General features: G+C 47.5%; 2 protein-coding genes across 2 annotated transcripts; one reads left to right on the top strand and one right to left on the bottom strand.

Annotated features, from left to right (window-relative positions):
* Positions 1-26,376: 26,376 nt before the first annotated feature.
* LOC123149125 (uncharacterized) lies at positions 26,377-29,306 on the bottom strand. Its single transcript, XM_044568658.1, has 4 exons — positions 29,082-29,306; positions 28,398-28,598; positions 26,919-27,051; positions 26,377-26,838 (listed from the first exon to the last, which is right to left on the bottom strand). The coding sequence occupies exons 2-4, from the start codon at positions 28,562-28,564 to the stop codon at positions 26,782-26,784; spliced, it is 357 nt and encodes a 118-aa protein (XP_044424593.1). The 5' UTR covers positions 28,565-28,598; positions 29,082-29,306; the 3' UTR covers positions 26,377-26,781.
* A 97-nt stretch (positions 29,307-29,403) lies between these two features.
* Positions 29,404-32,637, top strand: LOC123149124 (rRNA-processing protein FCF1 homolog). The gene is made up of 9 exons (XM_044568657.1): positions 29,404-29,625; positions 29,711-29,776; positions 29,860-29,965; positions 30,474-30,516; positions 30,635-30,707; positions 30,854-30,941; positions 31,979-32,035; positions 32,121-32,199; positions 32,309-32,637. Exons 1-9 carry the CDS (start codon positions 29,552-29,554, stop codon positions 32,320-32,322), a joined length of 600 nt encoding a protein of 199 aa, XP_044424592.1. The 5' UTR covers positions 29,404-29,551; the 3' UTR covers positions 32,323-32,637.
* Positions 32,638-72,089: the final 39,452 nt, after the last annotated feature.

The following is a 72,089-nucleotide window of genomic DNA, read 5'->3' as shown; positions in this document are numbered from 1 at the left end:
GAACGCACTCACCCTCCCTTGGCTGCGGCTCGGTCTCGTTCCCCGGGAGCCGCGCCGATTTGTGGGGGATCAGTCCCCCTCCACCAGGTCGTCGAGGTCGTCCTGGCTGATCGTCGAGCGGATCCAGTCGCCCTGGATCTAGCCCGGCGGCAGGCTGGATCTCGATGAGGATCCGCCCCGACTGGTCTGCTTGCCCTTGGCCTTCGCGGTCGCCTTCTTTGCGCGCTCGCCACCGTCTTCTCTTTTCCCATGACGGCGGATCGAGTTCGAGTAAGGGTTCGGCGACGAGAGCAGGAGCGAGCGTGGCGGAGAGGTCGAAGGAAGAAGAAAAGAGAATGGGAGCGCACGGGGCAGCACTAGTAGAAAACAGGGCTATGGTCCAGGCCGGTACAACCCATTAGTCCCAGTTCAGTCTAGAACCGGGACCAATGTGGGCATTGGTCCCGATTCATGAGCCCAGGGGGCCGGCCGGGCCACATGGGCCATTGGTCCCGGTTCGTCTGGACCTTTTGGTCCCGGTTGGTGGGACGAACCGGGACCAATGGGCCTCGCTCCTGGCCCACCACCATTGGTCCTGGTTGGTGGCTTGAACCGGGACCAAAGGCTCCCCTTTAGTCCCGGCTCATGTCATCAACCGGGACCAATGAGGTGCCTATATATACCCCCTCGCGCAAGAGTAGAGCACAGTGCTCTATTTTTTCTAGCCGAGGGGGAGAGGGCTTTGTGGTGCTCTAGCTCACCTCCTATGCACACGAGGTGTTCGATGGAATGCCCGAGCCACACTACTTAAGCTTTCTCCTCTCGAAGCTCGACCTCCAAGCTCAATTTTCCTCGCATTGAAATGTTTTACATAGTTTCAATGTATAGTTTAATTAATTAGATGCTCTGGAGAGCTTATGTTGTTAGATGAGAACTATGTATGCACTTTGGTTTTAATGTGATGATGAACTTCTATTAATTTGGACACTTAATTATATATAATGCACGCAGATGAACCGGCAATGGATGTACGGTGACAGACACACCCGCGAGTACATTAAGGGCGTGCATGAATTTCTCGATGCGGCTGAGGCAAACAAGCAGAATGGTTTTATGTGTTGTCCATGCACTGAATGTGGGAATACGAGGTCTTACTCTAACCAGAAAATCCTTCACTCCCACCTGCTTTACAAGGGTTTCATGCCACACTATAATGTTTGGACAAGGCACGGAGAAATAGGGGTTATGATGGAAGACGCGGAAGAAGAAGAGTAGGATGACAACTATGTGCCCCCTGAATACGGTGATGCTGCAACGGGGGGAGCTGGTGAAGATCAAGAGGAACCAGACGATGTGCCCAATGATGCTGCCACGGGTGAAGCTGCTGAAGATCAAGAGGAACCAGCCGATGTGCCCGATGATGATGATCTCCGCCGGGTCATTGTCCATGCAAGGACGCAATGCATTAGTCAAAAGGAGAAGCTGAAGTTCGATCGCATGTTAGAGGATCACAAAAAAGGGTTATACCCCAATTGCGAAGATGGCAACACAAAGCTCGATATCGTACAAGAATTACTGCAGTGGAAGGCAGAGAATGCTGTGGCTGACAAAGGATTTGAGAAGCTACTGAAAATATTGTAGAAGAAGCTTCCAAAGGATAACGAATTTCCCGACAGTACATACGCAGCAAAGAAGGTCGTATGCCCTCTAGGATTGGAGGTGGAGAAGATACATGCATGCCCTAATGACTGCATCCTCTACCGCGGTGCATACAAGGATCTGAACGCATGCCCGGTATGCGGTGCGTTGCGGTATAAGATCAGACGAGATGACCCTGGTGATGTTGATGGCGAGCCCCTCAGGAAGAGGGTTCCTGCGAAGGTGATGTGGTATGCTCCTATAATACCACAGTTGAAACGTCTGTTCAGAAATGAAGAGCATGCCAAGTTGATGCGATGGCACAGTGAGAACCGAAAGAAAGATGGGAAGTTGAGAGCACCCGCTGACGGGTCGCAGTGGAGAAAAATCGAGAGAAAGTACTGGGATGAGTTTGCAAAGGACCCAAGGAATGTATGGTTTGCTTTAAGCGCGGATGGCATTAATCCTTTTGGGGAGCAGAGCAGCAATCACAGCACCTGGCCCGTGACTCTACGTATGTATAACCTTCCTCCTTGGATGTGCATGAAGCGGAAGTTCATTATGATGCCAGTTCTCATCCAAGGCCCTAAGCAACCCGGCAAAGAAATTGATGTGTACCTAAGGCCATTAGTTGAAGAACTTTTACAACTGTGGAATGGAAACGGTGTACGTACGTGGGATGAGCACAGACAGGAGGAATTTAACCTTAAGGCGTTGCTGTTCGTGACCATCAACGATTGGCCCGCTCTCAGTAACCTTTCAGGACAGACAAACAAAGGATACCACGCATGCACGCACTGTTTAGATGACACTGAAAGTATACCTGGACAAATGCAGGAAGAATGTGTACCTGGGCCATCGTCGATTTCTTCCGACCAACCATCAATGTCAAAAGAAAGGCAAGCATTTCAAAGGCGAGGCAGATCACCGGAAGAAGCCCGCCATGCGCACCGGTGATCACGTGCTTGCTATGGTCAATGATTTACACTACATAATCTTTGGAAAGGGTCCCGGTGGACTAGCTGTTCCGAATGACGCTGAGGGACACGCACCCATGTGGAAGAAGAAATCTATATTTTGGGACCTACCCTACTGGAAAGACCTAGAGGTCCGCTCCTCAATCGACGTGATGCACGTGACGAAGAACCTTTGCGTGAACCTGCTAGGCTTCTTGGGCGTGTATGGGAAGACAAAAGATACACGTGAGGCACGAGAGGACCTGCAACATTTGCACGAAAAAGACGGCATGCCTCCGAAGCAGTATAAAGGTCCTGCCAGCTACGCTCTTACGAAAGAAGAGAAAGAAATCTTCTTTGAATGCCTGCTCAGTATGAAGGTCACGTCTGGCTTCTCGTCGAATATAAAGGGAATAATAAATATGCCAGAGAAAAAGTTTCAGAACCTAAAGTCTCATGACTGCCACGTGATTATGACGCAACTGCTTCCGGTTGCATTGAGGGGGCTTCTACCGGAAAACGTCCGATTAGCCATTGTGAAGCTATGTACATTCCTCAATGCAATCTCTCAAAAGGTGATCGATCCAGAAATCATACCAAGGCTAAGGAGTGATGTGGCGCAATGTCTTGTCAGTTTCGAGCTGGTGTTCCCACTATCCTTCTTCAATATCATGACGCACGTCCTAGTTCATCTAGTCAACGAGATTGTCATCCTGGGGCCCGTATTTCTACACAATATGTTCCCCTTTGAGAGGTTCATGGGAGTCCTAAAGAAATATGTCCGTAACCGCGCTAGGCCAGAAGGAAGCATCTCCATGGGCCATCAAACAGAGGATGTTATCGGGTTTTGTGTTGACTTCATTCCTGGCCTTAACAAGATAGGTCTCCCTAAATCGCGGTATGAGGGGAGACTGACTGGAAAAGGCACTCTTGGAAGAGACTCAATAATATGCAGGGACGGATATTCTTGGTCTCAAGCACACTACACAGTTCTATAGAACTCTACCTTGGTGACCCCGTATGTCGATGAACACAAGAACAGTCTGCGCTCCAAACACCCGGAGCAGTGCGACGACTGGATTACATGTGAACACATCAGGACTTTCAGCAGTTGGTTGGAAACACGTCTCAGAGGTGACAACACTGTTTGTGATGAGAGTACTTGTTGTCAAGGGGACCATCTTTGACTGTATTGACTTACAAAGGATACGAGATAAATGGGAATACATTTTACACGATCGCCCAAGATCAAAAGAGCACCAACCAAAACAACGGTGTCCGCTTTGATGCAGCAACCGAGAGCGGAAAGGACACATATTATGGTTACATAGTGGACATATGGGAACTTGACTACGGACCTGATTTTAAGGTCCCTTTGTTTAAGTGCAAATGGGTCAATCTGTTAGGCGGCGGGGTACAGGTAGACCCAAAGTATGGAATGACAACAGTGGATCTGAAAAATCTTGGGTACACTGACGAACCGTTCGTCCTAGCCAATGATGTGGCACAGGTTATCTATGTGAAGGACATGTCTACCAAACCGAGAAAAAGAAAAGATAAGGAAGCGAATACATCATACGATGAGCCAAAGCGCCACATAGTTCTTTCAGGAAAAAGGGACATCCTGGGAGTGGACGGCAAGACAGACATGTCTGAAGATTATGAAAAGTTTCATGAAATTCCTCCCTTCAATGTCAAGGCTGACCCAAGCAACCTGATAAACAATGAAGATTATCCATGGTTACGGCGCAATAAGCAAATGACACAAGCGAAGAAAAAGTGAAGACTTTCTCCCGCAACTATTATGATGATACCATGCCAAATTTGTAACAGGCGAACATGCTACCATTGTCCGTTTTGTACATGCACATGCTATGTGGGTGAAATTATGATACCATCCCAACTTTCAACTTTTTCAGAGTTCATTTGAAATGCTTTCATGTCTTATGGTTCGAAACTTTGATACTTCGAAAGTGATTGTCCATTTTGTACACGAAGTGCATCAAGTTTTTGTCGTAACCCTCTCTACTTTTTGGAACATGTTATGTGGGTGAAATGATGATACCATGCCAACTTTCAACCTTTTCAGAGTTCATTTTGAAATGCTTTCCAATTTCAGAGTCATTTAGCTCAAAGAATGAATTAATAGCAAACAGAATGAACTACAAAACTTTTATGAAAATAAAAACAATCAATTAAAATATTATGTTATGATCAACTAAAATAAAACTATAATATTCTTCAATAGCAAAAAGAATATAATTTTTGTGACCTAAAATCAAACTATATGTATTTAATTGTAAGTATAAATAAAAAATAAATAGTAAAGAAGAAAAAAAATTCTATTTTTATAGTAAAGTTATTCATAAACTAGTGATTCACACAAATTTTTAAAAATTCAAATTTAAACTATTCAAAATTTAAAACTAATGGCACTAACAGAAAGTTTATAATTTTTGTGACCTAAAATCAAAAAGAAATCACTAAAAAACTATAAGTATTTAGTTGTAAGTATAAAAAAATAGAAAAAAAATTCTATTTTTATAGTAAAGTTATTCATAAACTAGTGATTCACACAAATTTTTAAAAATTCAAATTTAAACTATTCAAAATTTAAAACTAATGGCACTAACAGAAAGTTTATAATTTTTGTGACCTAAAAGCAAAAAGAAATCACTAAAAAACTGTAAGTATTTAGTTGTAAGTAGAAATAAAAAAAATAAAAAACCAAAAAATGTAGAAATAAAAAAGAAAAAACCAAAACAAATGCCTCCTACTGGGCCTCCACGACCTGAATACGACTAGAAACCCTACATGGGCCAGGATTCAGGCCCGCAGAAGGCCCAATAGGCCCACAGGCAGTAGCAAGTTTAGGCCCGAAAGCCTGCATTAGAGAGGAGCTCGAATGGGGAGGCACACCAGTGCTTATAAACCAGTGCCGGCGCCCTTCAGCTAGCGATGTGGGACTAAACTTTTGGGCGCGGGGCAGCACAAGGCCATTGGTCCCGGTTGGTGGCACCAACCGGGACTAAAGGGGGCATTGGTCACAGTTCGTGGCACCAACCGTGACCATTGCCCCCCTTTAGTCCCGGTTGGTGCCACCAACCGGGACCAATGGCCTTCGCTTCCCGCCATTTCGGCTGCTGAAAATTGGCCTTTGGTCCCGGTTCGTCGCACCAACCGGGACTAAAGGGAGCATTAGTCCCGGGTCGTAGCACGAACCGGGACCATTGCTCTCGCTATATAAGCCAACACTTGTGAAATTTTGGCCAACCGCCTCCCATTCGCCCCGACGCCCCCAGGCCGTTCGTCGTCGTCGTCGCCGCCCTGAGCCCGTCGTCGCCCCGCGCCGTCGCCCCGCGCCGTCGCCCCGCGCCCGCCGCCGTCGCTCCGCCCCGCCGTCACCCCGCCCCGCCCCGTCGCCGCCCCGAGCCCGTACGTCGTCGCCCCGCGCCGTCGCCCCACGCCCGCCGCCGTCGCCCCGCCCCGTCGCCGCCCCGAGCCTGCCGCCGTCGCCCCGCCCCGTCGTCGCCCCGATCCCGTCGCCGCCCCGAGCCCGTCGCCGCCCCGCCCCGTCGTCGCCCCGCGCCGGCGCCGGCCCTTTAGGTTGATGATGTTGATGATATGATGATATGATGTTTTTTTTCTGTTGATGATATGATGATGTTTTTTTTTCATATATGCATTTTTTCATATATGTATTAATCGTTTAAGTTGTTAGTAGATATCGATTTTAGGTTAGTGCATTTTATCACTGATTTTAGGTTAGTTGAGCCTGTTTAGTGCATTTTATGTTTGTTGCATTTTAGGTTAGTGCATTTTATGTTAGTGGAGAGGAAAAAGTAAAATAAGGAAAAGGAAAATAAGTAGAGAAAGAAGGAGAAGAAGAAGGAGAAGACGAGGAGAGGAAGAAAAGGAAGAGGAGAAGAAGAAAGGAATAGAGGAGAAGAAGAAAAAATAGAAAAAATTCTATTTTTTCTTCTTCTCCTCTATTCCTTTCTTCTTCTCCTCTTTTTTTTCTTCTTTTTTTTCTTCAGTCTTCTCCCCCTCCCGATAGGAAAGTTTTATATAGAAAGTTACAATTTTAGAAAAGTTTTATATATGCAAAAATTACAATTTTAGAAAAAGAAGGATAGGAAAGAAGAAAATAAGAAGAGGAAAGAAAGAAGAAGAGGAGAGGAAAAGAAGAGGAGAAATAAATAAGAAGAAGAAAAAAGAAGAAAAAGAAGAGGAGAAGGAAGAAAGGAATAGTGGAGAAGAAGAGAAAATAGAATAATCCGCCTTTTGGTACGAATTCAGCAAAGGCCTTCCAAATAGCGATATTCGGAAGGCTCTTGCTGAACTTTGTACCAAAAAGCGAATTATCCTATCTGGGACTCCGTTCCAGAACAACTTTGAAGAGCTTCGTACCATCATGCACATGTTACTTTCGCCTAATGATGAAGACATGGTTTTGTTGAATCCTTTGACACTAGGCAACCTCCCGACCCCTCGGCGATCCTCTCGAACATGAGAGGAAGAAGAGGGTCGTCTAGGGGTCGAGGGTTCCAGGGTCGTCGAGGGTTCGAGGGTTCTTCTCCTCTATTCTTTCTTCTCCTCTTTTTTTCTTCTTCTTCCTCTTTTTTTATCGGGAACGAGGGTCGTCGAGGGACATAGATGTAGTGTCATCGTTGTCGATATATACCCCCTCCCGATAGCTTACTATGATTAGGTAGCTAGTTCTACGTTTGGCACTAATATATCCATCTGTCATGTTTGAATAGTAATTGCCATGTTGTAAATATTTGTAGAAAGTATGGACACCGCCCTAGACGAAGCAACAAAAGAAGCGTTGTTGAGGGACATAATCGCAGAAGGAAGTGATGCCATCTCGTTGTTTCTCAACGAAACCGATGGTCTGGAAGGAGAGGGTGAACAAGCTGGCTACGGTGACCTAATGCCGGTGCAAGAAGAAGAACATGAGGACGGCTCCGGTGACCCAATGCCGGTGCAAGAAGGAGACCGTGATGACGGCTTCGGTGACCGAACCGAGTCCGGCCAGGTATATATATTAGTTAAGCCTATGCTGACTAGCTGATTGATGCATTCATTGTTTTGGTATGTACACATATTAATTAAGTCTTTGTTCTTTTTTCTAGCCCTCCGGATCGAGCACAACTTCGGTAAAGAGACGAGGCCCGAAGAAAAAGTTGAGCTCGGATGAAAAGTTTGAGATCATAGCAATCGCGCCCGATGGCCAACCTATTGAACCCCTCCGGACAAAGAGCACATTTGTTGCTCAGTGCGGGGTTCTGGTTAGGGACAAGATCCCGATAAGCATCCAGCAATGGTTTAAGCCGGCTACAGAAGACCCTGAGGTCTCTTATGTCAATGATATGCAGAAAAATGATCTTTGGACTGAGCTGAAGTCAAATTTCACCCTACCGCCTGAGGATAATCCAGAGAACCCAGTTAAAGAGAAATTAATCAAGTCTTTTGCTCTGAAGAGGATGGCAGAACTATTCAGGAGGTGGAAGAAAGAGCTGAATAAGTTTGTCGAAAATAATGAGACACCAGAATTCAAGGGCAGATATGAGAAGATCAGAGATCACTGGCCCGCATTTGTGGCCCATAAGACATCGGAAAAGAGTCAGAAGATGTCGGCGACAAACAAGCAAAATGCTGCGAAGAAGAAGCTTCACCATCGCACGGGGTCAGGTGGCTACCTCGTAGCCCGGCCTAAGTGATCCAAGACTGAGAATGATCTGGTTCATAAAGGGATCGAACCAGAGACAATTAACTGGCCAGACCGTTGCCGGACTTGGTTCTTCGGGGCTGGCGGAACCCTGGACCCTGTAACAGGGAAGTGCATTTGGACGAACGATCAAATGGACATACCAGTCAGTAAGCTTAAGCAGTATATTGAAGCAGCGCAGGAAGGGACGTTCTTTCCAGACAGAGAGAACGACGAGCTCACAATGGCCCTCGGGAATCCTGAGCACCCTAGACGGACACGAGGCACGCCAGGCTCCATTCCGTGGAAGGTTGGGTTTTCGGATGCAGGCGGTTACAAATCCCATGAGAGGAGGAAAAAGGTGCAGCAGACCCAAATGCAGGCGCTGCAAGCAAGGGTAGACGCGATAGAGGAACGAGAAGCAAATCGCAGCAAACGTACTCCCGAAGCCTCCCCCGAAGCTACCCCACCATCTCAGCGCAGAAGCAGCGTGGCTACCACCGAGCTGCTTCAGCCGGAGCATGCCTTGACGGCTCCTGCCAGCTATCCCGTGGATGCTATAACGGAGTCTCAAAATTGCCACCTTATGACGCAATGGATGAATTTGAAGGTCAAGGCGGCTGTTGGCTCTGTTTATCCTACTGAACCCGGCGCAACTTTTCACTGCCGGCCGATTCCAAAAGGATATGCTAGGGTGATGGTGGATGAGATAACGGAGGGATTTGAGGACCTCCAGCTTGACCACCCTACCGGTGAAGGGGAGACTCGGCTGGGGTCTGCTCTGAAGACTCCATGCCTCTGGCGGAAGGAGCTCATCAATCTTCTGAACTGGACGCCACCGCCTCCTCCTCCTCCTCCGGTGAGTCAGGGCACTCCGCCTCCACCGCCTCCTCCTCCAGCGAGTGACGATCAGGTCCCTCGGCCGGCTCCTTCTCCGGCGCGTGGCGGCACTCCGCCTCCTTCTCCGCCTGCGCCGACGCGCCCGAGCAGCCAGCCTCCTCCTTCTCCGCCTCGTCAGCAAGGGCGGAAGAGACCTGCCGCTGCTCCAGCTGCTCCGGCGCGTCGTAGTCCTTCTCCTCCGCCTCTTAAGCAAGTAAAGAAGACAACCGCTACGTCTGCTCGGTCGGCGTCTAGCAGTACAACCAGAGGCGGGAGGACATACAGATTCGGTCCTTCTCTGAAGACTCCAGAGAAGTTACCATATGAGAGGACCCTGGAGGAGAACGCCGAGATCGCGCGAGAAGAAGTGAGGAACTTCTTTGAAGGGGTGAAAGCAAAGAAACATCCACCTTCGGAGGAGAAGGTAGATCGGGTGAAAGTGAAGCGCACTCTGGCTGCCCTGACAAAACCACCGAAGTCTGATCCACCAAAAGGAAACTATGACCGCATTATTGGAAAGGAATTTGCCAAAGCGGAGCGGTCGGGAAGTACTGTCAGTGATCAAAGGCTGAAAGAACGACGAGCTGGGAAACAAATTGCCCAGCTCGGCGAACAAGCGAAGCAATCATGCCCCCCGCTCAAGGTGCCTAGCCACAACGTCGCTAATGATCCGAGGATGGTGCCCGGTTATAGCAATCTTGCAGATTACCTACCCGACGAAGTACATTATGAACCCATGGACGTGCAGATACAAAGATACAAGTACGGGAAGCCTCTCGTCAAAGATGAAAGATCTCTATCAACGATGATGCGAAGATTGCATGATTGGTACTTGAAAATCTGCAGAGACTCTGGGGGGAGGAGTACTTTGTATGTGAAAGTTAAAAAGGAGCATGACCTCGTTGGAATTGATCTGTTGCCTGTTCCATTTGAGGAGTTCTATCAGTTTTTCAATCAATTGGCCCTCGATAAAACAACGGTCGCCTGCTACTGTCCGTAAGTAGTACTACTTCTGTCATTAAGTTTCTCTATATAGCTTAGCTCTTTCATTGCATGTATTTATAATCATCCTCACTATATTATGTAGATTGAAGATCGCCGAATTGAAGAAAAGACAAGTCGGTGATATTGGGTTCATTAACACATATCTCATAGATGCAACTGAGGTTAAACTTCATGCCGCAGCTACCGAGGCCAACTTGCTACGATCGTTCGTAATAAATCAAAACAAAGATATAATACTCTTTCCTTACAACTTCAGGTGAGTGTTACTGTCTTGTGCGTATTCGGTTTCCCTTATATATTAGTCAAGGTTATAGTAATGTAATTGATGAGTTATGCATGTGTGTGCAGTTTCCACTATATTCTCCTAGAGATTAAGCTTGAGCAGGGAGTAGTAACCGTCTTAGACTCTAAACGAAAAGATCCCCAGGACTATGCAGACATGACTCAAATACTCCAAAAGTAAGTTAAATCGATCATTATCCACCATATCAGCAACTTTGTTCATTTCCTGATATCAAGTAATTGTTTTCTTTGTCCGGCAGGGTTTGGAGAAAATTCACCAAAATAGTTCCGGGACTGCCGAAGGAGCTGGAATTTAGACACCCGAAAGTAAGTACTATAGTAGCATGTTCCGCGCATCTTCTAGTGATTCAAGCGCTAGTTTCATCAATACCATTTAGCATTCTTGCTTATCAGTTTGATTGACCTCTATTTCTTGTAAAGTGGTTGTGGCAGGAACAAGGGAATGATTTCTGTGGATACTACATCTGCGAGTCCATCCGCCACACGACCTGTGAGCGGGGCGGGTACTCTAACGAACAATATGAAGTACGTAAATAACAACATTCACAATTTTATTTTATTACCATCATTTGTGTTGAGTTTCATTCATTCATATATATATGTATTGACCCCCTTCTTCAAATTAGATGTTTCGGAAGCGGGATGAACTCCTAGCACCAGCTCGCATGCGAGCAATTCAAGAGGAATTGGCGGCATTCTTTCTTGACCACGTGATCCCTGAAGACGAAGAATTCTATGTGGACCCTGAGTCCGTATGATTATATTTGTAAAAGATAATTATTGTATATATGTAGCCGGTAGTGTCAGATAGATATACGAGAACTTGTTGTTCGACCAATCTCTCGGAGAAGGAGAGGTGGTCGATATCACTTCTCTCTGTATGCATATATGTTCATGACGATCTTCTGTTTCCTTCGTTTGCTTACTAGCTAGCCAGCGTGTCTAGTCCTCTCTATACGTATGTATAGTACGCAGCGTCGACCAAGCACGGACATAAGAGAGGACACTTCTCTTTATTAATTATAGCTAGCTAACACAATATATGAAACACCTAAATTAACCCCCCAAAACCCCCAACCCCCCCTTTAAAAAAAACAAAAACCCCAGCCACAGAAATGCTGACGCGTGGATGCGTATTGGTCCCGGTTGGTGCCACCAACCGGGACCAAAGGGTCTCCTGACTGGGCTCTGCGCACTGCCCACGTGGAGGGCCTTTAGTCCCGGTTCTGGATTGAACCGGGACTAAAGGGGGGAGGTATTAGTACCGACACTTTAGTCCCGGTTCCGGAACCGGGACTAAAGGCCCTTACGAACCGGGACTATAGGCCCTTTTTCTACCAGGGCAGAGACCCGGTCCGGTGCCTTTTATAAGGTCGTTCCCCGAGTGACTGACTGGTAGGCCCAGACGATCTAAACAAATCCCGCAACAGTCGCGCGTGCAGTACGTGGCGAAAAAGGTGGCACGGAGATCGAGGAGACTTGCCTAATCCGTCCCGATTACCACGGCCCCGCCCATCTGGCGTGCTTCCCGAAATTTGAATCCCGCGAAATCCACGAAGAGCAGAGCAACTTATCAGACTGAAAACGTCCTCTACATTATCATTTGGAATTCTACCGTGAAAATTCACTTGACAAAAACTAAGAATGGACCAAGGCGACTGAAGAAGAAGTTGGCACTGTCTCCTCAGTTCATGGCTCCAGAACAAGTTATACTCACATCACGAAGAATGAGTCGGAAGTGTTCTCAACTCCTTCCCCACTCAAACCCTGACCCATTCGGGGGCTAATGACGAAGCTATGTGCCTAGGGTAGGGTCATGGATCTGTCCAAGATACCCTCCCCAAGGACATCTCTAAAAGAACCAGAAGCAGTCGAAGAGAGATCATCATCCACTCGACCATGAAGTTATGTTTCACTCGACAGCTTTGAAGACACTCGACCATGCGAACAACCACTCGACCACCAAAATATGTGAAGCCACTCACTCCGCAACGGTCAGGATTTAAGTCATAGCTTTAATAATCATTTATGGCACTTTACTCCGAACGTTACCAGTAACGCTCCTCCTTTATGAACATTGAACCCTGTGTAACGGAGGGGAGCTGGGGTCCTGGCGCACTCTATATAAGCCACCCCCTTCTCTGGGACAAGGGTTCACACCTTTTGTAATTCACACGCATATATCCAGTCGACCGCCTCCGGGCTCCGAGACGTAGGGCTGTTACTTCCTCCGAGAAGGGCCTGAACTCGTAAAACTTGCGTATACAACTCCTCCATAGATAGGATCTTGCCTCTACATTCCTACCCCCCTATTCTACTTTCAGGCTTAGAACCACGACAGCCGCCGCCCAATCCAAGACACATTTTAGACTTTCGTCTGGGAGTGGGTTAGAGGTGGATAGGAGGGGACCTCGGCTTCGCCTCCAAGGGGGATAACGACGCCAAAGCCGCTAGCCGACCAAAGTTTTCTCCGGTCCCCAACCTGTACCACCAACCTCTGTCTGCTCCGGATCTGGCCACAAACCGAGATACGAAACCATCCGGAGAAGAAAGCACCATGGGGCGACTCTAGTGCAGGTCTGTCTAGGCTCCAGATCCAGAGAATCCAACCTGGGTAACGACGAGTACCACCACCCCGCACTGACCGCCAGCGTCCAAGCGCCAGATCGTGAAAGATCTGACCCGAACGCGACGGCTCACACAACCACCAAATCCCGGCGCTCCTGCAGCCGCCAATCCGCGCTGCAAACGTGGACTCCAGCCATCGCGCGTCGTGCACGCCGCCGCCAGGATCCGCCCGCAGCGCCGCCGAACCCCACGGTAGTCCGGCGCCACTTCACGCACAGGCCGTCCGTGCCAGCAAGATCGCGCGTAGGGGAGAGATACCCCGGCGGCGCCCTTGCCGTCCAGGCTTCGCCCGGCGGCCCTGCTGGCGGCGGCGAGGGTGAGGGAGGCAAGGGAGAGACGCCCGACGGCGGCGGGGCGTAGGAGGGGGTTACGAAAGAGCACTTAATTGCTCCAAGTATCTTGGGGTCAGCTCGTGTGTTTCACATGTGATCTTAATTAGGTTGGTAACGGTACGTCTGCGTTTTCATGTGGTTAAATTCGGCTAGCCAGGTTAGCTAGTGTTTATGGTGTAGATACGCGAACTTGACGGGAAGAACTCGTCTCGACAGTGTACATTCGGATGCGAGAGCAAACATCATGCGGGAGGGAGACGACGGCGGTCACCCCGATCACCACATGTTAAAGTCTAATGGTAAATGTTTGTTGGGGAACGTTGCAGAAAACAAAAATTTTCCTACTCGTTTCACCAAGATCATCTAGGAGTTCATCTAGCAACGAGTGATTAGATGCATCTACATACCTTTGTAGATCGCGAGCGGAAGCGTTCAAAAGAACGGTGATGATGTAGTCGTACTCGACGTGATCCAAATCACCGATGACCAGCGCCGAACGGACGGCACCTCCGCGTTCAACACACGTACGGAACAGCCACGTCTCCTCCTTCTTGATCCAGCAAGGGAGGGAGGAGAGGTTGAGGGAGATGGCACCAACAGCAGCACGACGGCGTGGTGTTGATGGAGCTGCAGTACTCCGGCAGAGCTTCGCTAAGCACTATGGAGGTTGAGGAGGTGTTGGGGAGGGAGAAGGAGGCAACCAAAGGCCGAGGCGTTCAGGTATGAAGTCCCTCCTCTCCCCCACTATATATAGGGGTGCCAAGGGGGGGTGGTGCGCAGCCTAGGAGATCCAATCTCCTATGGCCGGCGGCCAAGGGGAGGTTTCCCTCCCCCCCAAGGCACCTAGGAGGTGCCTTACCCTCCTAGGACTCTTGCCCCCTTAAACCCTAGGCGCATGGGCCTATGTGGGGCTGGTGCCCTTGGCCCATTAGGCCAAGGCGCACCCCCTTACATCCCATGTGGCCCCCCGGGACAGGTGGACCCACCCGGTGGACCCCCGGGACCCTTCCGGTGGTCCCGGTACAATACCGATAACCCCGAAACTTGTCCCGATGCCCGAAACAGGACTTCCCATATATAAATCTTTACCTCCGGACCATTCCGGAACTCCTCGTGACGTCCGGGATCTCATCCGGGACTCCGAACAACATTCGGGTTACTGCATATACATATCCCTACAACCCTAGCGTAACTGAACCTTAAGTGTGTAGACCCTACGGGTTCGAGAGACAAGCAGACATGACCGAGACGACTCTCCGGTCAATAACCAACAGCGGGATCTGGATACCCATGTTGGCTCCCACATGCTCCACGATGATCTCATCGGATGAACCACGATGTCGAGGATTCAATCAACCCCGTACGCTATTCCCTTTGTCTATCGATATGTTACTTGCCCGAGATTCGATCGTCGGTATCCCAATACCTCGTTCAATCTCGTTACCGGCAAGTCACTTTACTCGTACCGTAATGCATGATCCCGTGACCAGACACTTGGTCACTCTGAGCTCATTATGATGATGCATTACCGAGTGGGCCCAGTGATACCTCTCCGTCATACGGAGTGACAAATCCCAGTCTTGATCCATGTCACCCAACAGACACTTTCGGAGATACCCGTAGTCTACCTTTATAGTCACCCAGTTACGTTGTGACGTTTGGCATACCCAAAGCACTCCTACGGTATCCGGGAGTTACACGATCTCATGGTCTAAGGAAAAGATACTTTGACATTGCAAAACTCTAGCAAATGAACTATACGATCTTGTGCTATGTTTAGGATTGGGTCTCGTCCATCACATCATTCTCCCAATGATGTGATCTCGTTATCAATGACATCCAGTGTCCATAGTCAGGAAACCATGACTATCTGTTGATCAACGAGCTAGTCAACTAGAGGCTCACTAGGGACATGTTGGTGTCTGTTATTCACACATGCATTACGATTTCCGGATAACACAATTATAGCATGAATAAAGACAATTATCATGAACAAGGAAATATAATAATAATGCTTTTATTATTGCCTCTAGGGCATATTTCCAACAGTCTCCCACTTGCACTAGAGTCAATAATCTAGTTACATTGTGATGAATCGAACACCCATGGAATTCTGGTGTTGATCATGTTTTGCTCTAGGGAGAGGTTTAGTCAACAGATCTACTACATTCAGGTCCGTATGTACTTTACAAATCTCTATGTCTCCATCTTGAACATTTTCACGAATGGAGTTGAAGCGACGCTTGATGTGCCTTGTCTTCTTGTGAAACCTGGGCTCCTTGGCAAGTGCAATAGCTCCAGAGTTGTCACAGAAGAGCTTGATCGGCCCCGACGCATTGGGTATGACTCCTAGGTCGGTGATGAACTCCTTCACCCATATTGCTTCATGTGCTGCCTCCGAGGCTGCCATGTACTCCGCTTCACATGTAGATCCCGCCACGACGCTTTCCTTGCAACTGCACCAGCTCACTGCCCCACCATTCAAAATATACACGTATCCGGTTTGTGACTTAGAGTCATCCAGATCTGTGTCGAAGCTAGCATCGACGTAACCCTTTACGACGAGCTCTTCGTCACCTCCATAAACGAGAAACATTTCCTTAGTCCTTTTCAGGTACTTCAGGATATTCTTGACCGCTGTCCAGTGTTCCTTGCCGGGATTACTTTGGTACCTTCCTACCAAACTTACGGCAAGGTTTACATCAGGTCTGGTACACAGCATGGCATACATAATAGAACCTATGGCTGAGGCATAGGGGATGACGCTCATCTCTTCTATATCTTCTGCCGTGGTCGGACATTGAGCTGAGCTCAATTTCATACCTTGCAACACAGGCAAGAACCCCTTCTTGGATTGATCCATATTGAACTTCTTCAATATCTTATCAAGGTATGTGCTTTGTGAAAGACCTATGAGGCGTCTTGATCTATCTCTATAGATTTTGATGCCTAATATATAAGCAGCTTCTCCAAGGTCCTTCATTGAAAAACTTTTATTCAAGTAGGCCTTGATGCTGTCCAAGAGTTCTATATCATTTCCCATCAAAAGTATGTCATCTACATATAATATGAGAAATGCTACAGAGCTCCCACTCACTTTCTTGTAAACGCAGGCTTCTCCATAAGTCTGTGTAAACCCAAACGCTTTGATCATCTCATCAAAGCGAATGTTCCAACTCCGAGATGCTTGCACCAGCCCATAAATCGAGCGTTGGAGCTTGCACACTTTGTCAGCATTCTTAGGATCGACAGAACCTTCCGGCTGCATCATATACAATTCTTCCTTAAGGAAACCATTAAGGAATGCCGTTTTGACGTCCATTTGCCATATTTCGTAATCATAGAATGCGGCAATTGCTAACATGATTCGGATGGACTTCAGCTTTGCTACCGGTGAGAAAGTCTCATCGTAGTCAACCCCTTGAACTTGTCGATAACCCTTAGCGACAAGCCGAGATTTATAGATGGTCACATTACCATCCGCGTCTGTCTTCCTCTTAAAGATCCATTTATTTTCTATGGCTCGCCGCTCAACGGGCAAGTCAGTCAAAGTCCATACTTTGTTTTCATACATGGATCCTATCTCGGATTTCATGGCTTCCAGCCATTTGTCGGAATCCGGTCCCGCCATCGCTTCTTCATAGTTCGAAGGTTCACCGTTGTCTAACAACATGATTTCCAAGACAGGGTTGCCGTACCACTCTGGTGCGGAACGTGTCCTTGTGGACCTTCGGATTTCAGTAGGGGCTTGATCAGAAGTATCTTGATCATTTTCATTAACTTCCTCTCTAGTCGGTGCAGGTACCTCAGGAACATTTTCTTGAGTTGCGCCATTTTCCGGTTCAAGAGGCAATACTTCATCAAGCTCTACTTTCCTCCCACTTACTTCTTTCGAGAGAAACTCTTTCTCCAGAAAGGACCCATTCTTGGCAACAAAGATCTTGCCTTCGGATCTGAGGTAGAAGGTGTACCCAATAGTTTCTTTTGGGTACCCTATGAAGACGCATTTTTCCGATTTGGGTTCGAGCTTTTCAGGTTGAAGTTTCTTGACATAAGCATCGCATCCCCAAACTTTTAGAAACGACAGCTTAGGTTTCTTCCCAAACCATAATTCATACGGTGTCGTCTCAACGGATTTCGACGGAGCCCTATTTAAAATGAATGCGGCAGTCTCTAAAGCATAGCCCCAAAAAGAAAGCGGTAAATCGGTAAGAGACATCATAGATCGCACCATATCTAACAGAGTGCGATTACGATGTTCGGACACACCATTACGCTGAGGTGTTCCAGGCGGCGTGAGTTGTGAAACTATTCCACATTTTCTTAAGTGTGCCCCAAACTCGTGACTCAAGTATTCTCCTCCACGATCTGATCGTAGAAACTTGATTTTCCTGTCACGTTGATTTTCAACCTCACTCTGAAATTCCTTGAACTTTTCAAAGGTTTCAGACTTGTGTTTCATTAAGTAGATATACCCATACCTACTTAAATCATTAGTGAGGGTGAGAACATAACGATAGCCACCGCGAGCCTCAACACTCATCGGACCGCACACATCAGTATGTATGATTTCCAATAAGTCGGTTGCTCGCTCCATTGTTCCTGAGAACGGAGTCTTGGTCATTTTACCCATAAGGCATGGTTCGCACGTGTCAAATGATTCATAATCAAGAGACTCTAAAAGTCCATCAGCATGGAGCTTCTTCATGCGTTTAACACCTATGTGACCAAGGCGGCAGTGCCACAAGTATGTGGGACTATCATTATCAACCTTACTTCTTTTGGTACTCACATTATGAATGTGTGTAGCATCACGTTCGAGATTCATAAGGAATAAACCATTCACCATAGGAGCATGACCATAAAACATATCTCTCATAAAAATGGAACAACCATTATTCTCAGATTTAAAAGAGTAGCCATCTCGAATTAAACGAGATCCCGATACAATGTTCATGCTCAAAGCTGGCACTAAATAACAATTATTAAGGTTTAAAACTAATCCCGAAGGGAGATGCAGAGGTAGCGTGCCGACGGCGATCACATTGACCTTGGAACCATTCCCGACGCGCATCGTCACCTCGTCCTTTGCCAGTTTCCGCTTATTCCGCAGCCCCTGCTTTGAGTTACAAATGTGAGCAACTGCACCGGTATCAAATACCCAGGAGCTACTACGGGCACTAGTAAGGTACACATCAATTACATGTATATCACATATACCTTTTGTTTTGCCGGCCTTCTTATCCGCTAAGTACTTAGGGCAGTTCCGCTTCCAGTGACCGCTTCCCTTGCAATAAAAGCACTCAGTCTCGGGCTTGGGTCCATTCTTTGGCTTCTTCCCAGCAGCTTGCTTGCCGGGCGCGGCAACCTCCTTGCCGTCCTTCTTGAAGTTCTTTTTACCCTTGCCTTTCTTGAACTTAGTGGTTTTATTGACCATCAACACTTGATGTTCCTTTCTGACTTCTACCTCTGCTGATTTCAGCATAGCAAATACTTCAGGAATGGTCTTTTCCATCCCCTGCATATTGAAGTTCATCACAAAGCTCTTGTAGCTTGGTGGAAGCGACTGGAGGATTCTGTCAATGACCGCATCATCCGGGAGATTAACTCCCAGCTGAGTCAAGCGGTTATGCAACCCAGACATAGTGAGTATGTGCTCACTGACAGAACTGTTTTCCTTCATCTTACAGCTAAAGAATTTGTCGGAGACTTCATATCTCTCGACCCGGGCATGAGCTTGGAAAACCATTTTCAGCTCTTCGAACATCTCATATGCTCCATGTCTCTCAAAACGCTTTTGGAGCCCCGGCTCTAGGCTGTAAAGCATGCCGCACTGAACGAGGGAGTAGTCATCGAAACGTGCCTGCCAAGCGTTCATAACATCTTGTTCTGCAGGGAGAACGGGTGTGTCACCAAGCGGTGCTTGTAGGACATAATCTTTCTTGGCAGCTATGAGGATGATCCTCAGGTTCCGGACCCAGTCCGTATAGTTGCTGCCATCGTCTTTCAGCTTAGTTTTCTCTAGGAACGCGTTGAAGTTGAGGACTACGTTGGCCATTTGATCTACAAGACATATTGCAAAGATTTTAGACTAAGTTCATGATAATTAAGTTCAACTAATCAAATTATTAGTGAACTCCCACTTAGATTAGACATCCCTCTAGTCATCTAAGTATTACATGATCCGAGTTAAACTAGACCGTGTCCGATCATCACGTGAGACGGACTAGTCAACATCGGTGAACATCTTCATGTTGATCGTATCTTCTATACGACTCATGCTCGACCTTTCGGTCTTCTGTGTTCCGAGGCCATGTCTGTACATGCTAGGCTCGTCAAGTCAACCTAAGTGTTTGCATGTGTAAATCTGTCTTACACCCGTTGTATGTGAACGTCTGAATAAAACACCCGATCATCACGTGGTGTTTTGAAACAGCGAACTGTCGCAACGGTGCACAGTTAGGGGGAACACTTCTTGAAATTATTGTGAGGGATCATCTTATTTACTACCGTCGTTCTAAGTAAACAAGATGCAAAACATGATAAACATCACATGCAATCAAATAATAAACGTGACATGATATGGCCAATATCACATAGCTCCTTTGATCTCCATCTTGGGGCTCCATGATCATCTTGTCACCGGCTTGACACCATGATCTCCATCATCATGATCTCCATCATCGTGTCTCCATGAAGTTGCTCGCCAACTATTACTTCTACTACTATGGCTAACGCGTTTAGCAATAAAGTAAAGTAATTTACATGGCGTTTCTTGATGACACGCAGGTCATATAAAAGAATAAAGACAACTCCTATGGCTCCTGCCGGTTGTCATACTCATCGACATGCAAGTCGTGAATCCTATTACAATAGCATGAACATCTCATACATCACATATAGATCATTCATCATTCATCACAACTTTGGCCATATCATATCACAAACCACTTGCTGCAAAAACAAGTTAGACGTCCTCTAATTGTTGTTGCAAGTTTTACGTGGCTGAATTAGGGTTCTAGCAAGAACGTTTTCTTACCTACGTTAAAGCCACAACGTGATTTGTCAACTTCTATTTACCCTTCATAAGGACCCTGTTCATCGATTCCGCTCCAACTAAAGTAGGAGAGACAGACACCCGCCAGCCACCTTATGCAACTAGTGCATGTTAGTCGGTGGAACCGGTCTCACGTAAGCGTACGTGTAAGGTTGGTCCGGGCCGCTTCATCCCACAATACCGCTGAAGCAAGAAAGGACTAGTAACGGCAAGAAAGTTGACAAATCTACGCCCACAACAAATTGTGTTCTACTCGCGCAAGAAGAACTACGCATAGACCTAGCTCATGATGCCACTGTTGGGGAACGTTGCAGAAAACAAAAATTTTCCTACTCGTTTCACCAAGATCATCTAGGAGTTCATCTAGCAACGAGTGATTAGATGCATCTACATACCTTTGTAGATCGCGAGCGGAAGCGTTCAAAAGAACGGTGATGATGTAGTCGTACTCGACGTGATCCAAATCACCGATGACCAGCGCCGAACGGACGACACCTCCGCGTTCAACACACGTACGGAACAGCCACGTCTCCTCCTTCTTGATCCAGCAAGGGAGGGAGGAGAGGTTGAGGGAGATGGCACCAGCAGCAGCACGACGGCGTGGTGTTGATGGAGCTGCAGTACTCCGGCAGAGCTTCGCTAAGCACTATGGAGGTTGAGGAGGTGTTGGGGAGGGAGAAGGAGGCAACCAAAGGCCGAGGCGTTCAGGTATGAAGTCCCTCCTCTCCCCCACTATATATAGGGGTGCCAAGGGGGGGTGGTGCGCAGCCTAGGAGATCCAATCTCCTATGGCCGGCGGCCAAGGGGAGGTTTCCCTCCCCCCCAAGGCACCTAGGAGGTGCCTTACCCTCCTAGGACTCTTGCCCCCTTAAACCCTAGGCGCATGGGCCTATGTGGGGCTGGTGCCCTTGGCCCATTAGGCCAAGGCGCACCCCTTTACATCCCATGTGCCCCCCCGGGACAGGTGGACCCACCCGGTGGACCCCCGGGACCCTTCCGGTGGTCCCGGTACAATACCGATAACCCCGAAACTTGTCCCGATGCCCGAAACAGGACTTCCCATATATAAATCTTTACCTCCGGACCATTCCGAAACTCCTCGTGACGTCCGGGATCTCATCCGGGACTCCGAACAACATTCGGGTTACTGCATATACATATCCCTACAACCCTAGCGTAACTGAACCTTAAGTGTGTAGACCCTACGGGTTCGAGAGACAAGCAGACATGACCGAGACGACTCTCCGGTCAATAACCAACAGCGGGATCTGGATACCCATGTTGGCTCCCACATGCTCCACGATGATCTCATCGGATGAACCACGATGTCGAGGATTCAATCAACCCCGTACGCTATTCCCTTTGTCTATCGATATGTTACTTGCCCGAGATTCGATCGTCGGTATCCCAATACCTCGTTCAATCTCGTTACCGGCAAGTCACTTTACTCGTACCGTAATGCATGATCCCGTGACCAGACACTTGGTCACTCTGAGCTCATTATGATGATGCATTACCGAGTGGGCCCAGTGATACCTCTCCGTCATACGGAGTGACAAATCCCAGTCTTGATCCATGTCACCCAACAGACACTTTCGGAGATACCCGTAGTCTACCTTTATAGTCACCCAGTTACGTTGTGACGTTTGGCATACCCAAAGCACTCCTACGGTATCCGGGAGTTACACGATCTCATGGTCTAAGGAAAAGATACTTTGACATTGCAAAACTCTAGCAAACGAACTATACGATCTTGTGCTATGTTTAGGATTGGGTCTCGTCCATCACATCATTCTCCCAATGATGTGATCTCGTTATCAATGACATCCAGTGTCCATAGTCAGGAAACCATGACTATCTGTTGATCAACGAGCTAGTCAACTAGAGGCTCACTAGGGACATGTTGGTGTCTGTTATTCACACATGCATTACGATTTCCGGATAACACAATTATAGCATGAATAAAGACAATTATCATGAACAAGGAAATATAATAAGAATGCTTTTATTATTGCCTCTAGGGCATATTTCCAACAATGTTCTCCAGAGCCTATGTACAACTTGGGGGGGGGGGGCTGTTGCCCCCAGCCTTTGACCAAACTGTGATTTTGAGGGAGGGCTTAGATGATTTTACCATTTTGCACCCCCAAACACTAAATGTTTTGTCATTGCCCCCCCCCACACACACACACCCACCCCCAGCAATTTCTACCTAGCTCAGCCAAGGGCACAACCAGTGGTCACCCCGAATCTCAGCATAGTTGGATGGTACGGATTTCGGGAGTCAATATGCTCGGGAGCCGAATTGGGTTTCCCGAGTTGGGTTGTCTTTTGAGGACAACTCCTTAAAATTTTGCTTCTCTAAACGTTTAAGGGGTGTGCTTAACTCCTCATTTTTCGGAGTAAAATGTTTTGAAGGGATCGGCTAGAGATTCTCTAATCTTATTCCTTGTTTTTCTCTCCACCACCTCTTCGTTTGCCTCCCACCTTCCACCGATTTTTCTTGTTTTTTCACCCCTTCTAGTTTTCATCAAACCAATATTTGTTAACCCAATAAATCTGATCAATCTTAGCAATAAATTCACAATCCATGAACAAATTATTTCTTATGGTAAAACCCAAGAGACATCTTTGGTAACCCAACAACGAACAATAAAGGCATGGTTCGTAAACACATAAATATCAATCATTCTCTTTGGTAAACAGTAAAGTAGATCAATCACATGCACGTATCTATTTTTTTTCAGTTTAAGTAATGGCAGAAAACCTATGCTTTTATATAAAAAATATATCTTATTTTGTCTAGTTGTTTTGCATCAAGATGTATCCTGTATGGTCTTCTTATTGCATTTAAAAATAGAGTAAATTTCATTTTTACCCCCTAGTTTTAACTTTCTAACATATTTTAGCCCTTTTTGGAAATAATCTCAATGTATACCCCAATTGATCAAAATTGTGCTACATTTAACCCCAATCCCCCATCGTGTATTTTTCCTCAATTTTGACACTAAGCAGGCGTGCCACGTAGACGGTCTTTTGTTTTTTTCTCTGCTTTGACGTCTGGTTTGCTCTCAGTTCAACAAGAGTGGGATAAATAAATAAGAGCGGAAAATTGGTTGGTTGGGTTTTGAAACTTTGGTGATCCTACTCAAAATACAATGCTTGCAGTCATATCTGCTGTAGACAACGACTCAGGCACGGCAATCACCGGCGTTAAACTTCAACGCTGCAACCTGCTCCGGCAACCTCGGCACATCCCTGTCGGTATGGGCATGAAGTCAGCGTTGGCCACGGACGAGCTCTCGCTCGATATTGGCGTGGTGGGCTGTCGTGAGGGACCTAGGTGCGTTAGAGGTTAATCACCGAAGGGAGGATTTCCCCTATAAAAAACCAAACGAAGGAAATTGTTTCCTACTCCTATATTTTTTTTGGGCTGTTAACTAGTACTACTACTCGATTTGTTTCTTTCAAAAAAAAAATTACATTATGAAATGGGATGCAACATTATATTGTGCTCCGCCATACTATTGATTAATTATATTATGAAAGATAATCACATTATGAAACGGAACGCGACGATTATAGTATGCCCTGCGATACCATAATTTGGCATTATATATATTTCACCTGTACCATAGTTGCACTGCGATACTACTACTGTAATGGAACGCAACATTATATTTTGAACTGGAATGCACGCATGCAACACGCGAGTAACGGTGCAATGGTCCAAAGTAAAAATGAGGACTCCTGTGGGTTCCCCCAACAACACTGGGGACGCGAGAACGCGGCGGAAGTTATTCTTGAATTTGGCAGTAGGAACTTTTGACAACCCTAGCATTTGTGTAATCCGAAACATTTATTTTTGAAGGCCGAAATCCCCTTTGAGAAAACAGAATGCCTAGCGAAATCCATGCGACGCAGAAACCGGGCCATGAATTTTATTTTTTACCACTAAAGGGAAAGAGCAATGGGGCAGCTCCGTTGTCATTTTATGCAAAAATCTTGCCGGAGCAAGGGAGCAGTTGATACGACAGTGCTCCGGTCTCCAACCCAACCTTTTGTCCAACGAGGACACTGGACACGCCTCGCCTCACCGGAGTTCCTGGAGTGCCGGGCATGCTTTATAGGGCGGCGCGGCATGGCCGGGTTGACCATTGCACCGCAGAAAATCATCATCAACATCAATTCATTAAAATCATTAAGCTACGCACGAAGGGCGGCCAACCAGCTATGCCACGTGACGCAAGTTGGTTGGCCACGGTGAGAAATCTTTTGTTATTTCTTTAGATGAAGGTGTGGATTATTTTTTAAATGTTTTTTTAGATGGAGATGAGGATCTCTGGTATTTTTTAAATGAAGGGTTATGCAAAGTGGCACTCGCTGATAAGCTGTTGTGGATTTTTTTTCTTTTTTACTTTTTTTAAATGAAGGTGAGGACTTTTTTTTAAATGTTTTTCAGACAGAGGCGAAGACCCGAGGACTCTATGTATTTTTTTAAAAGAAAATGTGCGTACAACTTTCTCTCAAGCGGCGCCACCGGGTGCCCCAATCACTAGTCATCATCATAGTATCGCAGTGCAACGATACTAGAGGCATGACGTTGGTAGTGGGGGCAGGTGGATTCGCTGATGCCTGGAAACATATGGGGTGTGTTTGGTTGCCCGGGTCGTTTCAGGCTGCATCGTATCTACGATGCTGGCCGAGTCTGGCCTGCTTGAGCTCATGCAATGAGAAAGTGAGATGTGTGTTTGGTTTGCTTGTATGCCGTGGGACTGGTTGAGTTAAGATTGTGTTTGATAATGCTGTACCAAAAACCGGCGAGTCACTTCCAAAGCACGACCGCGAAGGAATTTGTGAGGCCAAACCGGCACGGGCGCATCTCCAATGCTGGCCGCTGCTCCTGCCAATTGAACACACCGGCGGTCCTCCCCTTCAACGCGGCTCCTGCTGAGAAAACGCACCAGAGGCGTGCTCGTCATCCGGGCGCCGACGAGCGGAGGAGCACGAAAGTCCGACGGAGGGCCTCGAGCGCATACAGGCGGAGGAGCATGGAAGTCCGGCGGCGGGCCTAGAGCACGTACAGGAGCACAGACGGGCGGAGGAGCACCGGCGGCGGCGGCGGTGGCTCGATCTGATCTGATGTGCGAGAAAGAGAAAGAGGAAAGGGAGATAACGGAGGCTGCGGTGGCAATTTCGATGTAATTCCGGAAAACATCAGGGCAATCATATATACCGTTTCGTTTTAAGTGGAGAGGTGGGTGCAGCCGTGCAGGCGCGGGGTTGGCTCCAGGAAACGCTCGATCGCTGCAGGCCTTGTTTTGCATCTATCGGGCCAGGCCGAAGGGGTCACACAGGAAACCAAACACTCTGACTTTTGCATGCGGGATGCCAGCCAGGTGCGGGCCAATCAACCAAACACGCCCATGACGGCCTTCTTGTGCGTGGACCGGCCCGCGTTGGCTCCCTCCTCTCACCACCTTCCTCCCCCGCGTGCGTGACTGCCTGCCTGGTCATAGTGTAACCTTTTGTCAGGCTGATGCAGTAATCCCGAAGCTGGTGTGTTTGGATGTTTGCACGGCAAAGAAACCACGTCGAATTAATTTCAAATACCCCTCAAAAAAAGATTTGATTTCAAAAAAAGCACACATTGAATTTCTCGGTAACCACGCCATTCCTTTTTTTGCGCGACGAACCACGCTCTTGTTCATCTGAACATCTCTCAGAGTATCTAAAATATCACCAGTTCTTCCAAGCGATGTGTAAATTTTGGTGGCCTTGCATTATTATGCACAAATTTGACAGCAACACCGCGTGGACTTTGTAATTCTCCAAAATTAAAGGGCCCTAACTGACTGCTTTGGGAAAACAGGGTCAGACAAAACCTTTCTCAACACATGTTTACCCTTTTAATTTATTTTTTTGGAACCATCACGGCCTGAAAACCAAATAAGTTTAAATAGAGAACTGACACACTTGTAATAGCCCAGGCCATGATCAAGCATAATCGGCCAAGATACAGCTACGAATGAACTGGTTGGCTTTGGCCTGTACCCCAAGCTGCTGCTTTTACGCACTCGCGACACCAGTGGCAGCATGAGGCAAGCAGTGAGCAGCATCACAGTCTCCCCCTAAAATGCCTGAACATCCCTAACCTCCCAGAAGTTGTACACCAGTCATTCACGGTGACAAAACATCTATCTACTTTGCCACAAGAAACAATCACACGTATCCCTAATCTGCGAGCGATGAAAATGGCTTCTCATCCAGTGCGTTTGAACAACAGGTTCTTCAGGCTGGTTCGTACAGACCCAGCACGTGGCCGTCGATGCATCTTAAGGCTGCAACCTGCATAAAAATAAACATGATCTAAGAAGAAACCATGAATGAATACTAGTATCACATATAGATGTTGAGGGATATCTTACTTTTCCATGGATCTCATATTTGATCGGCCCGTCCAACTCGGCTCCCAGAGACATTAGTTTTGTTACTGTGCTGGTTATGTCCGGTACGGTGAAAGACAGCATCGAAGAATAGGCTCTCTGCGTTGCAAGGGTACTGCACATGCATACAAATATTCAAACAAAAGTAGTCACCATATTTGTGCTTGTTAATTGCAAATGGGATGTCATGACATCGCAAGAAAAACTGGTTAAGATGCATAACTTGTAGATTGTACAGCTTCACATTTTGAACATGGCAAACTCCTCTCATAACATAAGTCATATCCATATGATGATCATATTTGAAATCCACAAGAAAAAACTATACAAATTCCAAATCTCCAAGGACAAGAAATGAATTCAGTCATGCATTTTCATAGACTACCCTAGCTATCTCAGAGTCAAAGTAACACAATAACCCGAGAATAAAATACAACATAACCTAGCTTGAATTCAGGACACCAGCAGAATTAGGAGATCACATTTTTTAACTCTTATTTTACTGTTAAAAGGTTCTCTAGTATAAATTAGGCAGATGTACAGTGCATATTCCCTAGAGCATCTCAAATCATCACACTGATGAATGCAGTATAATATGTATGCATCCTTTTCCTTTGCAAAGAGTACTTATATAATGCAGCAAGAAACAGGATACGACTCAGCTAGGTGATATTTTGCTCCAGAATAATGAGCAAACCAGCAACGAAGCAGATGCAGCACTCATGTATGCTTGAGAGCAGTGTTAGTCTGTCAGAGCCACAATGTGCGTTTGACATTTGATACATATTGGATATATGCACACTACCTAGGGTAAGTGACGAAACTAACAAAAAAGAGCCTTCTACAGACCCACTCAAAACGCATGAATTTGTGATGATCATTTGCAGCCTGTAGCAAATAAAGAAACTGAAAGAAGAGGGGAAAAACTTAAGCAACCAGCTTTTTTTATCGTGACTTTAGTACCCAGTTCGTATCCATAGGGAAAGAGTTTCTGATCATGGAGCTCAAATTTCAGGCATGAATCAGTTAGTTTCTGCCTAGGTTTCATCTTTTTGGACAAACCCAATACGCCATAGAATTTCCAGCAGACAAAGGACAGACCCAGTGCATAGAAGCTCCCACACAAGGTGGGGTCTGGGGAGGGATTATAGGAACCTAGTCTTACCCCTGCAAAGTGCAATGCAGAGAGGCTGGTTCGAACCCAGGACCTCTTGGCACAAGTGGGGAGGACTTCACCACTGCGCCAGGCCTGCCCTCTATAGAATTTCCAGCAGACGACTAAAAGAAATACTTGGCACATGGAATTGAACAAACACATTCATGTCATGCCATAGCCCATAGCAAGGATCCCCTCGGGCCTCGTCTACATTCCATCAAACATCTCCACAGTCACATCCACCACAACCCTCAAACCCCTTTGAATACAGTTAGTGTCGAGGAGAAGGCAGTGCAGCTCTGAACCTGTCATTTGTGTGCATGAGCGCTAGCTTGAGCGGCCCTGACTGGAGCTCCGCAAAGCGGAGTGTGCAGACGTTGACACTGAAGTCGAGCCCCTCTGCGTAGAATCGTGCAGCCCGCGGCACGTCCCGGTGCATCTGGATCACCCAGCGCAGCGTTGCCGCCGCCATTCTACAACAGGCGGGGCCAGGAAAATTCTAGAGCCTGGGCAGACCACAAGAGAAAAGAAATTGTCAGGAAGTCCTTCATTTCAACCCTACCAGTGGCTAGTGAAGAATTTTTTTCAAAGGAGGCCACAGGTGGCAATTATCTTGCAGAGCAAAAGAGTGCTTGCTAGCCTTTGTTGTAAGGAGAAGACTAGCAATGAGAAACTTCTCGCTGTGAGGCTATCAGGCTAATAGCAGTGCAGTAATGCAGATTTATACTACTCCGTGTTGGGCGTTACAAGAACTAGCAAATTCATTCAACCAAATAACCCATATCACATCATTGCTACCAAGAACATGATAAAATGAAAACCTCCCCTTTCTCTGAAATCTAACAATTCCAAGATCAACTTCAAATCAACCATCGAGCAACAGATAATCACACAATTAAAAAGTAATGGAATTGGGCAGTAACCAAGCAGCACTAGTAGAGTAGTACTACAACTGAATGGACCGACGATTCCTCAGTCCCTCATCTTACCCTAGCCGGAGTCAGGGGAGAGAGCGGATGCCGAGACCGTCAGAGCGGCCGCGAGCCCGGGCCTCACAGCGGGCACACCTCCCTTCCACGCTCGACGGAGATTGCGGGGGTCGCCGCAGAATGCCCGGCGCGCCGGAACCGCGCCGCCGCTCGCCTGCCCGTCGCCGCCGTCTGACTCGGGTGGGGATCAGGGGAGGAACATCGCGGAATGGCTTGGAGGCTGGGCTGGGAGCATGGGCAATGACTGACACAAAGGGCACCCGCGGCCCAAGAGTTCAGGCCCGGAGCGGCCCAGTTAGACGCCGATAGAGAGAGAGAGAGGGGCTTGGCCCAGGAGATACCACCAGCCGCCTTCGCCCCCTTGCCGACCTCGAGAGCTATCATCCCACGGACCCGCCGCCGCCGCCGTCGAGCACTCGAGCGCAGCGGAGCGGACCGCAGCCGGTGGTAGGGCGTCGAGTCGAGGGAGGATGGGGAAGTCGAAGAGCAAGGGCGCCAAGTTCGCCGCCGTCAAGAAGATCATCAGCAAGAAGACCATCCAGAAGTGAGTCCGCCGTTCCCCTTTACGATTTTTTTTTTGTGGTTTCGTATGCTCGGAGAACCCTGAGATGAGATTTGCGCCGGTTTAGGTACAAGGAAGATGTGCTGGACCCGCGGAAGAAGGACACCGAGAAGGAGAAGCTCGGCCGGAATGTGTGAGTGCCGCCCTGCTCGCGCTTGGATTTTTGGGGTACGTATTTGGGGGTGCTCGTCTTGATCTAACGGTGTGTGCTCGCAGGCCGCAGGTGTCGTCGGCGCTCTTCTTCAGCTACAACATGGCGCTCGGGCCGCCCTACCGGGTCATCGTCGACACCAACTTCATCAATTTCTCCATCCAGAACAAGGTCCGTGCGTCGAGTTGGCCTGCTGTCTTTTGGTTTTAGACACCGGAAGCCCCTGTAACCTCAACTGAATCAAGTCTGTAGTGTTCGCCAGAGCTTGTCTTAGAACTGGCTCGTTTGGACAGCAGACTGTTTCAAGTTTGCATTCAGCAACACTCGAAGCATAGTATGAAGTTTAATTTTCTTATTGACAGGTTGAGCTGTAATGTTACACTGTTATACTGTTATATATGCTAACAGGCATGTGTGCTAGTTCACGTGAAGAGCTAATGTATTCATAATCTCATTTGCTTGTGTCACGTCCTGTGTTCTAGATCCATGCTTCGGTGTGAGAAGCCTCAACTAAAGCTAGAAATTATTACCAGACAACGTGGCTATATTCAGATTAGATTCAGTCCACTAGCCTTGGTCATATGCTTTGCTGATGCTAGTGATGTTGTATTCAAGTAAGACTCGTCTTCATGCATACAAAGCTATCTGTGTCACTGAATGCTTCTTTTCCCCTATGCAGTTGGATTTGGAGAAAGGAATGATGGATTGCCTTTATGCAAAATGTAAGTTTTATAGCACGATTGCTTGCTTTCAGTTATCTTATTTCGATTTGTGCTATCCTTTTGGTTTGTATTGGAACTGCACATCTCTTTCCTGACAAATTCGGCCTTTGTTATGAAGGTACCCCTTGCATCACTGATTGTGTTATGGCTGAGCTTGAAAAGTTAGGACAAAAATATCGTGTGGCTTTGAGGTATATTCATGCCCAATAATTACTGTAATATTTGCCGAGTCATCTCTCTATAATGAGCTACTGCTAACTGCACATATGTGTGATTACTATATGATATTGTTTAATTTTCACTAATACTTGTATTTTTGTAATTCCCTCTGTCACAGAATTGCTAAGGACCCTAGGTTCCAGAGATTAGCGTGCACACACAAGGGAACTTATGCTGATGACTGTATTGTTGAGAGAATTACTCAGGTCATATTCTGCTTCCTTGAATTACCTTTTGTTCTGTTAGAGTGGAGGTTCTGGCATCATTTGTTATGCTTAAAAGATTGAGGATAGTTTATTTTAGCTGGATCCCTGTAGAATCTCCGTAAGGATGACATTTATATCAAGACCATATTCTTTTGGTGTTGCAAACGATTCAACTAAAATCATTTACAGTGACAGTTTGGAAGTTTGGGTTTGTTCGCTCCTTCAAGATCAAAACTGTAATATTTTTATGAAGTTTTCAACAACAATGACATTATTCCCTTTTCGTGAAGGGTTTTTAGTTGATTTACATTCTTTATTTATGTCCATTTGTAGCATCTAATATCTTCCAGGGCGAATGAAAGGGGCTGTTTGGTTAGAGCCAATGCTCGCGCTTTCAACCATGGGCTAGCCAAATAATTGGAAAATGTTTTTGCCACCCATGGACCGCCAAAAAATTGGCAGAGATTTGAACTAGCATGCTGTAGAGGGCTGGGGCGCACCATAATATTGGTAGCCATCCATATGAGTACACAGGGTCTGGGTCAACGCCAACTTTTTGGTAGGGCGTGTGAGGGCATCAATCCAAACAGCCCCAAAATGTCCTGTACAAGCACTCTTTATGGATGCTTCCCTATTGTTTATTTATACCCCTGCATATACCCTGTGCCAATGCAAGTACTGTATCATGGCATGTACTACCTCCATAAAAAAATACACGATTCCTAGAAAGTGTGCTTTCAGAATTCTGTATATCCAACCACTAAATAAAAAGATAGGAGTACTTGAATATTGTTAAGATAGAAATTGCACCATCAGATTTGTAGAATGGCTTCACAGTATAATGTTCTACGCACATACTCATACGAAAATCAACAGTCAGATATCCTTCAATTTGTTTATAACCAATACCTTTTTGATTGCTTTGGATTACATAGTTCATCTTTAGATAGCAATCAATATTTATTTTGCCATGTGGTACCTTTTTTGTTAAACACTGATCTAAAATAATAATTTAAAACCAATGTTTTCTGTAACAGCACAAATGCTACATTGTTGCCACCTGCGATAGAGATTTAAAGAGGAGAATAAGAAAGGTATACTTGCTTCCTTGAAGTTCAGCACCAGGACACCGAAGTTTTGCCCTTATACTGATAACATGTGCATGCTATTGATTGGCAGGTTCCTGGTGTGCCAATCATGTATATCACCCAACACAGGTACTCGATAGAACGACTCCCTGAAGCTACAATTGGTGGAGGTAATATATTTTGCTCTAGTGGTAGTTTCTGTTCATGAAAATGTTCTGTTTATTTTTCTTTGGATGTGGTAAATCCATGACCTAACTCATGCACTGGTATCTTATGCAGCACCAAGAATCTGATTAGCCCTGAGATGGTACCAAACACCATCACACTTGCCCAGGTTCCTTGATTTAGGATGGATACGAGTACTGCCGTGCTGAATCGAACTGATTGTAACCACTTCAAAATTGTGTACCAGCCTCCTCAGGGCGTCGTTTTCATAAATTTTGAAAGAAACTTTAGAAGAAAGTGTATGGTTGTCCTTTGTTCTGAACTGAACTATAGCCAACTTCCCAGCTTGCTTTGTGTTGTTAATGATGCAGAGTCAAGAATATATTTTATGTAATATGTAAGTGTTGTCATATGGTTCAATGCTTTTGCATGCTTCTGGTTCATTGCACTCAGTTGCCAAGCCAACACATGTGCCGCGTGTTGGATTTTGTAAACTATATGTTCTGAAAGGAAATGAGCTCAGTGTACTCGTGGCCTAAGCTTTATAAGCTCATGTATGACTCTCGTAGCGATAACTATAATTGCTCAACTACTGTAGTGATAACTAAGCATTTTTTGCGGGTGTAGTGATAACTAAACATGACAAATAAAAATGGTGGCCACATGGTCTCTGCTCTTGGTCATTGTAGAGAATCATGAACCTTTACTTGGTACTACCTCATTAAGTTACAGAGGTAGTAGGACATTGTACATTCACATCCAACCAAACCGTATTATAAAAGGTGGCATAGGGAGAGCAAGCTTACCCGAATGGAGGAGACAGGAAGCGAGGCAGAGTTTATCACCATGCTCTACACACTGGGATAGTGGCATGCTAGCAAATCATGAGCTTGAGAGGCTTCAGGACTTACGGTTCACCTGGGTGCTAGTTTGTAGTAGCATGATGGGAAATGTTGACTCACATTGGATCCACATAGAATAATTTAGGAGGGTACGTGCTGGGGAATGTGAGATAACAATCTTCCTCAAAAGAACCCGCTTGATGTTGTATAAGTAGAATCATCAAGGGTTGATTTACATTTAATGAGTATTTGTACTTGTCATTGTGTTCTTTCGATGAGCGTGAATACTGCACTGTTTTTTCTTCTCTTGCATATAATGCAGTAATAGGATGCACTGGCCACTTAAGCTTCACAGGCTCGTGCATGTGCAAGAATAACTGTAGACTAAAGTGGCTAGTAGTGATTTTTATTTTATAAAATGTGAAATAGCTGCATCCAACCAACCAAGCCAATTTTGTTGCTTTTGTTTAAGTGGAATCGAAGCGTAGAGATTCTCATCATACGCTGGATTTCAATAGTTGGGAAGTTCTACAAGTTATTTTGGATCGTTGTCAATGTTCCAAGTGATTTTCTGAGAAAGGGGAGTGGCTTTTATTTGCCCTCTGCTTTTCCGATCTATCGTCTGTAATTTTTTATTCTTTGAGCCCAATATAGAAGTAAAAACAAGACGTAATAAAAAAGATTGATGTGGAAAGTTCCGATTGAAATAGGATCTCAACAGGAAGATCACTTGCCATTCACTGGTTATTAGAAGCATCCCAAATGCGTCTGGGGCAGAAGTATGAAAATAAGAGAAGGTAGTGGCGAGACGAGCCGACCAAAATTGGATTTTCCGCAAAAAGTATGGTAGAGCGTGTTATGAGTGTCTACACATTTTTTTTGAGTATCAGTACAGACACAAGTGCTCATATACACTCGCATACACTCACTCCTATGAACGCACACACGCACACCCTACCCCTATGAGCACCTTCGAGAAACTGAGCCGGCATATCATCTTGAGATTTACGAAGTCACTGTAGGCGCCTCGTCGTCGACGGGAACGTCTCCTCCCACTGAAAGCGCATCGCTGGAAATCCTAAAATAAATCCAGGAATACTGCGAGCACCAGGATTTGAACTCTGGTGGGTTGGGGATATCATTGTCCACCTAACCAACTCAACCACAGGTTGGTTCGCGAGTGTCTACACATCTTTATGAGAACATCTCCAACAAAAGCGCGGTCGCGCTAAAAAACTTTTACAGCGCCGGAATAACATTTACACTGGGGGGGGGGGGAGCAGAAGTGGTACCGTCCAGCAGGCGTGCTAAATTACATTGCGACCACAAACAACATTTCCCATTCAACATAGAACTAAACAAGATGAAACACACATAAAATAAATCAACAATAAATAGTTCCATTATTATTACAACTCAAACAAATAGTTTACTTTCCAATACAACAAATTGTTCATGAACAATGCAACAAATAGTCAATAGTACAACAAACATACAACATCAAACTTGTTTTGTCGCCCATTCCATGACCACCACTCCTCGACTAGATCCTTTGAAGGTTATCATGCGTTTCGGCATGTCGAATGGCATGATAGAAGACAATAAAGCGGGTCACCCTCACAGCCCTCCTCCACACTCGCACGGGTTGTCCCAACAACTCATACTGAGAATATTCTAAATCTTGCCTACACTCATTCTCGATGATCATATTATGCATGATTACACAAGCGTTCATGATGTACCAAAGGATGTTTTGATCCCAAAATCTAGCAAGTCCTCTCACAATAGCAAATTGGGCTTGGAAAATCCCAAAAACTCTCTCCACATCTTTCCTAGCCGCCACCTGAGCATTGTGGAAATCAATATTTTTTTTACCTTCTGGTTTTGTCAACGGCTTCACAAATGTTTGCCACCTTGGGTAGATGCCATCCGTAAGATAGTAGCCATAGTTGTACGTATGACCATTTGCTATAAACTCCACCGATGGAGTTTGCAATCCTATTCATGAGTGGTGACCGTTGAAAAACATTAATGTCATTGCAAGATCCATGCATTCCGAAAAAAGCATGCCAAATCTAAGTCTCCTGATTGGCCACCGTTTCAAGGATTATAGTGAAACCTTTTTTCTAGTCATGGAATTGTCGATGCCATGCCTTAGGATAGCTCTTCAAACTTCTCTATCGAGTCAAGCATACCTGGGAACCCGCGAGCTTTGTTCATCTCCAAAAGCCTTGCGGTGTCTTTAGCATTGGGAACTCTCAAATATTCCAGACCAAACACTTGCACAATTTCGAGTGCGAAGCGCTTGACACACATGATGGCTTGACTCTCACCCATGGTCAAGTGGTCATCAATTAGATCTGCCGGAATACCGTATGCCAACATATGCAAAGCGGCTGTCACATTTTGAAAGGTGCTGAAAAAACCGATCATGGCTCGCCAGTTTCTCCGCAATGTGTTTGAATAACTCGACGCTCATCCTAAAACGGCGCCGAAAGTAGGACTCGGGGTATATGGGATTCTCCACAAAATAGTATCTCAACTATCTGTTGTGGGCATAGATCTTGTCAGTCCACAATTTCAGACGACTTATAACCGAACCACCGTGCTTCGGCTTTTTGTTGACGTGCATAGCTAGGATCTTTACGACGTCCTCCTCCTCTTGAAGATCAAATTCTTCGTCGGAAGAATCGTGGGACGAACTCATCTACACAGTTGAATTTAAACTAATTTCAAACTACAAACAACATGCACCAAATTCATCTACAAATATAAAAGTTAGCAATATATACCTTGCAAGCGTTTTGTCGAATACCTTGTGGGCGGAGAGCTGCAAATGGCCGCCGGCCGCTGTTCGTCGGAGTCAGCAGCCGCGACGGCGCTCAATGGGCGGCGGCGAGGAGAGAAGGTGGAGGAAGCGGCAGCGACGAGGAGAGAAGGTGGAGGAAGCGGCGGCGGCGCATGGGGATTGGCGGGGGAAGCGCCAACGGGTCGCCGGAGCGAATGGGGAAGGTGCGGGCGGAGGTGCCAGCGCCTGGAGGTTTTCAGATCTGGCGGTTGATGAGATTCGTGTGCCTGATTGGTATGTCGAGCACGCGGAAGCGGGCGCACCAAATAAGTAGCGCGCGATGCCGTTTTCCCAGCGCGCTGAACCAACTTTGCCGCGCGCAAGATTTTAGCGCATCTGCAGCGTCGGTTTCGGTCGCGCGCACACCAAAAAGTCATTTTTTTCAGTGCGCGGATAATCTAGCGCGTCTGTTGGAGAAGCTATGAGAAAAGAGTAGTATGGGTTACATATGTATCTCATCCACCATAGTTATTTTTTGAGAGGACCATAGTTTCTTCTGTATGAGCTTGTAGAGGTTTGTTCCATGCAAATGCTGAGATGATATGGGGTTCTGGGTCATCGTGTGAAATATCTACAGTTAGTGTACTCTTTGGTTTGATTATTAGTGAGTTTAATGCTTCAAAACAACATGCTTGCCTAGCCCACTAAATCATTTGAAATTCTCACGAATGAGCTGGTCTAGGGCATTCTGTTTGTGATGCAATTAATACGAAGTAGCAACCTAAGCTGGGGACACGGCCCATGTGGAGATTACTGTAATTGCCCGGTACTAAAGCTCCATCAATATTGAGCACATGAACTTCACTCGCACGCACGAGAAGAGAAAGATGATCCTCAGTAGGAATCACATGCTCCTTGCCCGGGCAATGATAGATAATTAATAGCCATCATTTAGTGGGACAATGTGGTTAACAAAATCATCAAGTAGCATGCATAGAGGAAACTAATATATATAATAGTTTTTGCAAGTGGAAGGGAAACTCGAAGTGGAAGAGTGGAAGGAAGAAAAAAGATAAGAAAGTTGATTGCCATGCTCTGGACCTAAGCACAGTGGATAGGACACAAAATGTGAGCAACTTAAATCGTGGGCTTGAGAGACATTGGGTACGCAGCGACGAGTTTCTAGATGCTATGAAGGTCAACGGGCGCTTTTCTTTCTCCAGCCGTGGCAGATGTATCTAGTACATCTTGCGTCGGCTTCTCCGTTGTGTTCCTTGGCTCTCTCCTTTTTCCACATTACCATGCTATCTTTGGTTCTAGGCCGCATGTTGGTTTTAGAATGCTAGATCCCAAACCAGGACCAACACGTACGTGTACGTGCTAAGTTAGCCTTTTGTTTTAGAGAACTTCGCTGCACATTATTCAACAACGATGTTCAAAGGGATGTTACTAGATATGTGGTTCCATTAAACACACAATCATCCCCTTTTTTGACGATTTCCACCGGCTTAGAACCAAAAGGGGGGGATCACTCTCCTCGTTCATGGTGATCAAACAGACTTTATCTCTGGCAGGAATATTGCTGAAAATTTTATCTTATGTGGAAAGATGTCTGCCAGCCAAAAGAGTCCGGTGGCCTTCGCATAAAAAACCTGTAGCTTCAAAACAACTGCCTCCACATAAAATTCGCATACAAACTTCTCCAGACGGCAGACCTTCCCTGGGTCCGGTGGTTCTTTCAACAATATTCTCTCGACCACAACGCAAAACCTACCTCTCCATCCTTCACTTGGAAGGTTGTGCATGATCATCTAAAACCACTTCAAAACATCTCCTTTGTCCTTCTCAATAATGGTACTTGCATTGTCTTCTCCCTTATATCGCGCTGAACTACAATATAATCGCCACTTTACAATTTTGCACGAAAAATGTGATCCAAACAAATACCGTATCGAACCATGGCCTTTAAATTTTTTTGCGGGGCGTGGCAAATTCTCCCCCTCAACGTTTAGAAACACGGGGCGGGAGGCTGATGTCGTGGTTCTAAGTCTGACAGTAATGTAGGGGGGTAAGTATGGAGAGGCAAGATCTTAGCTATGGAGAAGTTGTAAGCACACGAGGTTTACGAGTTCAGGCCCTTCTCGGTGGAAGTAACAGCCCTACGTCTCGGAGCCCTGAGGCGGTCGACTGGATTATGTGTGTATGAATTACAGGGGTGCGAACCCTTTACACTGAGGAGGGGGTGGCTTATATAGAGTTCGCCGGACCCCTCCGGCCCTTTACACTGGTAACGCCCTTAATAAAGTCCTATGATGACCATAAAAGCTACTTAATAACCGACCGTTAGCGTGCGGAGTGCCTTCAGATCTCCTGGCCGTCGATTGGTTTGGTCTTGGTCGAGTGATCGCTTCTTGGTCGAGTGTCTTCGAGTCTGTCGAGTGGAACACTTCCAAGTCGATTGAAATGTGATTTCTTCTAGAGGTGTCCTTGGGTAGGGCAGTTTGAACAGGTCCATGACCCTACCCTAGGTACATAGCTTCATCATTAGCCCCCGAATGGATCGAGGTTTGAGTGGGGAAGGAGTTGAGAATTTCCCCGACTCATTTTTCATGCCATGAGCATATCTGGTTTCGGATCAATGAACCTGAGTGATGACAACAACTTCCTTTTCAGTCGCCTTGATCCATTCTTAGTTTTTGTCGAGTGAGTTTCTTTACTTTAAGGGCTCTGAGTGACGGTGTGGAGGAGATCTTCGTCTGACAAGTTGTTCTGCTGCCCGCAGATTTCACGGGATCCGAATTTTGGGAAGCGCGCGGGACAGGGGAGGCCGCAGTAATCGGATGGGATAGGGCGGAGCCTCCTCGATCCCCGCGCCACCTTTTTCACCATGTATCGCGCGCGCGATTGCTACGGGATTTGACAGGACCGCCCGGGCCTACCAGTCAGCCACTCGGAAGCGGCCTCATATAAGGTGTCGGACCGGGGTCTCTCGAACAGTCCGTCCCCATTATCTCTTCTCCTCCTCAGGCTCCTTCGTCGCGCTCGCTCTCGCCCCAGCGCCACCGTTCCGTACGCGTCTCGCCGGCGATGATGGGGAAGGAGAAGACGGCGGCTCTGGAGTGGGCAAAGAAGGCGACGGCGAGGTCAAAGGGGAAGGCGACCAGTCGGGGCGGATCCTCCTCGCGAACCGGCCTGCCGAAGGGCTGGATCCAGGGCGACTGGATCCGCTCGACGATCACCCAAGAAGACCTCGACGACCTAGCCGAAGGAGGGCTGATCCCCTATGAATCGGCGCGGCTTCCGGGGAAGGAATCCGAGCTGCAACCTCGGGAGGGTGAGCGCGTTCTCCTTGCCACCCACGTCGACCGTGGATTTTCCTTGCCTCCCCACCCTTTCTTCCGGGGATTTCTGAACTTCTTTGGGGCACAACTCCACCACTTCACTCCCAACACAATCGTTTATCTCGCCGCTTTCGTTTCTTTGTGTGAGAATTTCCTGGGTTGTCGGCCTCACTGGGGCCTCTTCAAGCACATTTTCACTTCTCGCTCCCAAACGGTGAAAAAGGCCAATCCGAGTGATGAGAGGACTCAAGTGATTCAGATGTGTGGGGGTCTTGGTGTTCAGATGAGAGGGAAAAGTCCTTTCCGGCCATGATTCTTCCCGACTCAGTTCGCGGATGGCAGTCGACCTGGTTTTACTGCAAAGACCAGTCGACGCCAGGGCAGTCGACTGGCCTCCCTCCTTTCACCATGGACCGAGTGAGGAAACCCTCCCCTTTGAAGGTGCTCCCGGAGGAGAAGGCGCAGGTGAGGGTGCTGGTAGAGCGAGTGGTCCAGCTTATCCGTGACGGGGTCACCGGTATGGATCTCTTGGAGGTCTTCCTTCAGCGGCGCATCCAGCCTCTTCAAGCCCGAGACCATCCGATGTGGATGTATTCGGGTCTTGAAGACTCCACTCGGATTCACCCGGAGGAGGTCGATGACGACACACTGGAGAAGTGGCTGTCGGGCATGACCGGAAACAAGGACAACCCCAGGGGAGCCAGGAGAGTTCCTCCATTCGACCAGTCTCATGTACCAGAGAAGGTCCGATTCTGAGCTTTTGTTTGTAATCTGAATTCACTCGCGCAGTTGCCCATACTGAGTCGACTAACTTTGTTCTCCCTGCTTTCTTTCAGGCCATTATTGAAATGTATTCAATGCCCAACGGAGAGCAAGAGCAGGACCCGGAAGGAGAGGCGAGCGGCAGCGACAGTGGCGAATGGGATTCTGACGATGGAGGGGACGAGGAAAGCGACGATCCAAGTGACGAAGAAGAAGTCGAGTCGCCTCCTCGCAGGGAGAGGCAGTCCAAACTTGACCAAGAACGACCGAGCGCCCGTGAAAAGGTGATTGCTCAAGCTGGTCAGTCTTCATAGAGTCCTCGGACCTCTTCGCCAACTCCTACTGAAAAAGCGTCAAAGAATCCCAAAGTCGCAGAGCCGAAGCTTCGGAAGGCGTTGCCGAAGATTAAGATTGACATCCCCGTCGCTTCCGCGTGAGTGTCTCCTTTTATCTTCACTCGACGCCCTGTGCTGTTTGTTTTTGTTGTTTTAACCGGACGAACTTTGGAACTGGCAGCGCTGCTACTTCCGGGACCTCAGCTTATAGGGACGATGATGAGGTGATGGAGGATGTGGTCACTTGTAATCTGGGTATGATTTCTGCCATTCTGTCTTTATTTTGGTCGATTCAACTGCAATGTGTACCATTGGGTGATGTGATTTTGTCGATTGAACTTTGAACAGCCCCTAACATTATTGACCTCCCTGATGATGATGATGAAGAGCCTGAGAGGCCTTTGACGAGGAAAAATAGGCAAGCTCCTGCGAGCGAGGTGCCACAATTGACGCCGAGGGCGGAGCCAGTTGTTCAGGACACTGGTGATGCCAATCGGGGTTCTGTTACCTTCGCCGTGCCATTGTCGAGTGCCTTGCCTTCCTCGTCGACTGCTCAGGCCCCTGTCGACCCGCCTTCAGTTTTTGCGACCCATCATGTCCCAGAGGACGAAGTGAATGCTGCCAAGGAAGCCATACGCCAGGCGGGCATTATGATGGAGAAGATGAAGATGGTGCGGGACGCCAGCCAGGCCACCTACGATGCCAGCTCGGCTCTCCAGAGCAACGTTCAGGTTAGTTGGTCGCCGCTTGTTCTGTTAGGATATGCTATCTGAAGACTCTTTCCGAACATCTTTGCATCTGTACACCCACTGGGTGCGTCGATTGAATTTTTGAATTAGTGGGGGCACGCTGAGTGCACCCACTGGGTGTAGTCCCCGAGACTACGGTGGACTGCTGGCAGTCGACTGTAGTCTTTGTATTTTGTCGAGTGTAAACCGAACTGGTAGTTTGTCTCTTCCACTCGATCTGGTCGAGTGGGATCAGAACCGGTGGGGGCACGCCAAGTGCACCCACTGGGTGTAGTCCCCGAGACCGCGGTCGACTGCTGGCAGTCGACTAGGGTCTGAGTTCTACTTTCTCTCCCCTTTTTTACTCCCTACACTCGACTCCGGCGGGCCGGTCGAGTGGGATCAGAATCGGTGGGGGCATGCAAAGTGCACCCACTAGGTGTAGTCCCCGAGACTATGGTGGACTGCGGGCAGTCGACCGTAGTCTTAGTACTTATTGTCTTTGTCGTTTTTCGCTGTAAAATAACTTCTCCTCTTTGATTTCAGAAATCTTGTGATCTTGGAGCTCGCTTTGCTGACTTGGAGAAACAGCAGATTCAACTGAACCTTGACTTGGAGCTGGCCAAGACAGAGCTGCAAAAGGTCAAGGACGGCGCCACTGGTAAGACGAGTTTGTCGACTGGTCTGTCTTAGGCTTGAGTACTCTTCTGCTCTTTCTGAATCAATCATCATTTCTTTGTAAAAAACTGAGAGAAGCTCTGGCGAAGAAGGATCAGGATTTGGCTGCTGCTCGAAAGGAGGCTGACGACAGGACCGCTCTGGCTGAACAGAAACTGGCTTCGGTCGGCCAGTTGGAAGAAGAGAATACCAAGCTGAAATCTGCTCTGAACGAAGCCAACAAGGAGTGCTCGCGCTGGAAGAAGGAGAACCTCAACCTGTGCGAGAAGATGGAAGGCATCGCTCGCAGGAGGGACGATCTGGAGAGCTATCTGAGGAGCCTTGCCAAGAAGTTGTTCATCAAGCTTGAAGGTGCACATTTTGTTCCGACTGATTTTTTTGTGTCGACTCAGCGTATGAAAATTGACTTATCCTTGGATCGTGAATGCATAGTTTTGCCAGAACTTCGAGGAGGAGACTGGGCGGATTGAACCAGGTTTGGATCCAATCAATTCTCCCGTGAAAGATGAAACTGCCATGAATCTGCTCCGACTGGAATCCCGCATCGACGGTGTCGTGGACTACTTGGCTCGACTGAAGGTCGCCATGTCACGGATCGACCCGGCACTTTGGCCAGAGGCCACGCTCCAAAATGATCTTGAGTCCCTGATGACTCGACTTAACGAAATCCCTGACCGAGTGCAGGAGTGGAAGAAGTCTTCTGCCCGGTGTGGCGCTGACGTGGCTCTGTCTTTGGTTCGTGTCCATTGCAAGGAGGTGCGACAAGATAAACTGACAGCAATCAAGGTCGCCAACACCCAGAAGCATGACTTCCGAACCTTTATGGAGACTTTCATCGCTGCAGCCACTCCGATCACCGACGGCGTTGACCTGGACGAGTTCGTCGAGCCTGCCAGCCCTCCTCCTGCGGAGTGAACAAACTTTTATGCCTCACTTTAAATTTGCCTCGGAATGCCGAGTGGTTTTTGTAACCGTTAAAATCTTTCGGGCTGAATGCCCGAGCACTTCGATCTGTGGTCCGGAACGTTTAGGATTTATCTGAACTTGGTTTATCGTTGAATATCTTCATGAATCCCCCGTCGAGTGGAAATCGTTCTTCATTCGAGACAACTTTTGTATTTGTGGCGCAGCTCCGAAGGAGAAGGTAGCAGTCGACCTGCACCTCGTCATCCTTGCGGGTCGGTGATGGAGCGCTCATTGTATTTGTGGCGAAGCTCCCAAGGAGAAGGTGACAGTCGACCTGCACCTTGTTACTGCAGAGCGGGATGGAGCGCATGTTGTATTTGTGGCGAAGCTCCCAAGGAGAAGGTGGCAGTCGACCTGCACCTTGTTACTGCAGAGCGGGATGGAGCGCATGTTGTATTTGTGGCGAAGCTCCCAAGGAGAAGGTGACAGTCGACCTGCACCTCGTCACTGCAGAGTGGGATGTGTCTTATACTTAGGCGAGTACTTGGACTGCAGCTAAGCCCCCGAGTGGGAGGGTCGTTCACCACTCGGTAGGATTTTCAGATACTTAGGTGAGTACTGGACTGCAGCTAAGCCCCCGTGTGGGAGGGTTGCTCACCACTCGATAGGATTTTCAAATACTTAGGCGAGTACTGGACTGCAGCTAAGCCCCCGAGTGGGAGGGTCGCTCACCACTCGGTAGGATTTTTTCAAACTTAGGCGAGTGCCGGACTACAGCAAATCTCCGAGTGAGAGAACTTAGGCGAGTACTGGACTGCAGCTAAGCCCCCGAGTGGGAGGATTGCTCTCCACTCGGTAGGATTTTTTCAAACTTAGGCGAGTGCGGGACTGCAGCTAAGTCTCCGAGTGAGAAAACTTAGGCGAGTACTGGACTGTAGCTAAGCCCCCGAGTGGGAGGATTGCTCTCCACTCGGTAGGATTTTTTCAAACTTAGGCGAGTGCCGGACTGCAACTAAGTCTTCGAGTGAGAGAACTTAGGCGAGTACTGGACTGCAGCTAAGCCCCTGAGTGGGAGGATTGCTCTCCACTCGGAAGGATTTTTTCAAACTTAGGCGAGTGCCGGACTGCAGCTAAGTCTCCGAGTGAGAAAACTTAGGCGAGTAATGGACTGCAGCTAAGCCCCCGAGTGGGAGGGTCGCTCACCACTCGGTAGGATTTTCAGATACTTAGGCGAGTGCGGGACTGCAGCTAAGTCTCCAAGTGAGAAAACTTAGGCGAGTACTAGACTGCAGCTAAGCCCCCGAGTGGGAGGACTGCTCTCCACTCGGTAGGATTTTTTCAAACTTAGGCGAGTGCGGGACCGCAGCTAAGTCTCCGAGTGAGAGAATTTAGGCGAGTACTGGACTGCAACTAAGCCCCCGAGTGGGAGGATTGCTCTCCACTCGGTAGGATTTTTAAATACTTAGGCGAAACGGGTTCGCAGCTAAGCCCCCGAGTGGGAGGCTGGCTCACCACTCGGTAGGAAATTATTTTTACAAACTTAGGCGAAGCGGATTCGCAGCTAAGCCACCCACTGGGGGATTTCTTATGCAAACAAAAACAATAACAATCACTGGGAAAATTATAACACTCTTGTCTTTGATAAATAAACTACATGAGTTTTTTTCTTATTACATCTCATCCGAGTGAGAATTAGTATAAAAGGGGCGTAGTAGCTCCGCATTCCAGGCTCGTGGCTCATCAATCTGGCAATCGACATTGTAGAGGTGGTACACTCCATTGTGGAGGACTCTGGTGACTATGAAGGGGCCTTCCCAAGTAGGAGCGAGTTTGTGTGGTTTCTGCTGATCCACTCGGAGGACTAAGTCTCCTTCTTGGAAGGCTCGACTCTTCACATTTCTGGCATGGAATCGACGCAAGTCTTGCTGATAGATGGTCGATCGGATCATGGCCATTTCTCTTTCTTCTTCCAGGAGGTCGACTGCGTCCTGCCGGGCTTGTTCTGCTTCTTCTTCAGAGTAGAGCTCGACTCGAGGGGCGTTGTGAAGCATGTCACTCGGCAAGACTGCTTCGGCTCCGTAGACCAGAAAGAATGGGGTTCTTCCGGTCGATCGGTTCGGGGTCGTCCTCAATCCCCAAAGAACTGATGGAAGCTCGTCGACCCATGCACCTGCTGCGTGCTTGAGATCGCGCATCAATCGAGGTTTCAGTCCTTTGAGAATTAGGCCGTTTGCTCTTTCCGCCTGTCCATTCGACTGAGGGTGAGCGACCGAAGCATAGTCGACTCGTGTGCCCTGAGAGGCGCAAAAGGCCCTGAATTTGTCGGAATCGAAGTTTGACCCATTGTCAGTGATGATGCTGTGCGGAACTCCATATCTGAATATCAACTCTCTGATGAAACTGATAGCAGTGCAAGCATCAAGATTCTTGATAGGCTTAGCTTCAATCCATTTGGTGAACTTGTCGACTGCTACTAGCACATGAGTGAAGCCGCTCCTGCCCGTTTTCAGTGGTCCAACCATGTCCAGCCCCCAAACAGCGAAGGGCCAGACGAGTGGAATGGTTTTCAGAGCTGACGCGGGCTTGTGCGACATATTGGAGTAATACTGACATCCTTCACATTTGTCGACTATCTCTTTTGCCATTTCATTGGCCCTTGGCCAGTAGAATCCCGCTCGGTATGCTTTAGCCACAATGGTCCGAGAGGACGCATGATGACCACAGGTCCCCGAGTGGATATCATCAAGGATCATCTGACCTTCTTCTGGTGTTATACACTTCTGACTGACTCCAGTCGCGCTTTCTCTATACAACTGTCCCTTTATGACTGTAAAGGCCTTGGATCGACGGACGATCTGTCGAGCCTCTTCTTCGTCCTCTGGGAGTTCTTTCCTTAGGATGTACGCGATGTACGGTACTGTCCAGTCGGGAGTGATGACCAAGACTTCCATGATCAGGTCGACCACAGCTGGAACTTCAACTTCAGTCGGATCCGTGGCACTTTTTGGCTGCGGGGCCTCTTCAGTGAAGGGATCCTCCTGAACTGATGGTGTGTGGATGTGTTCCAAAAACACATTGCTGGGAATGGCTTCTCTTTTGGAACCTATTTTTGCCAAATCATCAGCTGCTTGATTTTTCAGTCGGGGTATGTGATGAAGCTCTAACCCCTCGAATTTCTTCTCCAGCTTTCTCACTGCATTGCAATAACCAGTCATGGCTGGACTTCTGACGTCCCATTCCTTCATCACCTGATTAACCACCAAATCTGAGTCGCCATAGACCATGAGGCGACGGACGCCGAGTGAAATGGCCATGCGCAACCCATATAAAAGTGCTTCATATTCCGCCTCGTTATTGGAGGAATCAAAGTGGATTTGAAGAACATATCTGAGCTTATCTCCTCGGGGGGAGACCAACACCACCCCGGCACCGGAACCATTCAGCATTTTGGAACCGTCGAAGAACATGGTCCAATGCTCCGAGTGAACCTGAGTCGGCAGTTGCTGTTCAATCCACTCGGCGACGAAATCTGCTATTGCCTGGGACTTGATAGCTTTCTTTGCCTCAAACTTGATATCTAGAGGAAGGAGTTCAATCGCCCATTTTGCCACTCGACCAGTTGCATCTCTGTTATGCAGGATCTCTGACAATGGAGCGTCGCTGACGACTGTAATGGAATGATCAGAGAAGTAGTGAGCAACTTTCTTTGTGGTCATATAAATCCCATATACAAGCTTCTGATAATGAGGATATCTTTGCTTCGACGGGGTCAAAACTTCAGAAATATAATATACTGGGCGCTGAACTTTGAAGGCTTTTCCTTCTTCTTCCCGCTCGACCGTAAGTACCGTACTGACGACTTGTCCCGTGGCTGCGATGTAAAGCAGCAAAGGCTCCTTGCTGATTGGGGCAGCAAGCACCGGCTGGGTGGAGAGCAGAGCTTTGAGCTCTGCAAACGCTGCATCAGCTTCGGGAGTCCACTCGAACTTGTCGGACTTCTTCATCAATCGGTAAAGAGGCAATGCCTTTTCACCGAGACGAGATATGAATCGACTTAAAGCGGCCAAGCAACCAGTAAGCTTCTGGACGTCGTGCACTCGCACAGGACTTTTCATTCGGAGTATAGTACCGACTTTTTCTGGATTGGCGTCGATTCCCCGTTCAGAAACGAGAAAACCGAGTAATTTTCCACCAGGAACTCCGAATGTGCACTTTGATGGATTAAGCTTGATATCATACCTCCTTAGGTTGGCAAAGGTTTCGGCAAGGTCAGTCAGCAGGTCGGAACCCTTCCGTGACTTGACCACAATGTCATCCATGTATGCTTCCACATTCCGACTGATTTGAGTGAGCAAACACTTCTGAATCATCCTCATGAATGTGGCTCCGGCATTCTTGAGGCCGAACGGCATGGTAACATAACAGAAGCACCCGAATGGAGTGATGAAAGCTGTTTTGATCTCGTCAGGTCCATACAGACGGATCTGATGGTACCCGGAATAGGCGTCTAAAAAAGACAGTCGCTCACATCCCGCAGTCGAGTCGACTATCTGATCGATGCGGGGGAGAGGAAAATGATCTTTCGGGCAGGCCCGATTGATATGTTTAAAGTCAATGCACATGCGAAGTGACTTGTCCTTCTTGGGGACCATGACAACGTTGGCGAGCCACTCGGAGTGGTAGATTTCTCGGATGAACTCCGCTGCTAAGAGCCGAGCCACCTCCTCGCCAATAGCCTTTCTCTTCTGGACGGCGGACCGTCGGAGATGTTCCTTGACAGGTTTTACTTTTGAGTCGACTCTTAGGCGGTGCTCAGCCAGCTCCCTGGGAACACCCGGCATGTCAGAAGGCTTCCATGCGAAAATGTCCCAGTTCTCACGGAGGAACTGGATGAGCGCTTCTTCCTATTTGGAGTCGAGTGTTGTTGAGATATGAGTTGGAGCAGCGCTGGGATCGGTCGGGTGGATGTGAGCTGTCTTCGTTTCGCCAGACGACTGAAAAGCTGATTCTGTAGCGGGCTTCTTGGCTCGCAACAAATCACTCGGGTCTGCAGTCTTCTGGTATTCCTGCAGCTCCACCACTGCCATCTGAGCATCAGCGATCTTTGAACCTTTCTGAAAACATTCTTCTGCTTTCTTCCGATTGCCCGTAATAGTGATCACACCTTTGGGGCCAGGCATCTTCAATTTGAGATACACATAACATGGTCGGGCCATGAAGCGTGCATAAGCCGGCCTGCCCAAAATAGCGTGATAGGCACTCTGGAAGTCTACAACTTCAAACGTCAACTTTTCTTTGCGGTAATTCTTGGAATCACCGAAAACCACATCAAGAGCAATCTGGCCGAGTGATTCAGCCTTCTTCCCAGGAATGACTCCATGGAAACTCATGTTGCTGGTACTGAGTCTGGACATCGGAATGCCCATCCCTTTCAATGTCTCAGCATATAATATGTTCAAACCACTGCCACCATCCATCAAGACTTTGGTCAGTCGAGTGCCTTCAACAACTGGGTCGACCACCAAAGCTTGCCTCCTAGGGGTGGCAATGTGCGTTGGGTGATCGGACCGGTCGAATGTTATGGCAGTCTGAGACCACTTCAGATAACTGGGTGTCGCCGGAGCAACCATATTCACCTCTCGGTTGATAACTTTCAGTCGACTTTTGCTTTCAACATCAGCAAAAATCATCAGGGTGGAATTGACCTGGGGGTATCCATCGTCACTATCTTCCTTGTCCTCAACTTTGTCCGACTCCTTTTCCTTATCTTTGGGCTGCTTGCCCTGGAACTGCTGGATCAAGAGTCGACACTGTCGAGTGGTATGTTTCGGGTAAATGAAATTACCTTCTTCATCTTTCTTGGTGTGGACGAGACACGGCAAATCCAACACATCATTTCCGTCCTGGTCTTTAACTTTCTTGGGGTTCCAAGGTCCTTTGGGTTTCCCCTTAAAATTTCCTTGAGTTACAACCAAGGCTTCCCCAGGAGCAGCTAGCTCGGCTTTCCGCTTCTGTTTCCGATTGGATTTTCCTCCGGTTTCTTGAGCGACTGACTTGAGCTTGCCACTCCTGAGTCGATCCTCATATTCACCATTAGCGTACTTGGTGGCAATCTCCATCATCCGATTCAGAGACATATCTCCGGTTTGACCGAATTTCAGATTCAGTTCTCTGTATTTAACGCCTTCTTTGAAGGCACAGACTGCTTGGTGGTCAAGAACATTCTCTACCGTGTGATGTAACATGATCCATCTCTGGATGTAATCCCTCAAAGTTTCATTCGGCTTCTGCACGCAAGACCGCAATTCCGTCAGCCCTGCCGGTCGCTTGCATGTTCCTTCAAATGTGGTGACAAACACTCGGGCGAGATCTTCCCAAGTGTAAATGCTGCTGGGTGCTAACTGGTTCAGCCACGCTCTGGCCGAGCCCTCCAACATGACAGGCAGGTGCTTCATGGCAACTTCATCATTGCCGCCGCCAATCTGGACAGCCACTCGGTAGTCTTCAAGCCAAGTATCAGGCTTGGACTCACCAGTGAACTTACTGACTCCAGTTGCCAACCTGAAGTTGGGAGGAATCACAGCGGCCCTGATGGCTCTACTAAAGCACTCTGGCCCTGAAACATGTGCTCTGCTGCTGGTTGGTGCATCTCTGTCGTGACCTTCTCGGTGAGCTCTGTTCCTGTCGACCAAACCATGAACAAGAATGGATCTCACATCAAAGCCTGGAACCCTGGAGTCGACTGGAATCCTTCGCCCAACACTACGAGGGTGCCTATCATCCTGCTGTCGAGGCGCATACGACCCGCTCCTCAGGGGAGGGGTGGGCACTCGACGTCGATCGTCACAATTGAATCGGTGATCATATTGCTCACGGTTCCCGTACTGATTACGCCGGTCCCCACGTCCCTCACGCCTCGGGGGCGATCTTGGGCTATGAGCCGACTAGACTGTGTTTGCAGCAACGTATCTGCTGTGAATCCTGTTCCGCGACTGAGAAACAGCGGGATTCTGGTCTCCTGCTGCCCGGAGTAACGCTCTGATCTACAGCAAGCCTCTGCCAGCCTCCGACTGGGAAGGCTGAATTGACTCTGCTATACGGGCTGCAGCTGCTAAATTCTGAATCGGAGTTCGATATACCTGCAGGGGCGGAAAGAGCTGACGCCGACTGGATTCGGGAACCCGTTGTCACGCACGCTCGTCGAGTGCTCGCTGGAGGTTCTCCAGTCGAGTGCGCTCGGCCAAGTTTGCCAGGCGGGCGTCCTCCAAGGCATGAGCCTCGGGGGTTTCTACGATGATAGGAGTGTGCAGTGCATCCATGTTCCGGCGACGAAGTTCTTCTCTCTGCAGCGATGTGAGAGGCTCGGGGAGATATTCCTCATGGGGACGCGACGGGTCGCCTCCACCTGCGCCTCCGTCGATGCGGGGAAAACCGGGAGGACTGGGCGGTCCATCGACCATCAGAACCTCCGCCGCCGGATCGCTGCTGTCACACTCGGATGCAGTCTCTGCGGAGCCAGTCGACAGGTCGAACAGGACGTAGAGGGATTCGTCGGGCTCGATCACCGCGACTTGAGGGGTGGCCGACTGGCGCGCCACCGCGTGTCTCACCCACCGCTGAAGTCTCGACCGACCGGAGCACTTGCACCGGTGGGAAACAGGGAGGGAGGACAACACAGGAGCCGACCGGTAGGGGGTCGACGGTTGCCGCAAGAGAATGCCGCGGACGCACGCGCTAAAGTGCGTTGCTCCGTGGACAGGGAGTGCGTCCACGTCGAGCGGAGCCTCCTGAAGCCAAGCGGAGTCGTCGGCGATGAACGTGAGCGCGCCGAGACGGATGTCGCGGCCCTCCACCAAAACTCCGCTGGAAACCATGATGATTCGGATCGGAAAAGATCGCAGCTCCTCCAATAAATCGCTAAAACACCTGCCCCACAGTGGGCAATAACTGTCGTGGTGTCAGGACCCCGACTCGATGGCACATCGATCTAGCCGGTAACACCTCATATCACTTTGCGGCCTCACGCACGGTATCCCCACGGGTGTCGCCTTACCTTTGCCCAGGACCGTTTGCGCCTTTTGGCTCACGTATATGATAGTGTCGCTAGCATCCATATGATAAGGAGCCCGGGCTGACATGACTAGTCGTAAACCCAAAGTGGCACAGACTTACAGGGACAGGCATCCATGACCCAGCTTCGAACGTGTCGGTCATCAGCAAGTGGGTCCGGGCTGTAGCACTGGGCTAGCAGGACTCCGGTAAACCGGGCTGTAGCGGGCTAACAGGACTCCGGTACTCAAAGCGTGACATTTCCCCGAAGGGACAGACACAGGAACGAAGAAGGACACATGCCGGCCAGCCTAAGTGTTCCGGAGCAGTAGCAAGCTACCATGGCTCAGTGGAAACACTAGGAGACATTTCCCGGTAAGAGAGGCTACTAAAGATAAACAACTAGATGGTCAGATCCCACACATACCAAGCATTTCAATAACATACACACAATATGCTCGATATGTGCAATACAACATGGCATCACAAAATGACTCTACTACTCAAGTAGTTTATTCAATAGGCTCCGAGGAGCGAGATATTACAAGCATGGGTCTCGTGACCCAACACTCAGAGCATACAAGTCAAAGCACAAGCGGAAGCTATCATGTCTGAGTACAGACAACTATAAATGAAAAGGCTGAGAAGCCTGACTATCTACCAGATCCTGCCGAGGGCACAAGATCGTAGCTGAGGTATCAAGCTAAACGTCGAAGTCCACGTGAAACTACTAGCGAGACCGAAGTCTCTCTGCAAAAACATAAAATAGGAAAACGTGAGTACAAATGTACCCAGCAAGACTTACATCAGAACTATCTACATATGCATCATTATCAACAAAGGGGATGGTAGGGTTTGACTGCAGCAAGCCAGCTCTGACTCGGTGGCTATCCTAAACTACGACTGTAATGTAACTCTTTGAGGTGGCGCACACGAGTCCACATATTCACCAACCAATACCCCACTATGGATCCGCTCCCGTCTCCCTACGAGAACGCCATCCATAGCACTCACGCTTATCTTGCGTATTTTAGAGTATCCACTTTCACTTGTCTATGAACTGATATAAGCAACCCAGAGGTCCTTTTCCGTGGACACGGCTATTCGAATAGATTAGGTTAACCCTGCAGGGGTGTACTTCTTCACACACGCTCTCACCACTTACCGCCGTTTACACGACATGTACTCGGCAACCTTCAAGCGGAAGCCCAACGTGGGTGTCGGCCACGGCCTACCTAAACACTCAAGTCTCTAGTCCAGGTTTATCGCCTATTCGGGTTCCATCCATGAGGAGATCCGGCCGGAGTTTCGCTCACAGCCCCAAACGATGTGAACAGGGTTCCCGAGACACCAAACGGGCGCCCGGTTACACCGTGCCACGTGCCTACCGCATCACAGCCCACCCCTACGGTCAGCGCTGCGCACGGCCTCCAGCATACTACAAACACCAGAAACTACTTGCAACTCCTGGACAGAGGACAAGGGTGATTAAGAAGCCGAGAGGGTCCATTGGTTTCGGGCCCAATGCGTGGTAGTAGCTGAATCATGGATCACAAACACAGAACTCAGTTCCTGAGGACGGCTGCAATGAGACAACCCACCATGTACTCCTACATGGCCTCTCACCGCTACCTTTACCAAATCGTGTTCACACACTTAGCTCACACACAGTAGGACATGTTCACACACCTCTGATTCATCCCCGATGAATCAGACCTGACTCAACTCTAAGCAGTAGCAGGCATGACAAACAAACATGAATGAGTAGGCACAACAGGGCTCAAACAACTCCTACTCATGCTAGTGGGTTTCATCTATTTACTGTGGCAATGACAGGTCATGCAAAGGATAAAGGGGTTCAGCTACCGCAGCAAGTAACAGTTGAATCGGTGTTGTCCTAATGCAGTAAAAGAGAGCAGGAGCGAGAGAGTAGGATTGTATCGGAATGAACAAGGGGGGTTTTGCTTGCCTGGCACTTCTGAAGATAACATTGGGTCTTCATCAGTGTCAACGATCACATCATCGGTATCACGTCTATCGAGAGGGGACAAATACCGGCAACACAGAAAGGAACACAATCAATGCAATGCACAACATGATGCATGATCATGACATGGCAAAATGAATGTGTTTTGGGCTAATGCAACTAGCAACAGATTAAATGAAGTTGGTTTGAATATAAAATTCAAATTCAAACTCCATATGTGATTATTCAAATGCCATTTATATGATTTGTGCTAAACAGCATCTATAAGTTGTTCTAACATGCATGAAAATGGTACAGATGGATTCCTTGAATTTTTCTGATAATTTTTCATATATAAATTATTTAATTTGGAGTTACGGTTAATTTTCTTTGATTTATTGAAGTTTTAGGCATTTTCTGGAATTTTCTGATTTATTTTTAAATCCAAAAAATCATTTAATGCGTCAGCATGACATCACCTTGATGTCAGCAGGTCAACAGGGCGCCTCCAGGTCAAACCTGACCAGTGGGGTCCACTGGTCAGTGACCCAGGGCTGTTTAGTGTCAATGGCAGGTGGGGCCGGTCAAAGGCCACGTCAGCAGGGTCAAAGCTGACGGGTGGGGCCACTGGATTAGTTTAAAATTAAACAGAAACTAATCTATACTTAATTAGCAGGTGGGGCCCTGCTGTCAGTGTCACGATTAATTAACAGAATTGGTTAACTTTAAATTAATCCTAAACTAGAATTAGCCAGGGCCGGGCCCACATGTCATTGACCCAGGGGAGGTCAAACCCCCTGGTCGACTGGGCTAATGCGCCGGCGTTTAGCCGCCGGCGACAGCAAACGCGGCGGAGGGGCTCGGGATCGCCGCTCCGGCGACCATTCGGGCGGCGGAGACCACCCACGCAAAGCCCAGACTCGCGCGCGTCTGGTAGTGCAAGTGGGAGGAGCTGGGGTGGCCGGAGCTGCCGGCGGCGAGCTCTTTGGCGGCTGCCGGAGCTACGGTTTCGGGCGGCTTAGCGCTATGGTGCACAAGAGGACGAGCTGGTGGCGGCGTTAGCTTGCTAGCACTTGCGCGCATCCATTTGTAGCATCGGGAGGGTGAGACGGGGCCTGAGTCAAGCGCAGCGTCGACTTCGGCGGCGGCCGGAGTTCGGGGGTTCGCGGGACCGGCGCTATGGTGCATGGGAGGAGGGGTTGGTGGGCGCTACGGGCTCCTGGGAGCGCTCTGAGTACGACTGCGTGCTCGGTTTGGACGGAGGCGAACCAAAACGACGACGGCGACAAGTCCGGCGCCGGTGAGGTCTCGGTCTCGACGGAACTATGGCCTAGGGCTCCCAAAAACGAGGGGAGAGAGAGGGGTTCTGCACAGAGGCTCACCGCGGAGCTGTAGGGAGGGTCAGTGGGCTCGGGGGCGCGCCGGAGTGGCCGAATTCGACGGAGAACGGCGCCGGGGCCGAAGCTTGGGGATGATGTCGATGGCGGCTGCTCGGGGCCCTTCTGGTCGCGTGAGACGTCGAGGAGGTCGAGGGAGGCACTGCGGAGCTCTGGGAAGCATCGGGGAGGTGAGAGGGGGATGGTGGCCGCGGCGAACGGCGTTGGTGGCGACGGGCTCCGCTCGGCGCGTGCAGGGAGGGAGGCAGAGGAGGAAACGGGGTTCAGGGAAAGAGAAGGGAGGTGCAGGGGGCGAGGGGAAGTGCGTGGTGTCACCAGAGGGCTCGAGGAGGAAGCAGGAGGTGGCCAGAGTGGGGTGGAGGTGGCGCGCACGGCGGCGTCGCGGTGTCCGCGTCCTTCTGGCGAGGAGGAAGACGACAGGGGAGTAGCGGTGGCGGGCTGGGCCGGCTGGGGAACTGGGCCGGCTGGTGGGCTGCACGGGTGGCACCAGGTAAGTCCTTCTCTGTCTTTTATTTCTATTTCAGTTCTGTTTTATTTTTTTCTATTTCTGCAATTTGTTTTTGATTTGTTTAAATATCAAATCATATTAGAAAATCCTGGAAATAAATATGGGTGCTTTCTGAATTATTTCAGTGACCCTTATCAATTTTCAGAATTGTTGGAGCATTTAAAAATATTAATAGTATTTAAATGCCCCAATTCAAATACAATATGGATTATTCAAAAATCCATAATGGCCCAAAATATTGGCATCATTTTTGGTAGAGGTTTTTCACCTTTGTCAAAAATCATGAACATTTTTGAAAGCCATTTGGACTTGCTTGAAAGTATTTTAGGTGAACCTAGTGAATTCCTTTAATGTTAGGGTTTGAGCAATCCCCATTTCAAGTTCATTCAAAAGTTAAACATGATGCACACATGAGGCTAGGCTAGAGCAATGCCAGAAGCTAGGGATGTGACAACTCACCCCCACTAAACAAGAATCTCGTCTCGAGATTCAAGTATAGGGTAAGGTGAAGGGGAAACGCAACTAGTATAATCTTCATGATCCAGGTTGCACTTCATAGGAACGTTGATTCGATCACCATCATCGTCTTGAAATCTTGCTCTGAGAATTCCTGTCAACATGACAAGGAGGGAAGAAGGAGACTCTGGAAGGGTCGGTCTTCTCGAAGGTCGAACAACTCAGGATTAACTCACGGAATGAGACATAGCAACATCTCTTGAGCTGGGAGACGAAGCACAGATTTGAAGAAATGGGGTGGAGCAGATGACGAAGGTTCACTAGGTAGACAACGATTCCACGCTTAAGAAGGTGGTAAACGATTGCCAACATAGCGAAGAGTTGAGTTGCCATGATACCACGACGAAACATCCTGGAGGAAGGTGATCGTAAAGTATTACCTTAAGTGGCAAAAAGAATTACTTTTGATTCAGAGATCATTGAAACTCTTCATACCAGCATAAGGCAATTCACAACGATCGTTTGGAGGGGGGTCTGTAGAATGGCATACTCGGACTTGGATGATGTGGATTACCTTGTTGAAGACAACGTAATGGATGAATTTGCTTATCACCGGAGGTGGAAGAGACCCATGGTAGAATGGCACATTGGCGGTGCAAGCTGGGAACAAAATGCAAATGCTGGGAATGATTCTGGTAACTGGGGAAGAACCCAACAATAAAGAGTGAATTCACTGTTGGAGTGGTTATAGCATAACCGAGGAAATCTGGGGCAATCCCAGCTAGTGCCGATGATAAGACGTAGCGCTTGTGCGTGCTCTCAAGAACTTGAGCATTTCCACAATCATCAAGGTTTTATCAACAACCGCGTCAAGGGTGCTGACAACACAACATACTACCATGATGAATAGCGATGGACGATGCAGATGCGAAGGAGGATAACACTTTCTCAGATTTCACCTTAGCGAGGCCAAGCAAATAAAATCTGGATGATCGACCGAGAGACATTTAGCACTCCGCTTCTAATGTTCTCCTTGATGTGCTAGTATAACCCATTCATAGATATGGTTTGATATCTAAAACATCAAGTAAAAGGTCAGACTTCGGGAACACAAAAATCCATAGGGGCAACTAGGGAGTAAATCCTACGAAATCCCTAGGGGGGGTGGCCAACTTCCTCAAACAAGATACTATAATAATAGGTCTACCGGATGGGTGTGTTGGCCACGACATCCACCTTACCGGTTATCGAGAGACCAATATTATAGTTCTTAGGGAAATGTTCCAACCATCATATCTGCCTGAGATTCAGCTCTGGTTGGTGTTAGGATATTCCAGGCTCATCGAGTCTTAGGAAGAAAAATGAAAGTTTGCAACACAAATCGACGAGATGACGTTGCGGGATTCTCGGGAGATGAACTACGATAGCAAGCTCCAAAACATGAGCTGGTTCTGCTACAAACATGTGAACACGTTGTCCCAGACAAGCATGACCACGTGGTAGTCTTATAATAAAACACTACCGAGTTTAGGTTGGGAACCATCAGCGAGGATATCGAAGTTCTTTCATAAGTCCGGATTAGCTCTTATGGAGGAACTCCTTCTCCTTGAACAAATCAATCAGTGGCTTGGTGTGCTAGGGATACATATAGATTGAAGGTTGCAAGTCTTCAAACCACAGCATTCTTCGCACGTGTGCATGACTGATTTGGAATGATTCCAAAGAAAGCAACATTGACTTTCTCGAATCCACGGCGGCAACTTGCATCAGATGCACATGAATTAAAGGAAGTCACTACCTTCATCCAAACATATGCTTCATGAGCTAGCATGAACAAATGCTTTCAAAAGTTTCCAACACTAGCTTAATGTTCAGCAAAATTATGGAGAAGACAAGGATGTTGTCAATGGGCACAACAACAATTCATCTGGGTTTCCTTTTAAAAGGAATTCCATAGTTAAGTGAACAAGTGATAGCATTGGTCAGACCTAAAAGATATAATGGTGTATGCTCGAGGGATCAACCACGAATAAGACAACATTACGAGCATCGTTGGTACTGATTTGATTTGACGATAGCCCACACTCAAATCAAAGGATTGATAAGACAATAGGTCCAGCAACTGATCACAAGGACCAATCGATGAAGATATCATCTTTCTTCAACACACACTACACAAGAATATCCCTTTGGAACGAACTAAGTCAGGCAAGCTTTTATCCTCCAACTCTCCAAGTTGTTGTCTAGCTTAACCAACTAGCTCAGGGATACCTAACACCGATTCTTGGAGAGAAGGTGGTTCACAAGAAACCAACTTGATCACGAACTCATCATAGCGGTCAGGTGACAACCTGGTAATACTTCTGAGAAGATATTCAGAAAATCACGAACCACCGGTATGTTACTAAGCTCGAGAACAATCCTGCTTTTCAGGGCAAGACGATATGATCAATAGAGCAAGGATTTGAAATAATCCTAACTCATCGATCGAGGAGTGAACCAGGAGAATGGACTAGGTAGCACGATCAATCTTAGAATGATGATTCAATAACCAACACACTAAGAATGAAATTATTGTCCTTTAACTACCAAGCAACAGAGTTGCTAGCAATATTGATTTCACACGCCATGATTCATTTGTCGGCATTCCGGTTACAATAACACAGGAACCGAGGAATGAACAATGATGGCAAGAAGTATCACTGTACCAAGAGTTCATAGGATGGTGTGCAATTCCTATAACAATCTCGATATAAAATATGTAATACTCCAAGGTAGAACAGAACCAAAAGCTGGATTGGCATTTGATCTGCGAAATACAACTACTTTGACCCAATCCTAGATATGGAAGAGGTACTGGAGTTTGTTTCTCCTATTCATTCTGAAATAGAATGGCTTGGCGGACCACAAGGGTAATAGACATCGACGAACGAACGCACGCATACTCTTGACTATCAATTGATAGACGAGGGTCAGAATGCAACTAAAGAGAGACAACTCAAAGGGACTTATGATTTTCTGAGTTGTGGATGCATGGTTTAGCATGTCGAACGAATTCCACATGTTTCTTCCGGATAACCCATGCAGAAAGGTTGAGCTGGCAGAGCCACAATATATAAATGGAGAACTCCTCAAGAATAATCTTGTTGTGATATTTCAGTTCAACGAGGAACTTCTGCCATAAGTAGTTCATGGTATTTGGAAGAAGAAGATACCACGGACTTCAAGGACTATCGCAAAGGTTACTAATAACCTAAGGGAGCTAGCAATTACTATCGACATGAAGTAAGTAGAGTGAATCTCGGGTTCAAGAACCCAGGAATAGAATACCTACTACTAAGTAGCATCACGGAATGCTTTCGAGAATGATGGCCAGAATCCTCACACTGGGAGCACAAATCATGGCTAAATTACTAGATGATCCCCTAAGACACCTAGGGTCATAATACTAGCTCCAACATATATGTCAAGGCAATAAAGTACCTCAACTCACTGACTAGTGTGGCTAATCTGGCCCAAAGGAACATCGAAACGAGAAGAAAGGATTTGCAAATTGCATCAGATTGTATAGAAACCTGGGATGACTCGGACAGCATAACGGCTGTAAATGCTCAGAAAAGATTTGAGACATTCACAAAATGGTGGCATAACCACTCAGAAGCACGATATCAAGGTTTCGAGATCAACAATTAACATACGGAAGTAGTAGAAACTGAACTCAAGCTTAAATCCAACAATCTTATAAGTCTACGGATTAGTAACACGTGATCCTAATAGAAAGAAGAGATAGCCTAGTTCTTAATCCCCGTAGAAGAGAAGATGATGACTCAGATCAGAAGGCCATGAGGTATAAGGAGTAAAAAGAGCCTTACGTTCCATCCCACAATCAATTCCCTTATATAACTAAGAATTTCTAGACTCAACTTCGACCAGTTTGGCTTGGTAATCCTACAGGCAGTCAAGCTCTGATACCAACGCTGTCAGGACCCCGACTCGATGTCACATCGATCTAGCCGGTAACACCTCATATCACTTTGCGGCCTCACGCACGGTATCCCCACGGGTGTCGCCTTACCTTTGCCCGGGACCGTTTGCGCCTTTTGGCTCACGTATATGATAGTGTCGCTAGCATCCATATGATAAGGAGCCCGAGCTGACATGACTAGTCGTAAACCCAAAGTGGCACAGACTTACAGGGACAGGCATCCATGACCCAGCTTCGAACGTGTCGGTCATCAGCAAGTGGGTCCGGGCTATAGCACTGGGCTAGCAGGACTCCGGTAAACCGGGCTGTAGCGGGCTAACAGGACTCCGGTACTCAAAGCGTGACATTTCCCCGAAGGGACAGACACAGGAACGAAGAAGGACACATGCCGGCCAGCCTGAGTGTTCCGAAGCAGTAGCAAGCTACCATGGCTCAGTGGAAACACTAGGAGACATTTCCCGGTAAGAGAGGCTACTAAAGATAAACAACTAGATGGTCAGATCCCACACATACCAAGCATTTCAATAACATACACACAATATGCTCGATATGTGCAATACAACATGGCATCACAAAATGACTCTACTACTCAAGTAGTTTATTCAATAGGCTCCGAGGAGCGAGATATTACAAGCATGGGTCTCGTGACCCAACACTCAGAGCATACAAGTCAAAGCACAAGCGGGCACAAGATCCTGCCGAGGGCACAAGATCGTAGCTGAGGTATCAAGCTAAACGTCGAAGTCCACGTGAAACTACTAGCGAGACCGAAGTCTCTCTGCAAAAACATAAAATAGGCAAACGTGAGTACAAATGTACCCAGCAAGACTTACATCAGAACTATCTACATATGCATCATTATCAACAAAGGGGATGGTAGGGTTTGACTGCAGCAAGCCAGCTCTGACTCGGTGGCTATCCTAAACTACGACTGCAATGTAACTCTTTGAGGTGGCGCACACGAGTCCACATATTCACCAACCAATACCCCACTATGGATCCGCTCCCGTCTCCCTACGAGAACGCCATCCATAGCACTCACGCTTATCTTGCGTATTTTAGAGTATCCACTTTCACTTGTCTATGAACTGATATAAGCAACCCAGAGGTCCTTTTCCGTGGACACGGCTATTCGAATAGATTAGGTTAACCCTGCAGGGGTGTACTTCTTCACACACGCTCTCACCACTTACCGCCGTTTACACGACATGTACTCGGCAACCTTCAAGCGGAAGCCCAACGTGGGTGTCGGCCACGGCCTACCTAAACACTCAAGTCTCTAGTCCAGGTTTATCGCCTATTCGGGTTCCATCCATGAGGAGATCCGGCCGGAGTTTCGCTCACAGCCCCAAACGATGTGAACAGGGTTCCCGAGACACCAAACGGGCGCCCGGTACACCGTGCCACGTGCCTACCGCATCACAGCCCACCCCTACGGTCAGCGCTGCGCACGGCCTCCAGCATACTACAAACACCAGAAACTACTTGCAACTCCTGGACAGAGGACAAGGGTGATTAAGAAGCCGAGAGGGTCCATTGGTTTCGGGCCCAATGCGTGGTAGTAGCTGAATCATGGATCACAAACACAGAACTCAGTTCCTGAGGACGGCTGCAATGAGACAACCCACCATGTACTCCTACATGGCCTCTCACCGCTACCTTTACCAAATCGTGTTCACACACTTAGCTCACACACAGTAGGACATGTTCACACACCTCTGATTCATCCCCGATGAATCAGACCTGACTCAACTCTAAGCAGTAGCAGGCATGACAAACAAACATGAATGAGTAGGCACAACAGGGCTCAAACAACTCCTACTCATGCTAGTGGGTTTCATCTATTTACTGTGGCAATGACAGGTCATGCAAAGGATAAAGGGGTTCAGCTACCGCAGCAAGTAACAGATGAATCGGTGTTGTCCTAATGCAGTAAAAGAGAGCAGGAGCGAGAGAGTAGGATTGTATCGGAATGAACAAGGGGGGTTTTGCTTGCCTGGCACTTCTGAAGATAACATGGGGTCTTCATCAGTGTCAACGATCACATCATCGGTATCACGTCTATCGAGAGGGGACAAATACCGGCAACACAGAAAGGAACACAATCAATGCAATGCACAACATGATGCATGATCATGACATGGCAAAATGAATGTGTTTTGGGCTAATGCAACTAGCAACAGATTAAATGAAGTTGGTTTGAATATAAAATTCAAATTCAAACTTCATATGTGATTATTCAAATGCCATTTATATGATTTGTGCTAAACAGCATCTATAAGTTGTTCTAACATGCATGAAAATGGTACAGATGGATTCCTTGAATTTTTCTGATAATTTTTCATATATAAATTATTTAATTTGGAGTTACGGTTAATTTTCTTTGATTTATTGAAGTTTTAGGCATTTTCTGGAATTTTCTGATTTATTTTTAAATCCAAAAAATCATTTAATGCGTCAGCATGACATCACCTTGATGTCAGCAGGTCAACAGGGCGCCTCCAGGTCAAACCTGACCAGTGGGGTCCACTGGTCAGTGACCCAGGGCTGTTTAGTGTCAATGGCAGGTGGGGCCGGTCAAAGGCCACGTCAGCAGGGTCAAAGCTGACGGGTGGGGCCACTGGATTAGTTTAAAATTAAACAGAAACTAATCTATACTTAATTAGCAGGTGGGGCCCTGCTGTCAGTGTCACGATTAATTAACAGAATTGGTTAACTTTAAATTAATCCTAAACTAGAATTAGCCAGGGCCGGGCCCACATGTCATTGACCCAGGGGAGGTCAAACCCCCTGGTCGACTGGGCTAATGCGCCGGCGTTTAGCCGCCGGCGACAGCAAACGCGGCGGAGGGGCTCGGGATCGCCGCTCCGGCGACCATTCGGGCGGCGGAGACCACCCACGCAAAGCCCAGACTCGCGCGCGTCTGGTAGTGCAAGTGGGAGGAGCTGGGGTGGCCGGAGCTGCCGGCGGCGAGCTCTTTGGCGGCTGCCGGAGCTACGGTTTCGGGCGGCTTAGCGCTATGGTGCACAAGAGGACGAGCTGGTGGCGGCGTTAGCTTGCTAGCACTTGCGCGCATCCATTTGTAGCATCGGGAGGGTGAGACGGGGCCTGAGTCGAGCGCAGCGTCGACTTCGGCGGCGGCCGGAGTTCGGGGGTTCGCGGGACCGGCGCTATGGTGCATGGGAGGAGGGGTTGGTGGGCGCTACGGGCTCCTGGGAGCGCTCTGAGTACGACTGCGTGCTCGGTTTGGACGGAGGCGAACCAAAACGACGACGGCGACAAGTCCGGCGCCGGTGAGGTCTCGGTCTCGACGGAACTATGGCCTAGGGCTCGCAAAAACGAGGGGAGAGAGAGGGGTTCTGCACAGAGGCTCACCGCGGAGCTGTAGGGAGGGTCAGTGGGCTCGGGGGCGCGCCGGAGTGGCCGAATTCGACGGAGAACGGCGCCGGGGCCGAAGCTTGGGGATGATGTCGATGGCGGCTGCTCGGGGCCCTTCTGGTCGCGTGAGACGTCGAGGAGGTCGAGGGAGGCACTGCGGAGCTCTGGGAAGCATCGGGGAGGTGAGAGGGGGATGGTGGCCGCGGCGAACTGCGTTGGTGGCGACGGGCTCCGCTCGGCGCGTGCAGGGAGGGAGGCAGAGGAGGAAACGGGGTTCAGGGGAAGAGAAGGGAGGTGCAGGGGGCGAGGGGAAGTGCGTGGCGTCACCAGAGGGCTCGGGGAGGAAGCAGGAGGTGGCCAGAGCGGGGTGGAGGTGGCGCGCACGGCGGCGTCGCGGTGTCCGCGTCCTTCTGGCGAGGAGGAAGACGACAGGGGAGTAGCGGTGGCGGGCTGGGCCGGCTGGGGAACTGGGCCGGCTGGTGGGCTGCACTGGTGGCACCAGGTAAGTCCTTCTCTGTCTTTTATTTCTATTTCAGTTCTGTTTTATTTTTTTCTATTTCTGCAATTTGTTTTTGATTTGTTTAAATATCAAATCATTTTATAAAATCCTGGAAATAAATATGGGTGCTTTCTGAATTATTTCAGTGACCCTTATCAATTTTCAGAATTGTTGGAGCATTTAAAAATATTAATAGTATTTAAATGCCCCAATTCAAATACAATATGGATTATTCAAAAATCCATAATGGCCCAAAATATTGGCATCATTTTTGGTAGAGGTTTTTCACCTTTGTCAAAAATCATGAACATTTTTGAAAGCCATTTGGACTTGCTTGAAAGTATTTTAGGTGAACCTAGTGAATTCCTTTAATGTTAGGGTTTGAGCAATCCCCATTTCAAGTTCATTCAAAAGTTAAACATGATGCACACATGAGGCTAGGCTAGAGCAATGCCAGAAGCTAGGGATGTGACACGTGGTTCTAAGTCTGACAGTAATTTAGGGGGGTAAGTATGGAGAGGCAAGATCTTAGCTATGGAGAAGTTGTAAGCACATGAGGTTTACGAGTTCAGGCCCTTCTTTGTGGAAGTAACAGCCCTACGTCTCGGATCCTGGAGGCGGTTGACTGGATTATGTGTGTATGAATTATAGGGGTGTGAACCCTTTACACTGAGGAGGGGGTGGCTTATATAGAGTTCGCCGGACCCCTCCAGCCCTCAATTATGCAGGGTTTTAAATACATTAAGGTCGGGCGTTACTGGTAACGCCCTTAATAAAGTGCTATGATGACCATAAAACCTACTTAATAACCGACCGTTAGCGTGCGGAGTGCCTTCAGATCTCCTGGCCGTCGATTGGTTTGGTCTTGGTCGAGTGATCGCTTCTTGGTCGAGTGTCTTCGAGTCTGTCGAGTGGAACACTTCCAAGTCGATTGAAAGGTGATTTCTTCTAGAGGTGTCCTTTGGTAGGGCAGTTTGGACAGGTCCATCACCCTACCCTAGGTACATAGCTTCATCAGCCGACCCGAGGATGACCCCTATCGCTAGCGAGATTTGGTGGGAGGCAGTGGCGGAGGGTGCGCCCAGCGACCTGTTGGGAACATAGCATGGAATTTCAAAAAAAATTCCTACGCTCACGCAAGATCTATCTAGAAGATGCATAGCAACCTGAGGGAGAGAGTGTGTCTACGTACCCTCATAGACCGAAAACGGAAGCGTTTGTTAACACGGTAGATGTAGTCGAACTTCTTCTCATTCCGACCGATCAACTACCGAACGTACGACACCTCCAAGTTCTGCACATGTTCAACTCGATGATGTCCCTCGAACTCTTGATCCAGCAAAGTGTCGAGGGAGAGTTCCGTCAGCACGACGGCGTGGTGACGGTGATGGTGAAGTGATCCACGTAGGGATTCGCCTAAGCACTACGTGAATATGACCGAAGGCGTAAACTGTGGAGTGAGGCACCGCACACGGCTAACAATGTTTCTTGTGTGTTCTAGGCGCCCCCTCCCCACATATATATAGGTGGGAGGGGGAGGGGAACAGCCATGGGGCGCCCCAAGTAGGAGGAATCCTACTTGGGAGCCTTGTCCAATTCGCTGCCCCCTTACCATCTTTTCCGGAGAGGGAAGGAGAGGGGAGAGAGGAGGGAAGGAAGAGGGAGGACGAATTGCCTCCCCTTCCTTCTCTCTTCCCCTTTTCCTTTCCCCTTCCTATTAGGCCAGCAAGGGGGCGCAACAACCCATGCTGGCTGCTGTGTTTCCCCTCTTGGTCCAATTGGCCCATATAGTTTGCCGGGGGTAGCTCGGAACCCCTTCCGGTGACCCGATACGTGTCCAGTACCCCCGGAACACTTCTGGTGTCCAAATACTATTGTCCTATATATATGAATCTTTACCTCTCGACCATTTCGATACTCCTCTTCATGTCCGTGATCTCATCCGGCACTCTGAACAACATTCGGTCACCAAATCACATAACTCATATAATACAAAATCGTCATCGAACGTTAAGCGTGCAGACCCTACGGGTTTGAGAACTATGTAGACATGACCGAGACACCTCTCCGGTCAATAATCAATAGCGGAATATGGATGCTCATATTGGTTCCCACATATTTTACGAAGATCTTTATCGGCCGTACCGTAATGACAATATACGTTATTCCCTTTGTCATCGGTATGTTACTTGCCCGAGATTCGATCGTAGGTATCATCATACCTACTTCAATCTCGTTACCGGCAAGTCTCTTTACTCGTTCCGTAATGCATCATCCCGTAACTAACTCATTAGTCACATTGCTTGCACTAGAGTCGATAGTCTAGTGTTGGAGATATGCCCTAGAGGCAATAATGTATGATGATATTTCCTATGTGTTTATGAATAAAGATAGTCCTTGGACATTATCAATGATGTGTATCAGCAAGTACGTGACTTGTTTGTGGGACTATGCATTGTATGATGACTGTCCTAAAAGGTCCCTAGTCAAAAGGGCTGTGTGGATGCGCAACCAACTAGACTAGCATATGACACGGTCGATGGCTTGGTCTCACTAGCCATGGAGCATTGGATGCTATCTGGATAATATGGACTTGGAAGGATCTGGTCGGATTTGACGTAGTCGGATCCGAGTCGAGATAAGGTCCGAGTCGGACAGACCCAACTATGAGACACAGCGATATGTCATCAGTGAGTCTCTAGTACAACATATGTTTTATGTCCTAAGACCTGAGCTGACACATGTACTCGGGATGGTGACAGACTTGCTTTGGGCCGACCAAACTCTACTCCGTGACAGGGTAGTTACAAAGGTAGGTTTCAGGCTTGTCCAGACCCATGCTGCGAGACATGGTCGAGCAAGATGGGATTTGCCCCTCCGACCAGGAGAGATATACTCTGGGCCCCTCATGTGATCCGACCAGGATAAGCATGGTCATGCAACAAGGATTATGAGATAATCCGGATAGTGGTCGGCATCACTGGAACGAGCAAGAGGTTGGGCTAGCACAAGGATGACAGACTCGTCTTGAGCTCGACAACATATATCGTGTGGCAAAAGGAATGGAAGTATGATGTATAGGTTCGCTAACCAGCTTCATAGTCTGCTTGGTGTTTGGCATGCCTTGCTAGAGGCCGCTACCAACCGTGTAGTTCGGAGTTGATCCGAACTGCGACCAAGCCGACTTGAACCTAAGGGGTCGCGCACTTAAGTGAAGGAACCTACGAGGTCAGATCCGAGGACACTGGTCGGATGTGATCTGAACTGTATTCGGATTGTGGCCGAGTAGACTTATGGGCTTTAGGGTCCGTGAGAGGCCCAAGTGTTGAGCCTGCGACGGACGCCTATATATATAGTGGAGGTGCCGCACACTCAGGCGGTTGATCGCTTCGGCACTGTCACTAGGGTTTGCATGTGTTGCGAATAGACACCTCCACTCGCCGCCGATTGTGTGATCGGACCTAGCAGTCCGCCGCACGACGTTCCTCCTGCACGCGTGGATACCGTTAGAGGCGGTGCACTTGCGCTGCTCCGGCGAACCTGTACGTGTGAACCGACCACCGATTGTATGAGGGAGATTAGACGAGAAGGAGACGATCCACGCGGACGCGCTACCCCAACTCTTCTTCCGCTGCACGGCACTGCGCGTCTTGTGGTAACGAACTATGACCCATCTCCCGTTGCATGTTCTTGGTTGTTCTGCGCGTAGGATTTTTAATTTGCAGTCGACGCACCCTACCGTAGATCCCAACATCTAGTTCGCATCGCCATGTCATTTAACACCAATAGTTCACATCTTTATGTGATTAACACCCATATTCACATCGCCATGTGACCAATAGCCAAAGGGTTTACTAGTCAATAATCTAGTTCACATCGCTATGTGATTAACACCCAAAGAGCACTAAGGTGTGATCATGTTTTGTTTGTAAGAGAAGTTTAGTCAACGGGTTTGCCACATTCAGATCCGTATGTATTTTGCAAATTTCTATGTCTACAATGCTCTGCATGGAGCTACTCTAGCTAATTGCTCCCACTTTCAATATGTATCCAGATCAAGACTCACAGTCATCCAAATTGGTGCCAAAGCTTGCATCGACGTAACTCTTTACAACGAACTCTTTATCACCTCCATAACTGAGAAACATTTCCTTAGTCCTCTTTAGGTACCTAAGGATAATTTTGACCACTGTCCAGTGATCTACTGCTGGATCACTATTGTACCCCCTTGCCAAACTCATGACAAGGCACACAACATGTCTGGTACATAGCATGGCATACTTTATAGAACCTATGACTGAGGCATAGAGAATGGCTTTCATTCTCTCTCTATATTCTTCCGTGGTTGGGATTTTGAGTCTTACTCAACTTCACACCTTATAACAAAGGCGATAACCCTTTCCTTGACTGATCCATTTTGAACTACTTCAAAACTTTATCAAGGTATGTGCTTTGTGAAAGTCCTATGAAGCATCTTGATCTATCTCTATAGATCTTGATGCTTAATATATAAGTAGCTTCACTGAGGTCTTTCTTTGAAAAACTCCTTTCAAACACTCCTTATGCTTTCCAGAAAATTCTACATCATTTCCAATCAACAATATCTCATTCACATATACTTATCAGAAAGGCTGTGGAACTCCCACTCACTTTCTTGTAAATACAGGCTTCACCGCAAGTCTATATAATACTATATGCTTTGATAAACTCATCAAAGTGTGTATTCCAACTCCGAGAAGCTTGCACGAGTCCATAGATGGATAGCTGGAGCTTGCACATTTTGTCAGCATCTTTAGGATTGACAAAACATTCTGGTTGTACCATATACAACTATTCTTTAATAAATCCATTAAGGAATGCAGTTTTGACATCCATTTGCTAGATTTCATAATATATAAAATGCGGCAATTGCTAACATGATTCAGACAAACTTAAGCATCGCTACGGGTGAGAAAAATCTCATCGTAGTCAACCTCTTGAACTTGTCGAAAACCTTTCGTGACAAGTCGAGCTTTGTAGATAGTAACACTACCATCAGTGTTTTTCTTCCTCTTGAAAATCCATTTATTTTCAATGGCTTGCCGATCATCGGGCAAGTCCACCAAAGTCCATACTTTGTTGTCATACATGGATCCTATCTCAGATTTCATGGCCTCAAGCTATTTATAGGAATCTGGGCTCAACATCGCTTCCTCATAGTTCATAGGTTCGTCATGGTCTAGTAACATGACTTCCAAAACAGGATTACCGTACCACTCAGGTATAGAACGTGCTCTGGTTGACCTATGAGGTTCGGTGGTAACTTGATCTGAAGTTTCATGATCGTTATCATTAGCTTCCTCTCTAGTTGGTGTAGGCATCACTGGAACTGATTTCTGTGATAAGCTACTTTCTAATTCTAGAGAAGGTACAATTACCTCATCAAGTTTTACTTTCCTCCCACTCAGTTCTTTCAAGAGAAACTCCTTCTCTAGAAAGGATCCATTCTTTGCAACAAAGATCTTGCCTTAGGATCTGTGATAGAAGGTGTACACAACAAGTTCTTTTGGGTATCCTATGAAGACGCACTTCTCCGACTTGGGTTCGAGCTTATAAGGCTGAAGCTTTTTCACATAAGCATCGCAACCCCAAACTTTAAGAAACGACAGCTTAGGTTTCTTGCGAAACCATAGTTCATACGGTGTCCTCTCAACGGATTTAGATGGTGCCCTTTTTAACATGAATGGAGCTGTCTCTAATGCATAACCCCAAAACGATTGTGGTAAATCGGTAAGAGACATCATTGATCACACCATATCTAATAAAGTACGGTTACGATGTTCGGACACACCATTACGCTATGGTATTCCAGGTGGCGTGAGTTGTGAAACTATTCCACATTGTTTTACATGAAGGCGAAACTCGTAACTCAAATATTCGCCTTCGCGATCAGATCATAGAAACTTTATTTTCTTGTTACGACGATTCTCCACTTCACTCTAAAATTCTTTGAACTTTTCAAATGTTTCAGACTTGTGTTTCATTAAGTAGATATACCCATATCTGCTCAAATCATCTGTGAAGGTCAGAAAATAACGATACCCGTCGCGAGCCTCAATACTCATCGGACCGCCTACATCGGTATGTATTATTTCCAATAAGTTAGTGGTTCGCTCCAATTTTCTGAAGAATGGAGTCTTAGTCATCTTTCCGATGAGGCATGGTTCGCAAGCATTAAATGATTCATAATCAAGTGATTCGAAAAGTCCATCCGCATGGAGTTTCTTTATGCGCTTTACACCAATATGACCTAAATGGCAGTGCCACAAATATGTTGCACTATCATTATCAACTTTGCATCTTTTGGCATCAATATTATGAATATGTGTATAATCACGATCAAGATTCAACAAACTATTCACATTGGGTGAATGACCATTGAAGGTTTTATTCATGTAAACAGAACAACAATTATTCTCCGACTTAAATGAATAACCATATTGCAATAAACATGATCCAATCATACTCATGCTCAATGCAAACACCAAATAGCATTTATTTAGGTTCAACACTAATCTCGGAGGTAGAGGGAGTATGCGATGGTGGTCTTATCAACCTTGGAATCACTTCCAACACACATCGTTACCTCGCCCTCAACTAGTCTCTGTTCATTTTGTAACTCCTGTTTCAAGGTACTAATCTTAGCAACTGAACCGTTATCAAATACCCAGGGGTTACTATGAACACTAGTAAAACACACATTAATAACATGGATATCATATATACCTTTCTTTACTTTGCCATCCTTCTTATCCGCCAAATACTTGGGGCAGTTCCGTTTCCAGTGACCAGTCCCTTTGGAGTAGAAGCACTCAGTTTCAGGCTTTGGTCCAGCTTTGGGCTTCTTCCCGGGAGTGACAACTTGCTTGCCATTCTTCTTGAAGGTCCCTTTCTTTCCCTTTGCCCTTTTTCTTGAAACTTGTGGTCTTGTTAACCATCAACAGTTGACGCTCTTTCTTGATTTCTACCTTCGCCGATTTCAGCATCGCGAAGAGCTCGAGAATCATTTTCGTTATCCCTTGCATATTATAGTTCATCACGAAGTTCTAGTAACTTGGTGATAGTGACTAGAGAACTCTGTCAATCACTATCTTATCTAGAAGATTAACTCCCACTTGATTCAAGCGATTGTAGTACCCAGAGATTCCGAGCACATGCTCACTAGTTGAGCTATTCTCCTCCATCTTGTAGGCAAAGTACTTGTCAGAGGTCTCATACCTCTTAACACGGGCATGAGTCTGAAATATCATTTTCTGCTCTTGGAATATCTCATATGTTGCATGGCGTTCAAAACATTTTTGAAGTTCCGGTTCTAAGCCGTAAAGCATGGTGCACTAAACTATCGAGTAGTCATCATACCGAGCTTGTCAAACGTTCATAATTTCTGTATCTACTCCTGCAATAGGTCTATCACCTAGCAGTGCATCAAGGACATAATTCTTCTGTGCAGCAATGAGGATAATTCTCAGATCATGGACCCAGTCCGCATCATTACTACTATCGTCTTTCAACTTAGTTTTCTCTAGGAACATATCGAAAAATAAAACAAGGGACTTTGATATGTCTCCGTCGTATCTATAATTTTTGATTGTTTCATGCCAATACTATACAAGTTTTACAAACTTTTGGCAACTTTTTATATGATTTATTGGACTTCACTACTGATCCAGTGCCAAGTGTCAGTTCCTGTTTTCTGCATGTTTTTGTATCACATAGTATCCATATCAAACGAAGTTCAAATGCAATAAAATTTCACAGAGAATTATTTTGGAATATATGTGATTTTTGGGAGTTGGAATCACCGCAAACGGAGGCCCACATAGCCCACAAGACAGCAGGGCACGCCAGAGGCCCCTGGCGCGCGGTGGTGGGTTGTGCCCTCCTCGAACGTTGGTTGGAGCTCTACTTCGGGCGCAAGGAAGCTTATATCCGGAAAAAATCATGTTAAAATCTCAGCGCAATCGGAGTTACGGATCTCCCGGAATATAAGAGACAGTTTTCGGCCAGATGAGGGGAATGTGAAACAGAAGAGAACAGAGAGGGAGATCCAATCTCGGAGGGGCTCCTGCCCCTCCGCGGCCATGGATACCATGGACAAGAGGGGGAACTCTCCTCCCATCTAGGGGGAGGCCAAGGAAGAAGAAGAAGGAGGGGGCAACGATCGGGACATCGATCTACATCAACAATCTTGCTATCGTCAACACCAACTCTCTCCCCCTCTATGCAACGATGTAACACCTATTCTCCCCGCTGTAATCTCTACTTAAACATGGTTCTCAACTCCATATATTATTTCCCAATGATCAATGGTTATCCTATGATGTTTGAGTAGATCCGTTTTGTCCTGTGGGTTAATCGTGATCTTGGTTGGTATGATTGTATATTTTATTTATGTTGCTGTCCTACGGTTCCCTCCGTTCTCACGAAAATGTGAGGGGCCCTCGCTGTAGGGTGTTGCAATATGTTCATGGATCTCTTACGGTGGGTTGCAAGAGTGACAGAAACTTAAACCCAAGTAACTCGGGTATGACGTATGGGAGTAAAGAGGACTTGATACTTAATGCTATGGTTGGGTTTCACGACCTTAATGATCTTTAGTAGTTGCGGATGCTTGCTAGAGTTCCAATCATAACTTCATATGATCCAAGTACAGAAAGTATGTTAGCTCATGCCTGATGTGGAGTGAACCTTGTGACGAGGGTCGGTCCGTTGTTGCCCTGATCTTTCACGGCACAAAAATCCATCACAGCAAGAACTTGTCGCAGGTTTACGAAGATGCTCGCAAATCCCGCGGAAACAACACGCCAACCCCTCGATCTGAAGGAATAACATGGATGAACCATATAGGCTCAGTTTGTAATCTCCTACGCGTTGTGTCGCAGGAACTCACACGCCAGTAGAGATTGCTGACAAGAATTCTCTAATCTCGATAATGGCTGATGGCTGAAACACATAACAGGGTCTAATTCATCTTAACATAACCTGCGTACAACGATGCACCAACCTGGCAATTTATAGTACATAGCCGACCTACGTCTAATCTAAAAAATAAACAACCGATCATACTAAAACAGAACTCAACCTTGGACTCCGAGTAGATTACGTGCCTTACTTTAGCATGCAACCTTTACAAATTGGACTATACCTAATACTCTTAATATATTGTGTTCCACGGTAGTTTGATCTGATATGTTGGGCCCCATCCGATGGAACACAAACAAAGAAATTCCCACGTTCG

This window comes from Triticum aestivum, chromosome 7A (assembly GCF_018294505.1).
Source record: "Triticum aestivum cultivar Chinese Spring chromosome 7A, IWGSC CS RefSeq v2.1, whole genome shotgun sequence".
NCBI classification, from domain to species: domain Eukaryota; kingdom Viridiplantae; phylum Streptophyta; class Magnoliopsida; order Poales; family Poaceae; genus Triticum; species Triticum aestivum.
Note: the sequence above shows the minus strand (reverse complement) of the source record. Positions and strands in the feature narration are given on the sequence as shown.

Excerpts from the sequence above, each read along its gene's own strand:
- LOC123149125 (XM_044568658.1), bottom strand. The coding sequence starts at position 28,564 with ATGGCGGCGGCAACGCTGCGCTGGGTGATCCAGATGCACCGGGACGTG. Across the intron at positions 27,052-28,397 it reads CTCATGCACACAAATGACAG|TACCCTTGCAACGCAGAGAG; the intron begins GTTCAGAGCTGC and ends ATGCATGTGCAG. Across the intron at positions 26,839-26,918 it reads AATATGAGATCCATGGAAAA|GTTGCAGCCTTAAGATGCAT; the intron begins GTAAGATATCCC and ends ATTTTTATGCAG.
- LOC123149124 (XM_044568657.1), top strand. The coding sequence starts at position 29,552 with ATGGGGAAGTCGAAGAGCAAGGGCGCCAAGTTCGCCGCCGTCAAGAAG. Across the intron at positions 29,777-29,859 it reads GAGAAGCTCGGCCGGAATGT|GCCGCAGGTGTCGTCGGCGC; the intron begins GTGAGTGCCGCC and ends GTGTGCTCGCAG. Across the intron at positions 30,517-30,634 it reads GGATTGCCTTTATGCAAAAT|GTACCCCTTGCATCACTGAT; the intron begins GTAAGTTTTATA and ends TTTGTTATGAAG.